The 72089-nt window shown below is 36.4% G+C and overlaps 4 protein-coding genes and 1 long non-coding RNA gene across 11 annotated transcripts in view; 4 read left to right on the plus strand and 1 right to left on the minus strand.

The window, feature by feature from the left end:
• The first annotated feature begins 3017 nt into the window (after positions 1–3017).
• On the plus strand, positions 3018–13935 carry LOC149842421 (uncharacterized). Its single transcript, XM_089999143.1, has 3 exons — positions 3018–3143; positions 11373–11481; positions 12960–13935. The coding sequence occupies exons 1-3, from the start codon at positions 3067–3069 to the stop codon at positions 13776–13778; spliced, it is 1005 nt and encodes a 334-aa protein (XP_089855269.1). The 5' UTR covers positions 3018–3066; the 3' UTR covers positions 13779–13935.
• A 3432-nt stretch (positions 13936–17367) lies between these two features.
• Positions 17368–35907, minus strand: LOC149842422 (uncharacterized). 2 transcript variants are annotated; one of them, XR_016431069.1, is made up of 3 exons: positions 35811–35907; positions 31338–31499; positions 17368–17506 (listed from the first exon to the last, which is right to left on the minus strand). It is a non-coding gene; the product is annotated as an uncharacterized LOC149842422 (long non-coding RNA). The 2 variants fall into 2 exon arrangements; XR_016431070.1 differs by having other exon boundaries at positions 31338–31518; positions 35811–35858.
• Positions 33554–39652, plus strand: LOC149842423 (zinc finger CCCH domain-containing protein 32-like). 2 transcript variants are annotated; one of them, XM_090001433.1, is made up of 3 exons: positions 33554–33944; positions 36743–36853; positions 37385–39652. In XM_090001433.1, exons 1-3 carry the CDS (start codon positions 33834–33836, stop codon positions 38249–38251), a joined length of 1089 nt encoding a protein of 362 aa, XP_089857559.1. In that variant the 5' UTR covers positions 33554–33833; the 3' UTR covers positions 38252–39652. The 2 variants fall into 2 exon arrangements, with proteins under 2 accessions (XP_089857559.1, XP_089857558.1); XM_090001432.1 differs by lacking the exon at positions 33554–33944 and adding an exon at positions 35895–35992.
• LOC149842424 (zinc finger CCCH domain-containing protein 32-like) lies at positions 38251–39354 on the plus strand. The gene has a single exon (XM_090000659.1). The coding sequence runs from the start codon at positions 38251–38253 to the stop codon at positions 39352–39354; it is 1104 nt and encodes a 367-aa protein (XP_089856785.1).
• A 25564-nt stretch (positions 39653–65216) lies between the features above and the next one.
• Positions 65217–72089, plus strand: part of LOC149842425 (uncharacterized) — an 8059-nt gene continuing 1186 nt past the window's right edge. For 2 of the 5 annotated variants that reach the window (XM_089999145.1, XM_089999146.1), the window contains exons 1-13: positions 65234–65496; positions 66492–66742; positions 68002–68243; positions 68524–68581; positions 69322–69452; positions 69531–69747; positions 69845–70109; positions 70235–70298; positions 70373–70448; positions 70563–70626; positions 70707–70779; positions 71187–71492; positions 71636–71845. In XM_089999145.1, coding sequence (XP_089855271.1) covers positions 65462–65496; positions 66492–66742; positions 68002–68243; positions 68524–68581; positions 69322–69452; positions 69531–69747; positions 69845–70109; positions 70235–70298; positions 70373–70448; positions 70563–70626; positions 70707–70779; positions 71187–71492; positions 71636–71845 — 1992 coding nt within the window. In that variant the 5' untranslated portion in view covers positions 65234–65461. Of the gene's footprint in view, positions 65497–66491; positions 66743–68001; positions 68244–68523; positions 68582–69321; positions 69453–69530; positions 69748–69844; positions 70110–70234; positions 70299–70372; positions 70449–70562; positions 70627–70706; positions 70780–71186; positions 71493–71635; positions 71846–72089 lie in introns of all 5 variants that reach the window. The other 3 variants (XM_089999150.1, XM_089999148.1, XM_089999147.1) reach the window with 3 other exon arrangements.

The raw sequence follows: 72089 nt of genomic DNA on the forward strand, positions 1-72089 counted from the left end.
CTGTAGAATTTGGTGGCCGCTATGGTCATTTTGCTTTCTGTAAACTGCTATTGGCCTTATTGGTATTATTTATCTATGTTTTTGCTTTCAGATGAATGAGGTTGTTTCTTTTTTCTGGTGTTTGCATTTCATTTAATATGCTTATCAATAGGTATTTCATTTTGGTTGTCGTTCTGTATCTCCTTGTGTACTAGTTACACTGAAAACTTCATAAAATGGTCGTATCCTCTATCTTCAGTTATATCCATGTAACATGGTGGAGAAAATGAGATATTACACTATCTTTTTTTAGTTATCAATTACATAAACCTTATACACTATCTTTTTGTATGCAGGTATTACAATACAAATAAGCTAAAAAAAAAGTGATGTTTATAGCAAAAATCCAATTCCAAATCAATATTCAGGGCAAAAATTCATGATTTTAGACATAATTTTGTAATTGAATCTATATTCGGGCAAAAAACCACAGTCAACTTGTTAAAACATGTAAAATGGTGGACGAATCAGGTCATACGATCCAAAACAAAGTAATTCGACCCATTATCTATGATTGTCCAAGTTGTCCTCACATCGTCATCAAACAATAGATATTTTGAACATAGCATCTGAGTAGGGTCCAAACAAATGTTGAACTTAGAATAGCTGTTAAAGAACGAACATAACCAATTTTCTGTTCAGCCTTTTTTTTTTTCCATTTCGTCCAAATATCCTGAACAAGCCATCAAACATACCCTATAGGAACAAAATGTAAAATCTGGTGGACAAGAGTGACAAGATCAGGTTTCCATCGTAGCACTTCTGTATGCCATTGATCTCAAGATGAACAACATCCAAAGCCTATATGAATAAGACGCCCATCACTTTTTATGTAGTTCGTGTTTCGGATAAACAGCATCGGAATGATTTAAAAGGAACGGCTCACAATGAGTTTGTTTCAATTGACATCCAAAGAAGCTAGCGTCAGAGCTGATCCCCTCTCTGAACAACAAGGGGGACCTTGTACTTTTTTTGAAAGGCAAGCTGGGGTTAAGGAGACCCTTACCAGTACAGTAATACAACTATTTCATTTGGGTTTTGAACCTGCAAGTACACTAACTTCTACCGGACAAGCGGAACACCTTTACGCCAATGAACTCAGTGATAGAGACAGTTTTGCCTGATTATAAAAAAACAAAAGAAAAGAATATGCCTAGACACAATCTCATGAGTGAATGGGCTCACAATACGTTTCACCTGAGCATGTTTCACCTGAAATCAGAACCAATTGGCCTAAATGTGAAATCTTTTATTAGTGAGACAGCCAAGTTGGTTGACGCGGGTTGGTTGTTAAAATGGTAGGACACTATTTTAATGTATACGCACCTTACTTCACTAAGGGGAGTGAATCCAATCATGAAGGTGGTCCCAAGACTTAGGTTGCACAATAACGCTCAATATTAGATGGGCCATCCATTAAGGGGTCTAACCGGATCGGGTTGGTTTGAGTCAGTTTTTTTGTTAGACCCTGTTTTTGAATTGCCCAAAAAATTAGGTCTGAGTCTGGATCCTGGTCTAACAGAAAATTTAGACCATAGGGATCAACGGGTTTGAGTATAAGTTGGGCTGGGTTTTTAAAATAAAAAATAACCATACTGTCCTTGTAAAATTGCATGATTTAAAAAATACCATATAATTTGCCAAAATCTTTTTCATACCCAAATTTTTGATTCTTGACTTTTTAAAGATATTTTTACTCTCTGCTTTGCACAAGCAAACTTGCTAATGTTTTCACCATAGATAAGTAGGTCATCCAAAAGTCGCAACATTTTTAATAAAAAATAGATTTGTTACTACGATTTTCCAGGACCAAAGATTGATAGGTGAATCAGATCCATGTCCCAAGTGCCAATTCATCAAATTAATGACTGACCATCAATGGTTCCTTAGATCGTTAACAATAATAGGCCGAAAAAACAGTTGTTGTACTAAAAAAGACAGGTTTAACCCACATAAATGTCAAAAATTGACACCTTTTTTCACTAGTATTCTAAAATTGGCCTCAGGCAATTAAAAAAAAGTCTGTAAAAAAACACATACACTTGGATGAAAACGACATTTTGTTATATTAATTTGAATCAAATATTAATTAATCAGCAATTAGTTTTTAACTTATTTTGAAAATGACTTGTTTTCCTATGCACTTTAATGCAGGCTGTACCCCAACCCCCCGTTTCACGCATTACATGAGGCCTGAGAACTTTGTTTGATTAAGATCGATGCTACCATGTCTTAAGTGTACGTTTGGGTGTCACAAGAAACAAAACCAATTTCATGAATTTCGGCTAGAGCTAAACAAAGTCCGATCGAGCCGAGCCCAAGCCTGGGCCTGACAAGCTTGGCTCAACCAGAAAGCAGATGGCTCGAGCGAGTATGAACAGCTAGCCCTATTCAAGATCAGTTTGTTTCAAGTTCGAGCTAAGCTCAAGCTGATAAATTTAGTTAGGTGGTGGTGGTTTATGCTTCCTAAAGGGGTATAAGGTTGAGAAACAAGCCAAGCCGCTTGTGGCTTGGATCATGTTCCGAGAGCTTGTAGAATAGGCTTGGCAAGCTGAATATGAACAATAGGTACTCGGCTCAGCTGGTTAGGTAGTAATAAATATATTTTAGATATATATTACACATATTGTTTTTAAAGCTTATTTTTCTCAGCTCTAAAACAATGTGTTTTTTGATTAAACTCGGTGCATTGAACTCAAAATCATTATGAGCTCAAACTCGGCATGGCTCGCCACAAGAATGAGCCAAGCTTGAATTTCAAGCTCGGCTGGTTCAGCTTGTTTACCAGCCCACGAAGGGGTCAGCAACCTATATCACAAAAATGCTACCCAACCAAACAGGGTCTACCAATGCAAGCCTGGATCTTATTTTTGTGAACTTTTGTTAAATGGATTGGTGGGACGGTTGGATGACAAAAAAACATGCTTTTTGTGACATTGTCTCCCTTCCCTTGTATAAATTGGGAGGCAGCCCACAATCTCTCTCAGAGGGTGTGAAGGAGGAGGACAGGTGACACTCTCTGCTTAAATGGCGAGGGTTCTTTACTACGATGAAGAAGCTGTCCACTCGTCCAACGGAGTTCAGCCATTTGCTTCCATTCCAAGGTAATTGCCACCACCCTCATGATCTTATATCTCCAGCAAACACACACACACACTCTCTCTCTCACAGCCTATATCAGTAACAAAATCTCCAATGTATCATGAACTATTTCTCTCTCTCATATGTGTGTGCACATGCGTGGGCAAACACGCTCACACACACTACCCTGGGCCTGTAGGATAGGAGAGTATTGTAAGATTCAGTTACGTGGAAAGCCCAACAAAAAAGAGAAGAATTTACAAAAGTAAGGTTGCAAACGGTTGGGATTTCAGATCAGAAAATACGCTAAGGAGTATGTTCAGTCCCGACACGGGACAGCCAAAATTTGCGAAATCATCATCCCATATCCAAACCCGATTTCAAAATATGATAAAGTCACTTCTTTCTTTTTTAGTGGAAAACTCGCTTCATCTTCGTTTCTCAAATTGATTCCCTTTCACTTTCCACGGTCTTCCTCCAACTTTCTATTTTTTTTATATTAAAAATAATATTTTTTTAATAACAAGCTTGCATGTTGGTTTTATATTGTTTTAAGCATTCAAAAATCATATTTTTCATCAAAAATACATGATCCAATGGTTGATTCCTAACAAATTCACCATGCCAAGAACATCCACATGGTTAGATTTGCAAAAAAAGTGTTGGAAATGCCCATATTTCTAGTTCTCATATTCTAGTGATTCAGGTTATATATATATATATATATATATACATACCATGGGCAGGCCGTATTGAGCCGAGCTTGGGATACGGAACCAACACAGGCATGATTCATAAATACACGTTTTTTTTTTAATACTAGGACAAGTGAACATGGATTTATTTAATTGATAAACACATATATTTTTTTATATTAATATATAAAAATCTATTTATTACTTAAATGAATAATATGATGTCAAACGTGTCACTGAGTGTGTGTCCTCGTGTCGCGTGGTGCCACTTAGGACCCCACAATATCATGCTCCTATGTCTAGGTGGTGTACGAGACGTGAGGTCCAATGACCTCTTGAGTCAGCATTATTTCTTTAGACCAATGACATTGCACTATTTTTTTAGTGGGCCCTTTATTTGATTGATGTGGGACCATGGCCTCAAAGTCAGAGTCACAGGGGAAGTTAGGGCTTGTTTGATGGTTCGTTCAATATTGGACAGAACGAGCATAACAAACATAACTCATATCCCGTAACAATTGTACTAAGGTTAATGTTTGTTTTGATTGTACAAGAAGTTGTGTTTCTTAATTATATCTAACATTTGTTTTATATTGTATATAGACAACATGAACATGTATGGATAATAGGTGAGATAATTTTGTTTTAGATAGGAAGACTTGATCTACCCAGCCATATGAGTCGGTTAACAAACACATTATAGATTTTAGCACCAGATATAAATCTCAGATTAGATTTAAAAATTTAAAAATATTTAAAATTTGTGTAATTTGAGAAAAAATATGAATTGATATTTTTGATATATAAATGATTTTATCAATGTCATATTACATCTAATTGTGAAAGTTTATCATAAAAATATCAAACCCTAAAATCAAATTATCAAACCTTATTAAATCATAAAACCTTAAAATACAAGAAAATAAATCATAAATAAACCAAAAAACCTTGAACTATAAAAAAAGAAACCATAAAATTAAATAAAAAACCTAATTTAAAAATTTTGTATCAAAGACCTAATCAAAGAAAATAAAAAAAAAACTTTAATCAAATTAACTATAAAAAGCCCTAATTTAAAATTTTTGATTCAAATCACTAAATAAAAGAAAATCTAATCAAATTAACTATGAAAAACTCTAATTAAATTTTTTTGATTCACAACCCTAAATCAAAAAAATCTAATCAAATATAAGAAAACCCTAATCAAATCAATTATTAAAGGCCTAATTCCAAAATTTTGATTTAAAACCCTAAATAAAAAAAATCTAATCAAATCAAAGAAAACCCTAATCAAATTAACTATAAAAAGCCCTAATTTAAATTTTTTGATTCAAAGCTTTAATCAAAGAAAAAAAAACAATCAAATTAACTATAAAAAACTCTAATTCAATGAATTTGATTCAAATTTTATTGCAACCGCTATCTGTAACCCCATGATCTATACCACAGTATTTTTCAGCAGTTTGAGAGGTGCATGAAAAACATAAAAAAATGACAAAATCAAATTCAAGCAGTTTGGGTTTGATAAGCATTTCGAGTATTGTTTCAATCCATAACTGAAAGACTCTAGTCAACGGGTTCCAAGGATATCCCAGGGACATGTTTGAGAGTTTGGGATATGATCTAAACACATGGAAAGGGTGGTAATAGATAGAGGTTATCAATTTAGGAAAATCAGGTATTTGGGTCCTTCGATAGAATGCGGTTTTCAATTTCTGGTTATATGAAAATGATGAACGTTAATCTAAGGTTAAAGAGGGGTTGTGGAGGTACCTTGAACATCTGTAGTAGGTCGAGATATAGTTCTTCATGTTCTGAAACTCAAATGCACGATCTGCAATACAGAGAGGTCACTCAGTTCACCAGTAAGACAAAACACATTATTCAGGACACTTGGGGAAGCTCAAGCTTCAAAGGAGGGCTAAATGTCCAACCCTTGCAAACTTGATATACTGATAACCAGGTAGGACCAAAGATATCATGAGAGAGGGAAGAGAAAGTAGATAGATAAACGAGAAAGACAGAAGAGTGAGAAAGACGTTAAAGAGGAGGGACAACTAGAAAGAGGAATGTGAGGATTTCAATAATCTTATTCTATAATGCATTAAGGAGAACCCCCAACCTTTATTTATAAATGAAAGGTCTGGGATAAAGTCCCTATCTAATCAACATATCCTAAAGCATAACAACATCTACTTGAAAATAAATACTGAGTAAGTACTCTAGAGTCCTTCCTTTGAAAGGACTCCTTCACTAAAAGGTTCTCTTCAAAAGAATAAATCAACTAACGATTTTTTTTATAATTGATTAACTACTTAATTAACTCTAATCAACTATCATTTCATCATAATGGACCCCACACACAAGCTGAAATCGTTCCCTATGAGCATGAGATAATCTTTGAGATTTGAAGTTTGTATCCCAGAAAATTTCCTAGAAAATCGAGACGTAACAGACCACCATATTCTGTACGACTTTTTCCTCAAAGTGAGCCCACTTAATCACTCTATTAAGGTTATATATCTTCATTTGTGCATTCTGATAATGGTTTGTGACTTCACTTGTAACGAGCTTAGCCCTATTAAGTGAACATGGATTTATTTATTTATTTAATTGATAAACAAATATATTTTTTATATTAATATATAAAAATATATTTATTGCTTAAATGAATAATATGATGTCAAACGTGTCATTGAGTGTGTGTCCTCGTGTCGTGTGGTGCCACTTAGGACCCCACAATAACATGCTCCTATGTCTAGGTGGTGTACGAGACGTGAGGTCCAATGACCTCTTGAGTCAACATTATTTCTTTAGACCAATAACAATGCAGTATTTTTTTAGTGGGCCCTTCATTTGATTGATTTGGGACCATGGCCTCAAAGTCAGAGTCACAGGGGAAGTTAGGGCTTGTTTGATGGTTCGTTCAATATTGGACAGGATGAACATAACAAACATAACTCATATCCCGTAGCAACTGTACTAAGGTTAATGTTTGTTTTGATTATACAAGAAGTTGTGTTCCTTATATCTAATATTTGTTTTATATTGTATATAGACAACATGAACATGTATGGATAATAGGTCAGATAATTTTGTTTTAGATTGAAAGACTTGATCTACCCAACCATATGAGTCGGTTAACAAACACATTATAGATTTTAGCACCAGATATAAATCTCGGATTAGATTTAAAAATATTTAAAATTTGAGTAATTTGAGAAAAAATATGAATTGATATTTTTGATATATAAATGATTTTATCAATGTCATATTACATCTAATTGTGAAAGTTTATCATAAAAATATCAAACCCTAAAATCAAATTATCAAACCCTATTAAATCATAAAACCTTAAAATGCAAGAAAATAAAGTATAAATAAACCAAAAAACCTTAAACTATAAAAAAACCATAAAATTAAATAAAAAACCTAATTTAAAAATTTTGTATCAAATACCTAATCAAAGAAAATCAAATAAAAATACTTAAATCAAATTAACTATAAAATGCCTTAATTTAAATTTTTTTATTCAAATCACTAAATAAAAGAAAATCTAATCAAATTAACTATGAAAAACTCTAATTAAAATTTTTTGATTCACAACCCTAAATAAAAAGGATCTAATCAAATAAAAGAAAACCCTAATCAAATTAATTATTAAAAGGCCTAATTCCAAAATTTTGATTTAAAACCCTAAATAAAAAAATCTAATCAAATCAAAGAAAACCCTAATCAAATTAACTATAAAAAGCCCTAATTTAAAATTTTTGATTCAAAGCTTTAATCAAAGAAAAAAAAACAATCAAATTAAATATAAAACACTCTAATTTAATAAATTTGATTTAAATTTTATTGCAGTCGTTACCCGTAACCCCATGATCTATGCTGCGGTAGCAGTTTGGGTTTGATAAGCATTTCGAGTATTGTTTCGATCCATAAATGAAAGACTCTAGTCAAGGGGTTTCAAGGACAACCCAGGGACATGTTTGAGAGTTTGGGATATGATTTAAATACAAGGAAAGGGTGGTAATAGATAGGGGTTATCAATTTAGAAAAATCTGGTATTTGGGTCCTTCGAGAGGATGTGGTTTTCAATTTCTGGTTATATGAAAACGATGAATGTTAATCTAAGGTTAAAGAGGGGTTGTGGAGGTACCTTGAACATCTGTAGTAGGCCAAGATATAGTTTTTTATGTTCTGAAACTCGAATGCACGATCTGCAATACAGAGAGGTCACTCAGTTCACCAATAAGGCAAAATACATTATTCAGGACACTTGGGGAAGCTCAAGCTTCAAAGGAGGGCTAAATGTCCAACCCTTGCAAACTTGATATGCTGATAACCAGGTAAGACCAGAGATATTATAAGAGCGGGATGAGAGAGTAGATAGATAAACGAGAAAGACATAAGAGAGAGAAAGATGTTAAAGAAAAGGGACAACTAGAAAGAGGGATGTGAGAATTTCAATAATCTTATTCTATAATGCATTAAGGAGAACCCCCAACCTTTATTTATAAATGGAAGGTTTGGGATAAAGTCCCTATCTAATCAACATATCCTAAAGCATAACATCTACTTGAAAATAAATACTGAGTAAGTACTCTAGAGTCCTTCCTTTGGAAGGACTCCTTCACTAAAAGGTTCTCTTCAAAAGAATAAATCAACTAACACTTTTCTTTTTTATAATTGATTAACTACTTAATTAACTCTAATCAGCTATCATGTCATCATAATGGACCCACACACAAGCGGAAATCGTTCCCTATGAGCATGAGATAATCTTTGAGATTTGAAGTTTGTATCTCAAAACATTTTCTAGAAAATCGAGATGTAACAAACCACCATGTTCTGTACGACTTTTTCCTCAAAGTGAGCCCACTTAATCGCTACATTATCATTATATATCTTCATTTGTGCATTCTAATAATGGTTTGTGGCTTCACTTGTAACGAGCTTAGCTTGTCTGCCAGCTCATAATTTGTAAGGATAGAGTTTGAAGATGATAGGAGGAACTCCTTGAAGCAAGTGACACACATGATGCGGCAAAACACATCTCGTGTGTCTGTGTAATTTATGTTAAAAATCAAGTAGGGACGTGATCAAACTTCTTAATTAGGTATCGTTGTGTCCTAATTGGCCTAAAGTACCATTTTTTCAATAAAAAAAGGGATCAGTTCATAGGGCTCCCTTAATTGCCATTGATCTCAACACCAAACGACATCTGAACTACTGCAAACGAGATGCCCATCACTTGAATGTGCCTCACCTTTTTTCTATGTCATTTATGCTTTGGATCGATAATGATTGGTTTTTAAGATGCACAACATTCAACACACACCTATCGTCATAGGGGCCTTTGACTTGATCCTCTCTTTTCAACAAGTCATTTGACAATTCAATGGCTTGATAAAAAGGACCATACAAACCGAATCTGATCCAATCCATGGACATATGATGTCAGAATCTATATATGTTCATCCAGCAGCCCAAAATGAAGCATCTGAACAACTAAGATTAGTCCACATTCAAATGATTCTAGCCATTGGTTGGAGGGCTAGGATCGAATGCACGATGGATCCCATCGTATGTACGATAACAAATTCATTTTCTATGGTATCCCAATACTCTTTGGTGTTGGGAAAGGGAGCAGTTGGATCAGTCCTAACCTTCTAATGTTTTTGCAAAAATGTGTATTTATGACTTGAAATTGCCTTGACCGACACTGACATGTACAATCAGAATTTAATTTAGTATTATTTTAATATTTTGAGTATTATTTTAATAAAGAATTAGTTTTTAATATTAAAATATTAAAAATCCTGTGTCCTGCTTATTTTCTAAAATAATTTTTGAACTTATGAGTCTAACCCTAGTCACACGTCCTCATGTCCATGTGTCTTTGTGACAGAGCCAATAAGTGGGATGCAAACAGATTGAGATGTGTATGCTATGGTCTAACCAAAGCTCAAGTTAAAGGACCAAAGCATCATACCCAAAGATGGACTTTAAGGGGGAGTTAAAAATCCAATATATATATGTATATATATATAGGAAGGAAGGAAAGGTATTTTTGCTTTGTGGTCTTCGAATTCATTTTATAGCACCCGCTTTGTGGATTAATACAGTAATACATCCCTTTGCTTTGCTTGTGCCGAAGCAAGATGACTCCCTGGAGGAAAGGGGTGCGCACAAGTTTACACCATCAAGAAAGCGAGCATAAGTACCGCGTGCGATTAGGTTTTGATCTTAAGAGTGGTTTCCCAATTCCTCATAAAAAAATTATAAAACAAACACCAAACACACTATGCACGTTTAAAAGCTTAAGAAACACTTTCTCATCTGAAAACGTTGATGGTTTTTTCTCAAGTGAGAAAGCATTTCATAAGTTTGCAAACATATTATTAGGTGTAAGAAGGAGGGGAAGAGAGAATTCAAATATGAAACTCGACTGTTTTAGAGAAAGTGGTTTTGATTAAGTGGAATAGTCCCACATTGATCGTGTTTGAGTTTGTTGTGGGATTTATAATCCACATGTAAACTCTTACACTTGTTCCTGAGAACAAGAGGCTGGGATGACTACCACACACACACACGTGCCGTGTCGAGCCGGGTTCGGGTAATTGGCCCTTTAGGGCCATATCCAATCAAGACCAAAGTACTCAGATTCTTTTAACGGATCTCGACTCTTTGATTTCTGTTAACGGGTCACGTCTCCTCGGATTCCGTAACGGGTTCCTTTCACGCTTTGTAACTGTTCGTGGGTTATAAAAGCGTGGTTAGCGCTGGGGTTACGACAGATCTTAGATGCCCTGATTTCTGAAGAAGAGCTATGTAATTTTATTTTTCTCTGTTGCTCTCTCTCTCTCTCCTGAGTTTTTCTGAAGGGAGTTTTCTTCAACTTCGGTTCGTGGAGGTTGTTTTCGAAGGACGATCCGTCGGAGTGCACCGGTCTGATCGTTGAGGCTATTGTATCTTGGGGGAAGGACGTCGAACCCTGTTTGCACTGTATGTGGGGGCGAATCTTCTCTAAGGGGAGTGCTTTCGTACGCCTTAGCCTTTTACACAGTATTAACATGCTTCTATTGTTTTTTTTGTGTTCTGTGTATCTGCTTTTTCTTATGCTGCTAGCTGAATTTTGGTATATGGTGAAACCCGACATGTTTGTTCCCTGTTATTGTTTCGATCGTCTGCTGATCATGATGTTTATAATATTATATTTCTTGTTTTATATCATGATGATGATTGCGAAACTGTGTGATCTGAAAATTGATACAACACATATGAATCATTTTCTCAAGACAAAAAGGAAAACTCACATGTGATAAAAAAAATGATTGTGTAAGTTCCACCTCTCACTGGGGAAACCATTCTTTCTTGGAGGGTACCACAAATCGTAAACATGCCCTAAAGCATGACAAATCTCTTTGCTTCACCAAAACAAAAAAAAGGACTCAGACAAACATTTCATGCTATTATGGCATTTAAAATCTTACATATGGTAGAAAAAGAAAAAGATATTTTTAATAACTTTATATGTTCATGAAAACTGCACAGGTCACATACGGCAGGAGAAAGGCATGAGGAGCAAGATAAAATGAGCAATCTTACCACCTCCCAACTGCTCTCTCAAAGGCTAGGCCTTCATGATTTTGTTAATTTACAGGTACCCTTTTCTTTTGGTAGAATTAAATTCGCACATCATGGGACTTGTTAAAAAGAGTGACATGATTACGAGACACAACACAATGACACGACAGATGACATGCTGTCGCATGCACCAACACATATGTATAATTTTTATAATTTAATCTATATTTTGATTATACTTTACCTATTAATTTTGAGTTTTTTTACTTCAATCCTTTGTTTATATTTATAATTGGAAATTGCATATAATCTAATGAAAAAACATCTCTCTAAACAGTATTTTTTTATTTTTTCACATTTGACACTCCAGATCATGTTTTTTTTAGTATATGTCAGATTTTACTAGGGTTGAAAAATCAATTGCTTACAATATACTAAAGTTTTTTAACCTCAAAAAATCACATTTTTACATAGAAGATCCAAGGGTTGATTCCTACCATTGTAACCATGCTGAATTAAGGACGATGCCAGTTTCAGTGGAGACCAAACAACCTACCCATTAAGGTAGGACATTTTTTTTTATAATCATATTATGAACAAAATAATACATATATAAAGTCTAATTTTTTATATACCTATGTCAACTGAGCTTAATCGGGCCTACCGAGCTTATTCGAGTCAGACTGGTTGTTCAAGCTCGGCTCGTTTACATGTACCAAGCTTGAACCCTTGTTCAAGCTCGACTCATTTCTTTTTTCGAGCGGGTTTGAGCTGAGCTTAACCGGATCAAGCCTGAACTAGCTCAACTAGTTGTGCATCTCTATGTTGAATACATTGATGTGGTCAGATTTGGACAAAACAACCTCCTCTTATGAGATCCAACTATAAGGTATATTCCTTACCCACAAGGGTTGCAAATACTATCCCGAATATAAAAATATTGAATAATGTGTTGTTTTAGAGGATTTTTTTTTTTGTTTGAGAGGAGAATGATATGTTTGTGAATTAGATATTGTAAAAATGTAAAACCCCAGATGAGGACAGGGAGGTGTGTGTGTGTGTGTGGGGGGGGGGGGGGGGAGGAGAGTTTAAAAGATATTGTAAGTGTCATCTCTTATTAATTTTATAGAAGTCATGAACTTGTGTCCTGTGTTTTCCTGGTATTTGTATTTGTATTTGTAACTGTATCCATGTGACACTGATACACGTGCGCATGCACACACACATTCGCAAGTGTGCACCCATACACATGCGCGAGTATGGAGCATGTCATAGGTGCAAATAAATTGGGTTTGATCGGGCCTCTGATATAAATCTGACATTTTATTATTGGATGTAGGACTTAAAGATTTGAATGTATAATTGATTCAGATTTGGATTGATCAAATTGGATATTTTGGATTTGGATTTGGGTCATAATTTATGGATGTAAATCAAGTCCACTTTGGTATCATTGCCTTATTCAAATCTTTGATTCGGTTCGTTCCAAAGTCCAAAATAGTCCGATACTTGAAACAAGAGAATGAACTCATTGACTGGGTTTGACTATGGCAGTTATGGAGGGCATCAGTGGGGGAGCTCGTTGGCACGGCCATCCTCGTCTTCACCCTCGACACCATCATCATCTCCTCCTACAGCTCCGGCTTCAAGCCGCCGAACCTCCTCGGCGCGATCCTTGTGTTCCTTGCCGTGACCATCATACTCCTGGCTGTCTCCCCCATCTCCGGCAGCCACCTCAACCCTGCCATCACCCTCTCAGCTGCGCTCATTGGCCTTGTCTCGCCCGCACACGCGGCAATTTACATGGCAGCTCAGTGCGCCGGCGCCATCCTCGGTGCGCTGGCTCTCAAAGCAGTAGTAGATGAAGCCGTGCAAGCCGTATTCTCCCTTGGTGGCTGCACGCTCAGCGTGATCATCCCGGGTCGAGACGGAATTCCGATACGTGCTGGGATAGAAACCGAGACGGCCTTCTGGCTGGAGTTTGTTTGCACTTTCATATTACTGTTTGGGTCCATATGGATGGCGTTTGACATCCGACAGGCAAAGGCCCTGGGGAGGCTACACGTGTGCACAGTCATCGGCTTGGTGGTCGGCATGATGGCATTCGTGTCATCGACATTGACCAGCCACAAGGGGTATGCCGGAGCCGGGATGAACCCGGCGAGATGCCTGGGTCCGGCCATAGTGTGGGGTGGGCACCTATGGGAGGGGCACTGGGTGTTCTGGGTGGGGCCCATATCAGCTTCTTTGGCTTTCTACCTGTACATCAAGTTGGTGCCTGCTGACCATTTTCATGGGAGCTATGACTTCAAGTATGACTTCTTGACCACTGTGAAGATGGTCACTGGGTCAGCCTTTTGTGCCAAGAATTGAACCTAGGCTAGCTACGACCAAAATCTCTCTCTCTCTCATGGATGAGTAAGGTATATGACTCATAAGTGTGTATTAATTAGACTTCTGGCTGTTTTATGCATAAATGTTACGCGGGTTTTGGACAAATTTAAATTCAATTTACAGTTGTAATTCCATATTAACATGTATTGATGAGATTTTGATTATCTCGCGATTTTATCTCAAGATATTCACAAATCATGAAAATCTTGGCGATGTCACAAGACTTTCAAAATCTCATCTATTTTTTTTATATATTGTGATATTAACGTGAGTTTGTATAGTTTTTAACCATATAAAAACATGTCCGAGAATTTGGAGATCTCATGATAACATGTGGAATATTCTCAAGGCAGAGCATTTACAATAATGTCACAGGATTTTCAAAATCTCGCTCATTTCCAATATATCATGATAATGATAATTGTGATTTGTACTACCAAAATGTTAATATTTGCCTACTTGTTTCGTTTTTTATAAAAACGTTAGATTGATGCAAGAACGGGAACTAAGTGGTCCAATTATTTAGATCCAAATCTGCACCAATTGGTTCACACAGATCCACACCGTCGGGTTGGATCCATCCAAATCCTCTCTTCTTCTTCCCTTTTTCCTATTCGATCTATATTTTAATCACATTGAGACCAGGTAGGTTGGGCAATGACCGGACCGGCCTAGCCTGGGGCCTATAACTTTCATGTTTTGAATCAAAATTGAAAACCCTTCTAAGTTTGCATATTTTATGTTTGTTCTATGCTATTTTTTATACTGCACCAAAAATAAAAAAAACAGAAAAAAGGAATAAGACCGATTGGGATGTTAGCTTTTTACTGCTACCAAAATTACCTTGATTCGATGAGTGGTTGGAAAAAAATATCATCTGAAAGATAGATTGTTTCTCTTAAACATGCAAACAATGAACATAGGTGAGGATAATGAAGTCCACATAAAATTTTGCATAAAATATAGGTGAACTTAAGAAAGTTTGCATAAAATATGTGCAAACTTTCTAGAGTCTGCATAAAATATAAGAAAAATAACCATACTGCACGAAAAATATGACCTGTTTTCATAAATGCCCTGCAATTTTTGTTATTCTCCCGATGTCCAAAATCGCAAATACCTCACTTCACTATGACCTTTTTAACCCTTGCATGTATGGAACTAGCAAACTTCGCGACCTTTTTAACCCTCGCATGTGTGGAATTAGCAAACTTCATAACCTTTTAAACCCTCGCATGTGTGAAACTAGCAAACTTTGTACGATATATTGCTTTGTTCCTTGGGTAACACAAATAGCCACTTAAAAGGAGTTTCACACATATTTTCTTGTGGACATCATGAAGGTCGCTTAAAATTTATGTCTGAACTTCTTGTTAATCTTAAACTTTGGAACATCGTACATATGTTATGAAGTTCACAAATAATTTTATGTGAAGCTCGTTTTACTCTCAATCTTCAAAACATCGCAAAAAACTCATGAGGTTTGTACATATTTTATGAAATTCGCAAATAATTTATGTGCAAACTTTAGAATATCACATATATTTTATAAAGTTCATATATAATTTATGTGCAAACGTCATGAGTATAAAAACCAAAACACCGCATCCCAAAATCTTTTGGCAAAATTTTTTAGAGTTATCTACGGTCCGCAACCATTGGTCCCCAACTTGCTTTCCGATGGTGACTTTTTTGGCAACTATTCTGACATGACTTCATCCTCAAGTATCCCAAAATCTTCAACGGTGCTTTTCTCTGGTAAGCATATATTTAACAGATGCACCCATTATTTTTTTTTTAAACACAAATTTTCTCTATTTGTTTCGATGATTTGTATGCTTCTATTCCATCCTCTAGTATTGTTGTTTATATTTTGTGGATCTTGTACTATAAACATGGTATGTTGGCATAATGGTTTTTTTTTATTGTTTCCTTAACAATTTGGGTTTTTTGTCCGCATATACATGTTGCACGTTTGTTTACCTATATTACATGTCTTGGTATTGTAGAAAATTCTTAATTTATTTAATACAATCTACAAACTAAGAGGACTATGTCGGAGGGGTCCACACCCGGATTATCTTCTACTGTTAGTGCACTACTGAAAAATATGATCTGGCTCAAGAATAATACTATGAAACAAGGAGCTTGCTTAACACGTGGATAAAGAGAGAGTCACATCCAATGCCAAGAGTTTGGGTGTTCGACATTTTTTATAAATAAGGCACCCTTCATAAACTTAAAAATTATGCTCCAACACTCAACAAGAAATGGAAAGCAAGTTGGCCAAACAATAACTAGTTGTTTCACAATGTCCCATATATAAGAAAGAATGTCTAGAAAAAATTGAACGGTTTGTCGCTACAATCTTGTCTCTCATCCTAGAAATATCTAAAGAGCGGGAGGTTCACTTAATGGTAAAGAAGAGTAGTCAATTGGCTCGCTCAAATGTTGTTGCATACATGAATGCCCATATATATAAGCTTGGAGATGCGGCTAGCAACTGTGGCAGTGGCGAAATGAGGATGAAGGTACCTCGCCAAGTAGATAATGAAAAACCCCATGTGGCTATTTTGGATGTTGAAGGCGATGATCAGGCTGAGATGAAAAGTACACTGAACGATCGTAAGGGGGATTAACCTCACGAGTCAGAGCATCCAATCCTAGAGGAGGAAGTACAAGTTACAAAGAAGATGTTGTAGCAAAGAACAAAGTTTGGTGGTCCTCGACAGGTATCAATTATATATTTATCTTCTAGTTTCATTCAATGATTAAAATGTTATGTGTGTGTGTGTGTGTGTGTGTGTGTGTGTGTGTGTGTGTGTGTGTGTGTGTGAATCATAAACAATTATGTTCTCATTGATTCATGTATGTGTGAAACATGTTAGGATAATTAGTTTGATTATTGCAGTACAATTTGTAAATTGCTATATATATTTCGTAAAATGATTCATTTGACTTATTCTAATAAAATTAATTATGATTACAGGATCCTTAACTAAAAGATTTAAAAGATCCATCATTTATAATAGTTGCAAAATTGTTTCATTTTTACTTTTAAATTTGAGTGAAATTCAAACAAAATTTAGGTTAAAATCAGGTTAAATTCAGACAAAATTCAAGAGTCTAAGTTGAACTAGGACTCTAGTTAATTCCGTTATGAGTCGTAGACTTCATAGGAGATCGGATTTGGTGATTTTAGTTAAGGGTTGGTTCAAAAAACACAATTTTAAAATTGAACAACCTTCATTTTAGTTTTTTCAACTTGGAGAAGGTTCAAAATTTGATTGTTTTAAATTATTTGGGCTATGTTTTGGACTCAAACTAGGCTTTTTATGAGATCCAGAGGGTTTTTGTAACACTCCGATTTTTAAATTCCAAAATTCATGGATTTTTTTTGAAATGCCTTTAAATCTCTTTATAAAATTGCAGCAAAAAAAATAATCAGGACTAAAACTTGACGTGTTACTTCTCGTTTACAATCACATTCATACATGCATTTAATTCAAAAATCAAATACTTATAAATTGAATCAAACGTCCATACATGTCCAAATTAAATATAAATGTTCATTAACAAATTAAATCAAATATCAGAGTCTTTAAGCTATTTAAAATGCTCTCAATCCAAAATGTCAAAGGTTTGGGAAAGGTATGACTCAGTCCCCATCGCAACCTTTCGCCATCACACATGAACTCACTCACTTCCTAAAAAATATTAAAATTCATAGGATCAGACACAAATTATCTCAGTAGGGTACAGCTATATTGAACATATAACAAAAAATTTTATCAAAATTTCTTGCATTTAATATAATTAAATACAATAAAATCTAACATGTATTTCAAGTGCTTCATGTAAGCATACAATTGCAAAATTTATCATTTATTAGTCAATTATTTAAATTTAAACAATTATAAATACATGAACAATTAAAAATGCATGTACTTACCATTGCTGAAGCTATTCATATGCATGAACTGATTTATATCTTTAATTATCTTTTCTTTTTTAGATGATGCATGCCATGCCTTTCTAATGTACACATACTTAGGTTTCTCTTGTTAGCCCTGTGGGTATAAATATAGGCATATACCTAGATCAGGGCTACGGTGCAAGCGGTATTTCATACATAGGTGTCTTTGGTGTGGCCGGACACCGTTCATCAGTACAAGGTGAGGGATGACAATAGCAAGAAAAGCTCTCAACACCACCATCCCGATGCAGAGAATTTTTCTTATCTTCGTGGTTGGGGAGGAGAAACCTTTTGTGCTCAAAGACATATTTTCATGAAGTTATTTTTACCACTTGCCCTCTCCTTGCAAGCCCTTGCTTTAGTGTTAGATGTTTCACTTGTTTAAGTTAAATGTCTTACATGCAACATCGTACATGAATTCCTAAAAGCGGATTCGACCATTTCGGGGCCAATGGATGCATATTTAGAACATTGCATTCAATAACATGCTCATATTTCTTGCTTTGCAAAGATGCACACATAGATGTAAACAATATGATAAACTTTCATAACTTTGCATTCACCCATACATTCACATCGTCATCATCATTATCATCATCATCATCATCATCATCATCATCATCATCATCATCATCATCATCATCATCATCATCATCATCATCATCGTCATAGTAGTAGTAGTAATATGCATAAACATACAACATGGATAACATTTTAGCATTTGTCAATAAGTTTATAAAACAGACCTTACGGTCACTTAGCGAATGGCCATATAGGCGAGCATATTCATTCATTAAGCATTCAATTCATGCCTCATAGGTGGACATACAATTTCTAGCAGAAAGTCAACTTATGACAAAGTATATGTAGACTAACAATCATTTGTTATAGCACTCATGTTGATACGTAATTTACGCAAGCATTCTGGTTCCAAACTTGTGAAAAACTTATCTTTATCTGACTGTTACAAAGGCTAAAAAAAAATTTGTATTCAATGTTCAAAGCTAAATTTTTTATAGTTTGTAGAAATGTTTGTCAGCTTTCTGATGCCACAAACTATTTGTATAAATTCATCTGTATGAGAGAGTTACAAACGTTTTTGTGCAGACTTATACTTTTTTGTTTCGACTATCATAAAATAGTGCTCATTCTTTGAACAGAGATAAAAATTTCATAGTAGACGTAAAATTTTGTTATATTTCCAATGCAAAAAACCACTCATTAATACTCCTTCAGTTGAGGGAAATACGAGTAATTTATCACTTAGTGTTAGGCCAAAAATATGTAATAATGGGTATATGCATTCGGGTGGAGCCAAAACGGGCCACTCGAATTTATATTTTCAAAATTTTTTACATGAACTAAGCAAGAAAAATTATAAAATTTTAACTACACTAAACTAAGATAAACTACAATGGACAAATCTTATTTTTGCAGCCATTGGGTCGAAAAACAGACCTGTCTCACAAAAGGCTATTTTCTCATAAATAATTTTGGTAAAATTTGGATAAAGCATGGTGGGTTCATAATTTTTTTATGGAATAAAAATAAAAAACTCATGCTATTATTTCAGAGTATTCACATGCACATATACTACAATCTCCAATTAAATTTTGCATGCAAATAATTAGACATATCAAGATTTTTTGCTAAATTTATCAATTTTTTTTTTGAGAAACCTATTTTCTTATGAAATCAACCATAAAAATCATTCTAATTTTTATAGTACATCTATGTGAACATGAACTACTAATCCTAACTGAAATTTTCAGAAAAATAGTTGAGTAACACATGTATTTTGAAATTTTTATGGTTTTTACTTTTGAGAAATCAATTTTTAGAGAAAACAATTTTTAGAGAGGTTTTCTTTCGCAAACCCCTTTCTATCACATACTTCGATAGCCCTAAGACAAACCCATGTGTGGGAGGTACGGTTTAGAGTCTATACTTATAAAAAATCAAGAAATTTATGCTCAAAATTTTTGTTTTACATGTAGGGCATAGAACCCCTTGTTTTTTTTGGCAAAAATCAATTCTATGTGTGCGAAACCGAATTCCAAGCATGAACTGACCATCCAACATGAGCAACGACCTCACCCACAGACTCTTTTCACTCTTTATATGAACGTGGATGTCTCCCTTGTTGAGCCAAGGGTGAAAACACCAAGATTTTGGTGTGGAAAAAAGATAAACGAAGAGAGAGATTTTGGAGAAGGGGAAAAAGCTTAGAAAAAAACTAAGAACAACAAATAGGGAGGTGGTGCGAGCCCCTCCCAAGCTTATATAGGAGTTTATGGGAGGTCAAGGGCTGGATGAATCCCAACCCTTGATCTAAATCAATATCATTTATATAGGAGTTAATTAAAGGCTTTATGTTTATCATTTATTTATTTAATAACTATAAAAAATTTATGGGTATTACATTATTTCCCCCCAAAAAAGGAATTTCATCCTCAAAATTCAATATCTAATTAATGAATCTAATACGTATAATAATTTCTATTTTGAATTTATCAAATTCGATAATTAGATATTAAACTTTGAGGCTGATTTTTTTTTTGGAAAGAATAATGTAATACCCATAAATTTTTTATAGTTATTAAACAAATAAATGATAAACACAGAGGATTCATAACTATGTCGATAAATAACCTTAGTTAAATTTTGAGGATGAAATTTCTTTTAAAGAGGAAAGGATGTAAAACCCATAAATTTTTTATATTTTATGAGAAGCAACAATGAACTTAAGGCTAAAATATTATTCAAATATAAGCTAGAAATTTAATTATAATTCAAGTATTAATTGGGATTCAAAATAAATTTCAAGTTGAGAATTTATTCTGAATCAGGGTTTTGATTTTTATCGGATTTAATCTGAGTTTAAGTTGAACTTAACTAGAACTTAATTTGAGTTTTAATATTAGTCAGAATTCAAACTAAGTGTATATTTCAGTTTGGAGTCTTATTACATTTCGATTTCAATTTCTGAAGTTTTATTAATTTGAATTTTTAATTTAGAAATTTGAATTCAGATCAGAATTGGACTTAAATTTGGATTTACTAAATATATCTCGAATATAACAATTAGATTTGACTTTGATTCAGATCTAAATCAAAGACTTAATTTAATGTTAATTCAAGTTTAAAAAAATACAAAAAATATATTTTTGTTAAAATTGAATCTAGAATTTTAAATTTAATTTAGAAGTAATATGTGTGATTCTTCATAATATTTATAATAAATAAAATAATATTTTTTACAAGAAAAAAGTATAAAAATATAAATTAGCCTAAGAGGAATTATAAAAAATATCATACAAAAAATTAAAGTTTGACTCGAGTTGATTTAAGTGAAATTTGCATTTAGAATTGAATTTATAAAAAAGGTAGAATTTAATAAAATTAACTAGTAAATTTCATCAAAATAAAGTTGAATAGGATTTCAGACGAATTTATGATAAATTAATATGTATGTAATGTAAAATTGAATTTAGTGCATGGGTTTGAAATCTAATCTACAAAAAAAAATAATAGACTAGTCAACTTGCTTGCCAAGCAAGCAAGTTGACCATTTTGATTTTTTGAAAGAGCTTGGACCACATGGGTCAACCAACCCATGTATATAGCTTTAGGTAGTTTATATAATATGTATTCTATATTATATGTAAGAAAAAAATTAATGTAACCTAAGCTAACTAAAAAAAAAATACCAAGTCAACTTCCTTGCCAAGCATGCAAGTTGACAATGTTGGAAAAAGGAAAGGGGGGTCGACCCACCCTTACGGGGGTTCTACATGTGTAATACAACATATAGAATATATTGTATACAACCCTAATTAAGGTAGCTAAGAACATGAGTTGAAAAATCAAAGAGCAGCCCATGTTTGAAGTAATCATTGGGGATGTAGGAAGCCTCCAATGCCTTCTAGTTTGCCAAGAGACCCCATTAGCTCTTCAAGATGCTAACTTTGTACCTTCTTTCAATCAAAGGTGTGGATGTAGTACTTGGATTGAGTTGGCTAGGAACTCTTGGAAAGGTTTCTTGGGACTTTGAAGTTATGGAAATGGCCTTCAAGGATAAAGACAAATGGGTCACTCTAAAAGCTCAAGGTACTTAGATAAGCAATTAAGTGGACAACAAAGAGGCACTTAAACTCTTTAAAATCTCTCAATGTGCCGCTTTTTGTTTGGTCCACAAGATTGAAGAGGAGACAAATGAAACTCAAGAAGAAGACATTCATCCTGATATGGTCAAAGTACTTTAAGAATTTGAAGAAGTATTTCAAGAACCTAAGGGGTTGCCTCCTGAGAGAACCCATGACCATCAAATTGAGTTGGAACCTCATGCTAGACCAATCAATGTGAGCCCATATAGGTATGCAATATCTCAAAAATAAGCAATGGAAGGGTTGGTTAAAGAGATGCTTGAAAGTGGAATTAAAAAACCAAGCTCAAGTCCTGTAAAACCTGAGATTTTTCTTTGGTGATTAAAATTAATAAATGATGAGCTTTATCTACATCTATAATATAAGTGCAATTTCTTGGTTTTCTTGAAATTCTTTAATTTTTTTATTTTCTTGATTTTGAATTATTATGAAATTAAGTTTCAAGTTATGAAAAATATTACAAGAATAATTATAAAATTTAAAATATGTGGACTAAACAAGAAAGTAAATGATTTGTATATGTTTAGATTATGGATATTAGATTTTGATCTAAATCCTAGCATTCGGGTCCAATATAGATTTTGACCTTAAATAAGTTAGTGGATCTAATTAATGATATTTAGATCTAACTCAATCAGGTTTGATATAATCCATAATATTTGAATATAATTAGGGATGAATTGGGTTAGATATAACTCATGATATTTGGATCCAATATTATTGGATTTGACCCATAGGGTGGGACACTCTGAACGTCAATATTGTTTTGACAAAAATTTTGGTTGATTGGTGTCTCACCTATTAAATCAAAGTTGACCTTGACATTTTTTATTTTAAGGGCATCAAAATTGATTATCTACACACCCAAATTGGTGTCAATTTGAGTATTTTATCATCAATCAAAGTTCATGCCTAATTATAAGTAAAAAATCAATATTTTTAGCATCAACTAAATTTTCTTATTGATCCGTGTGCGTACGATTAAATCTAAGATCATCACGATGATCTATATTTTAAGAGCTATCGAAACGACTATTTAAATATCAATTTTTTTTAGTCTTTGGGTTTGTAAGCCTCACGAAAGGTTACCATAATACTAGAACCGAAGACAGGGTAAGAAGTCCCCACATTTATTCTCTAGCTTAATTAATTTTAAAATTTAAAGGGTTAGAACTCATAATTTATTTATTTTATTTTATTAATAAAAAAAATTAATAGATATTAACCTCTTATATTATAGGTGTAGCTCTTGTCCAAGTTCATCTATAAATAGAGACCCTCGTGAGGAAGATTAAAGGTTAATTCTCCTTCCCTCTCTCATTCTCATTAGAGTTCTCTAATCTCTCTCTCTTTCATCTTCTTCTTCCTTCTTCTTTCTTTCTTGGAGCTTTTTAATCAACCATTAAAGCTCTTCAAAGGTTTAAAGACGAGAGACGAGGTCATTCTACGTTTGAGAACTCGATTAAGGTAAGTACATCAATCACATAGATATAGATCTATTCTAAATGCATGAAATATACTTAGGGATGATTTTTAGATCTAAATCAACGACGATCAGACCTTAAAACACCTCTCTAAGATTGATTTTCAATTTAGAGACATGTTTTGGTATATCCATGTCACCATAGAATCAAACGAAAAATGATTTTTAAAACAGGACAATTTTCAGGCTTTTAATGTGAAAAACGATTTGGAAAAAACTTGTTTCCTATTATTTGTTAGATCTTATTGGTTTTAGTATGTTAAGATGTTAATATTAGGTTATACTAATGAAATATTTGTTTTATAAGTTCTAAAAATTTGATATATGCTTGAATCCATGTTCTCGTATGCAAAAGTTATTTTTTAATAAGGTTTTGGCAAAAATGTCTTAGGGTTTTGATGTTTTATGATAAAGAAAGATATTCATGCACATAATCACATAATTGTCTCATGGAGGTCAGGCTCATGGTGTGAACTGCGAGTTGTTTGAATGGGCCAAAACAAACTTGCTTATGGAATCTCTTGTGGGGAGATTGGGCTTATGAGCCCAAGTGTGTGTTGTGAGCACATGTAATTTAATTAATGAGTCTAATAATTAAATAACACCCATGACCCATTCAGATGAGGTCCATTGGACCGAGAACCACTTTGGAGAGAGTGGGGGTACACCCAACTGGTTGACCATTTTTTGGTTTTAGAAAGGCAATGATGTCTTCCTTGGTCCCTAGACTTCAGTCATAAGGGGCCTGGAGTACTAGGTGTCCTAGATGGTATGTCCAAAATCTCTATAGAGTAAAAAGTGATTTTATGCTAGACCACTAAGAGTTTCTCTCAGTCACAGACCGCTCCAGTAGAACCTTCGTGGAAGGTTGTAGATTCTCCAATTCAATGAGGTTAATATAATACATAGCAAAATAAACCTCTCATTGGATTAGTTGAATCGAAGTTAGGAACCCATAAGTGTACATTCGGGAGGGAGGAAAAGTAGAATAAAAGAAATCAGAATAAAATTATTGAAATATTTTAGTTTGTACATAAATTGTTATTTCATTGGCATAATGCATTATAGCATGTTTATTCTAAAATATGAATGCAAGCATGATTAATTATGTAGATGTAAATTGTGTTTAGTTCTGATATATTATGTTGCATGATTTAGATGTTATCTGAAAAAGTATCAATGCTTATTTCTGTAATTGAAATATTTGTGTTCATATGTTTTGGTGATTATCTACTGACGTTATGGTCTAATACCTCTCACTACAAGAAAACTGTTAATTAGTGACAGAAATTTGTGACAGATTTTTTCCATCGCAAATTTGCGACAAATTAGCTAGAGAAAACTTTCTTCATGAATCCGTCGCTAAGTAGCGACAGATTAGCGATGAAAGTTGTTTTATTGCTAATCTGTCACTAATTAGCGATGGATTAACGACAACAAATTTTTCGTTGCTAATTCTCAATACAAGAAAACATTTTAGAGAGGGAATTTTTCCGTCGCTAATCCGTCGCTAATTAGCGATGGATTAGCGACGAAAAAATTCTGTCGCTAAATCCCTCGCTAATTTTCGATTTGAACCGAGCGCGAAATTTTCTCTCTCTCCCTGTTTGAAATTTAAATCGACCGCGCTCGATTTAAATCGACTTCGATGATGCAAAGTGAGCACTATGCAAGTCAATTCATGGTGGACATCGATGATGCAGAGTGATTGCTGGAGGACGGCGACGCCGGTTCATGGAGGACGACGACATTGGTTCACGGAAAATGATGATGTCGGTTTACGAAGGATGGCGACACCGAAGAGCATGTCGATTCATGAAGGACGGCGACGCTTGAGAGCATGTCGGTTCACGAAGGACGACGATGCCGGTTCACGGAGGATGACAATGTCGGTTCACGGAGGACGGTGACATCGGAGAGCACCGGTTCACGGAGGACGGTGACGCTGGTTCACGGAGGACAACGACGCCAGAGAGTACCAGTTCATGGAGGACGATACAAGTCCGGCGACGAGGCAGAGCGATCGTTCTGTGCAATGCCCGTCAGGCGCGGTATAAGTCCGGCTTATTGCTGTCGGAATACCGCCTGACAGGGATCAAATTTTTTTTTTTTAAATTTAGTGACAGATAATGTTCGTCGCTAAGCTGTCGCAAATTAGTGACAGAATTAATGACAGATAAGTTTTTTCGCTAATTAGGGAGCAAAAATTTGTGATGGCCTCTATCCATCGCTAATTTGTCGCTAAACTGTTTAGCGACAAATTAGCGATGGATAGAGGTTGTCGCTAATCCACGATTTTCTTGTAGTGTCTACTTATAATATTTCAGGTAATGAGTAAGTTGGTGGGTGATAATAGGAGGCTCGGGGTGGTACTAAGAGGGTCATAATTCTTTAAGGCTATTGAGAGGACTTGATTTATATTATTAGTTGATTTATTTAAGTCCTATAAATTTTGATCATGGTTAAGACTAATGTTTGATTTTTTTTAATGCAAACTATGGTTTGATTGAGTTATTCTAGTCTTATATGTGTGTTGTTGCCGTAACCCACCAAATGCTTGAACCGTATTTAAAAAGAGTTTTCGTTATGTTCTTAAAAATTGTGTAAAAGGGTTTTAAAAAGAAAATCTAACATTTTGGTTTCAAAAATTGGGGTGTTAGAGTCTTGGGGTTGCCTTCTAAGAGAACCCATGACCATCATATTGAGTTAGAACCTCATGCTAGACCAATCAATGTGAGGTCATATAGGTATGCAATATCTCAAAAAGAAGCAATTGAAGGGTTGGTTAAAGAGACGCTTGAAAGTGGAATTATAAGACCAAGCTCAAGTCCTTTCTCTTCGCCGATATTACTAGTCAAGAAAAAAGACAAGTCATGGAAGTTTTTTATTGATTATAGAGCATTAAACACCATAAGCATTAAGGACAAACATCCCATGCCCATTATAGAAGAGTTATTAGATGAGTTATATAGAGTGACACACTTCACCAAGTTAGACTTGAGGGCCAGATATCATCAAATAAGAATGGCCGAAGAGAATATATTCAAGATATCCTTTAGAACACATTATGGCTAATAGGAGTTTCTTGTCATGCCATTTGGTTTGACAAATACTCCAACAACATTTCAAAGAGAAATGAATGACATATTTAGACCTCTACTTTAAAAGTATGTCTTAGTATTCTTTGACGACATACTCGTATATAGTAAGACTTGGTTGGATCACCTAGAACATGTGAGACATGTATTAAAAATATTGAGGGAAAAGACATTCTTTGCGAAGAGGTCTAAGTGTGTCCTTGGGATACAACAAGTCATTTACTTAGGGCACATTATCTCACAACATGGGGTACAACCAGAATCCTAACAAAATACAACACATGCTTGAATGGCCAGTACCCAAGACTACCAAAGCCTTAAGGGGTTTTTTAGGGGTAACAGGTTACTATAGGCAGTTTGTGCAAAATTATGGAATAATAGCTGCCCTTCTCACTTCACTACTAAGGAAGGATGCATTCTTATGGACTCAGGCATCCCAAAATGTTTTTGAGAAGCTTAAAATGGCAATGACTAGTGCACCGGTTCTAGCTCCTCCGATTTTTTCGAATACATTTGTAATTGAAACATATGCTAGTGATTATGGTGTTGGAGCAAAATTAATGCAAGAGGAGCATCATATAGCCTATATGAGTAAGGTCATATCAAAGCGAGTCCACACTATAAGTACTTATGATAGAGAAATGTTAGCCATAGTCTTAACAATTGAGAAATGGAGACCATATGTCTTAGGGAGGAGGTTTATAGTCAGAACTGACCTCAACAAAGATGAATAGTCAAGTTGCAAAGCTATGATTTTGATTTGGAATACAAGAAAGAGTACATAACCACGTAGTAGACACACTATCCACACTTAACACACTTAAGGAAGGCGAAAAGCACCGAGAAGAGTCATTTCCCTTTGAGGACAAAGGATAAAAGAAGCGTGGTGGAATGATGCACCGCACATGCACAATGCACGGGCGTGCACACGAGCACCACACATGAGTGTCGGGCACATGAAAGCCACACAGGAGCGCAAGCACCACCTGCAGTGCGTGCTCATGCACCATGCACACCACGCAGCTCGCACCCATGGGCATGAGCACCACCTCAGCAAGTTGTTGCAAGTTCAAAAAACTAGAAGCTTCGGCCAACTTCCACCAAATCCAATTATACTAGTAGGTTGCCCAAACCACTAGGGGCCCACGGTTTTGTAACCACTCTACCTTGGCAGACCTTTATAAGCCAAGGTATAATAAGAGAGGGAAACTTTTGTTCATTTGAGATTTTTCTAAGGAAATATAACTTATGAGTTGTGGGAAATTGTCCTCTTTTTGCTTGACTTAGAATTTAAGTGGTGGGATTCTTGGTGAGCTCAAGATGCTTGGGCCAACTTGTCGATCTTGAGGATCCGACGAGTTTGGAGGAGATCACTTGGATTGAGGTCAAGTGTTTCATTCTCACATCCAAAAAAACATGGAAGAATTCTGGCATTGCACACCAAGGTGGACCGACATGAAGAAATTCTTCCATACACGGATTCATGGCGACCATTTGCACAGAAAATTGGTGGTGTTTCATCCATTGGGCACCAACCTAATTATCTGATGAGTGACCCAATCAAATCCTTAAGTGAATTGAGGTTTCTTGCACACTTCTTAAAAGAGACCGAATTCTCATATGTCGACATGAACGAGTTGGAGATGACAAGAACGGCAATCCTTGTGTTTCTTGACTGATCAAGCCACTCGAAATGCCAACCGGCTGAAGAGAGGTTTTTGGCTCTTGCAGTAGATGCACATCTGCAGCCTCAAGCCTTGCGGTGAAGTCCGGAATGGGCTAAGGTAAACCCACAGGCCAGGATTGTTTTGGAGAAAGTAGTTCCTGCAAAATTATTGTTTAGGTGCAATCTCGAATATGCACGAATTGAATTGAAGAACGCGCAGGCTGAGAACTCAGTCATTCGTGTGCCTCTTGCTCTGCCGCACACACTGTGCTGCACAGTTGCAAGACTGTGCACAGTTGGCGCAGCGCAGCACAGGTGCACGATAATGGGGTTCCACGATATAAATTTACAAAGCAGCGCATAGATCCCCGTGTGCATTTTCTTAAAATTTTCAGCATTATTTCAATACAGCATAAGGTCCTACGTGACCAAGAATTACCCTTTGCTAAGGCTTGTAAGTAGGGTTTTCAGACCTAAAGTTTTGAAAACTTGTAACACTAGCCTAAGTGCTAGACGAAACCCCTTCTTAGCCAATTTTGCATTTTCTTGTTCAAGCCACTCTTTTAAAGCTGGATCATCTTGTAAACTTCTCGAGGGCACTACGATCTAGGGCTAGGGTGCAAGAAAATCGTAGTCATTTTGGCCTTTTTTTTTGCATACACATTCCGCACATCCTACACTTAGCACAATATGCACTACCTACGAGCCTGAATCAAGATCCATCTACATGGGACCCAACACATGAAGAAAGGCGGTAGAAATGGGGCTGAAGAGAACCCCCGACCCAAGCAAAACAAAGGTTTCTTAGTGGAGTTACCTCATAAAAGAGGCAACTATGGGGATGGTTAAGACACCAGTAGAAATGCACTTCTGGAACATGACTGAGAGTTGGAAAAGCTTCGTAGTTTGGTTGATGAGATGCACTAAGGACCAATCATTCAAAGCCATCTAATTCATATAAGCCGATATAAGATGAGGAACACCCAAAAAGTCATCAAGTATCCCCATCTTTTGAGCCAGAGGAAGGATGTTCTATAACGACATCTGAGGAATACAAGATACAGAGCGAGAACGACGAGAAGGAAAACCAGATGGAGGACAAGAGGAAAGGAAACCAGAGAAGAAGGAAGAGAAAGCCAATGCTAAGGAGAAGGCAGTCAAAGGAGATACGATGAAAAGGATAAAGGGAAAGCCTACACTGATGCAGAGTGTGGGGGATCCAACACAACAAGGGAAGAGGTCGTCACTCCAAGAAAGAGGAGGCCGACGGAAGGAGAGGGAAGATGACATCCCGACCCTTCAGGAGAGGAGTTTTCTCACCACAATATATTGCAACCTGAGATAGATAAAGAAAAGGAAGATGAATATATATATATATATATATATATATATATATAGAGAGAGAGAGAGAGAGAGAGAGAGAGCTGATTGATCCATACATACAGGAACTTGATTTTGTTGAGAGTAAAGTTATATTTTGAGAAAAAATGCTGGAAAATGTACTTTTGAAGCGCCGTTAAAATACCTTTTTTAAAATATCGGGTGCATCCCTTGAGGCCTTAGATACACAAGCCCTTTTTAACGCTTTTACGTGCTTTTCCACACTTTTTGCATTTTTTGCTGTTTTGGGGTGCTGACCGTCCATCACGCGCTTGTGATGGACGGTCAACATGATTAAGCATGGGTTAAGCAGCTATTAATCAAGCAGCTAGAATTTTTCTGTATATATATATATATATATATATATATATATATATAGAGAGAGAGAGAGAGAGAGAGAGAGAGAGTTGCTCCTACTTAAAAGTTTTAAGTTTTCATTTAAACAGGTTTCACTAATTTAAAAAATAAAAGAATTTTCATCAGATATTGGTTATTTATGTAAATTTTTTCATTAAAAAAATCATGATTTTTTTTTGTTTGTCAAATCTTAGCTAAGATTCATACAAAAACTATGATATCATAAAAAAAAATCTCCAATTGAGAAACCCAAGTCAAGCCAAATTAGTAAATATAAATCGATTCAAATCAGTGATCAGATCTCTTAGTGGAGGTCTAAACTAAGCCACTCTGTACTTTTTGAGCTTTGGGTGACGAGCCATGATGAACCATAATTTTTGGACAAGCTTTACGACCCCCTTATCTCTCTCGATGTAGATATTGTAGTTTAGTGCAAAACAGAGTTGCTCTATAAGAATTTAAACGATGTAAAAAAAAAATTTGTTGTTTATGTTTATTTTTGTATTGCTGGTATTTATGTTGATTTTCAGAGCACAAATATTGGGAGACAATTTCTTATTCTAAATTTAGGAAAGAAAGATTTGGTTTTTTTCTTTTCCTATCACATATTAACCTTTTCATGCATTGCTGCAATTCAAAAGCTTTTGTTTTTAAGTTGATTTTTGAAGCATTTGCTTTAGACATCTCCATCAACTGAGGTGATTTTGGTTTGAAAGAGAGAGTTTTTTATGACACTAAAAGCAAATTAAGCCCATGTATAAGAGAAGCTTGATAAGTGGGCAGATTGGAACCTGTTTCATTGCCAAAAGTGTGTTTCTAATATAATTCACAAAAAATGCAGCATTAATAAGATGAGTTTCAAGTTATTGTGATCAAATAAGAAGTCTCACACCACACTAAAAATAAGGTCTCTTAAATTTTTTTCATAACAAAAGTTTGCTAAATTTTTGTCCACACAAGGTATAGACACCCATTTTTTGATCAAGATATTTTTCACTCAAAAACCCATGTTTCAACTTACTTCAAAATAAGGTTGACTTCAATCCAAATTTTGCCTTTAAAATTATCCTTTTTAGTTTTTTTACTAAAAAAAAAAATTTAAAAAGGTTTTCAACTTTTTAACTGGTCAAAAATCAAGTCATCAGACATCACATCAAGATCAAAAGTTATAGCCAAAACAAGTTTTCTGTGGCTATCATCTTACCTTTTCTAGATGTGTCGTCAAGAATATGCATTATCAGAATTTAAAATGCTCTAATTGCATATCATATTGGTTCCTTGAATGAACTTTTGTTGCCATTTCTTAAACTAATATTTATTACTTGTTTCTTGTTAATAAATATGAACAGCTCGTTTTAAGATAAAAAACAGTTATGCTAAAATGGACTTTGCTCATCTGGCAGAGGCAGCACCTTGTAAATATCACCAAGTTGATTGGGCGTCAGTTCAAAACCCACGGAGGGTATTCCCAACTGCAAGGTCCAAGCTGAGCGTACTCCCCAGTGGGCAATAGAAAGATTCTACCAACCGAAGGCCCATCAATGCACGGCCAGTGATGGGAGGTTTCCTTTGGCCTAGCCAAAAAAGAAAAAACTAAAAAAAAAACAATAACCAAGGTATGCAAGGTATGCAGTAAATGAACAACATTATAACAAGAGAACAAAATTCATTAAAATAAAACATAAGAGGGAGTTAGATTAAACTTGATGATTATAGAATAATATTACTATGGCAAAAATTGAGAGGGTATAAACTCTAGGGAGATTGGGATCTGACTTGAGAGGATTGGAATTGGACGTGTGATGGTTTGATCTTAGATGATAATGGTAGATGAGAGTTTTGGGTGCTCATATATTGGTAGCCTACTGGGCATGTGGGAGGGAGATATGGGAAATAAGATGTGCAACTCGTGGCTCAGCTCATGTTCGGCTTGTAAAGAGCTTGTTTAAACTTGTTAAATAGGATCGGCAAGCCCAAGCATGAACAACTAATGTATGGCTCAACTCAACTCATATAGCCTTGTTAATTAATAATAAATATATTTTATATCATAAAATGAAGATGGTTCAAGTGTTTGGTTTGCAACCAATAGGTTTAGAGTTCAAATCCTATTACTTACAAGTTTGAAACAATTATTTATTTTGTAAATGCGCTAGTTTGAGCTTGCTTAGGAGGTTTAGGTTCAAATTATATTATTTCTAATATAAAAATTATATTATTTCTAATATAAAAATTATATGTAGGGTTTATATTTGTTACAATAGATTGTACCTGCAATCTAGTTTGAATCTCATGATGCGAGTTGTTATGATATAATATAATCTCATAGATGTGTGAAGCATGCTCAATTTAGTATGAATAGACTCTCAGATCATGTTTTTTGGCAAAAAAAAACATGTTTTTATGAATTAAAAAATTTGATGCCTGGCGATCCAAAAAGTTAGTTTTCACTAAAAAAGCATGTAGATCACATCTATGATGTGAGAAAAAAACCAAACAAGGGGGTTCCGTCCAATTTTTTAGGTTAATTGCACCTGCAATTGATTATAGCAAATCTTAACTTATATATATATATATATATATATATATATATATATCATCACGCATGCAAATAAAAAAATGAGCCAAGCTTGAACACCCTATGTTCTGTTTATTGGTTCGGCTCATTAACGAGACTTAGAAGAGCAATTAAAGTAATTGGCTTCCACGTGGAGGGTGCTTGAAAGTAAATACATGGTGAACATGAGCTTCCTTCAAGACAAAGATTCTTGAGGTTCCAAGTTCTAACCCCTTGGTGGAGGTTTACTATCCTCAACTTGGTTATAAAACAAAAAAAAAATTATATAACAGAGTAATGGCCAGGTGCCTGATGCTCTTGGTGCCCATTACTTACTGAGCTTTGGAAAGATTGTTTCTATTTTTTCTAAAATCTTACCATGGGATGTGATTTACATGCTTGATTTTATAAGAATCGACTTTTGGATTGCCCAATTCCAATACCAAGTTAGGTTTTTATAAGATTCAAAAATCAGTGGTCTATAATTTAAAAAATATTCAATGCTTAATTTTTTTTTTTTTAAACATGATTCAAGTGTGATTTCCTAGCAAATCGATCGCGCAGAATACATCTTGGGGTCAGATTTTTGAAAAACAACTTGAAAATCCCTATCCACTATTAGCAGGCACGCTGTAGGCCCAAAAAGCATCAGGCACCTACCCATTCCTCTATAACAGATTGTTCTGTATAGAGAGAATGATAAAAATGTCTAAAGAAAATGGGGATGGAGAATTTAGTTGAACAAGAACAGGGTGAGCTCCTCGTTGGGCAGAAGGGAATTCAAGGTTTTACCAACCGAATGCTTCCCAATGAACACTGGGTTTCTTTGGCCTTGCCAAAAGGAAAACGAGATTAATGTATACACGTACAAAATAAAGATACATAAGGCAAAAGAGATAGAGAGGAGTGGTATAATATATAAGCTAAGTAAATGCGGACATATTGAAATATGCAGGGATTATCGATCCCTGGACGCAAAGTAGACAGGATATGCCATATGCATACAAATTACAAAATCCAGAGAGAGAGAGAGAGCAATGAAAAAACAGATTAGTAGGTTTTGAGCTTCGAGTTCCCTTCCTGAAATTTAAAAAGAAACAAATCGAGCCTTTAGGTCGATGAGCTCTGCATCCCATCATTCCTCTCGGTTCTGAAAACCCACTTCCCCACCTCACAACCGCCGTCCGATCTTCTCCAGATGTGTCCGAATCCTTCTTGGCTTGGGTGATCCCTTTGCCCTACTACCCACCTCCCCAATCTCTCTTAATTCCTCATATTCATGTGAGTTTTCGCCTCCAAACAACCCCCAACAGAGAGAGCGCGCGCAAGAGAGAGAGGGTCTAGTCCAGTCATGGATGGGGGTTCTCTTGATTCGAACCCACAATCTAGCTTGGAGGAGGAAGCCAAGAAGAGAAGCATGGATTGCGTCTACTTCCTTGCATCTCCTCTGACATGCATCAAGGTTCCAATTTACTATACGTTCTGTTCTTCTCTCTCTCTCTCTGGTTTCAAAGATACCCTTTTGCTTATTTGCTGTATTGGTGTGAGTATTGCTGGATATCTATCTTATCTTGGTTATCCTTGAACCCCTTCTGATTATTTGTCGTGTGGATGTGGGTGTTCTTGGAATCTTTTTTTTTTCCTGTTGCTTTGTTGCTAATTTTTTCATTTGGCACAATGGTTGTCTTTTATCTTCCTGTCTGGTGTCTTCGGTTTTGCTGAGAAACCTGAGGTACAGTGCTGTGGAACTGATCCCTTCCTAGATACCCTCTTCATAAGATGGGCTCTTGTGAGTTGTTTTGTGAAGGTTTATATTAATTGCTTTTGTTGGTATTCAAGATTTTTGTGACCCATGTGATCTGTTGCCATGGTTGGTTGGGGTTGAAGCTTTTGAAGCATCATCGGCGGGCCTTGCCCCATGTTCATGGGGTCGGTTTCGGGAGTCCTGTTTTGGTCGAAGTTTCTGAATGAGAAAGAATGTTTGATACATTAGTTGCTTAAGTCCCCAAGATGGCAATGCTTTGATGGTCTCCTAAATAAGTTTCAGTGTTTTGGGTGTGAAGTCTCTCTGAACGGATAGAACCTCATGGATATCTCTTATGCAACAGCACCTTTTCTTTAGGTGACAATTTATCTCCTTGCATAGTTCTGTCTGTTTCATCCAATGCTTTCTATATGCCTGGGGAATAATCATTTATGTTTGTTTTGGTGCACCCATTGCAACAGAAAAGTGGTGAACCTATCCTAGGTTATTGCCCTATGGGAGCCTTCATAACTAATTCATACTATGGGAATGCAAGCTTTTCAATCCTGTTTTATTTCATGTTCATCTCAATGTGTTCTTTATATACCTAGTTTAGTGACTTAAGGGATAGGATCGTTAATCCTTGTGACTGCAAGGTAGTACTGCCTATGTCAATTTTACCACCAGGTTTTTCTAAAGCAGAATTGTCAGTCAAAGAAGCAGGAGCGGGAAGTGATAGCGGAAGCGGGAAGCGAGACACTTCTAAAATTTTAGTAAGTGGAAAGCGAAAGAGAAGCACACATGTAATTATATTTTTTTCTAATTTATCAAAATATAAGATTTATGTTATCATTGACAAAATAAAACATGAGTAGATAACATTAAAGCTAATCTATTAGTCTCAAGACTGAATCATATATGCAAGTGTAACTATTTAACAAATGTATCCTGTTGCTTGTATTTAATAAATAATACACGTATCTCCAACATACTGAAAATGCTATCAAAGATGCCAACCCCAACTCTTTTTTTATTATGTTATCACACTTACAAAAATGATAATAATAATAATAATAATAATAATAATAATAATAATAATAATAATAATAACAATAACAATCAGAATTCCATGATAACGATCAGATTTTCTTTTTCAATTCCATGAATGCAACTAATTTTTTTATTTTGCAATCTTTTACTCCCCCTTCCAGTTAAGGTAGCTTCCTACTGTTGTTCTGCCTTTCAGATGATTCATTTCAAGGATATGAAAGATGGATTAGGAAAAGCCAGATCATAAAACAAAGCATTCATCAACTTGGGAAAAAAATACAGATATGTGCCTATATCTGAAGCAGGCTGACTGTGTTCAGAGTCTTCAGAATTTGCATGCATTGGAATAAAACAATTTGGCCTTATAGATTCTACAAGCAGTTACATGGTAATACTCCATGCATGCAGCAATTCAAGAAACAATGAGAAGAGAAGCAGACACTACATGTAAAATTATCACCGTGACTTTCCCTAAAAAAATCACTATTACAAAATGAGAGAGAGAGAGAGAAGACCGAGTGAGAGAGAGAGTACCTGAGGACACCAATTGCCAGAGGTCGGTGGAGCTCATCGGACGTCGGTGGAGATCACAGGCGGTTGGAGATCGTAGAGAGAGAGAGAGAGAGAGAGAGAGTACCGGAGGACACCCATTGCCAGAGGTCGGTGGAGGTCACCGAAGGTCAAAGATCATAGAGAGAGAGAGAGGATTTATGAATGTAAGAAAACCCTACTCGATTTGGGGCTTTTTATCACAAATTTTATAAAATGACCATTTTTCCTTTTTTAAAAAACTCGGTTTCTTTTATTTTTTGGTAAAAAGCAATTAATAAAGGGTAAAAATGTCCAAGCTCAAAAATATCAGGAAGCACGATTCCCAATTCTAGGAATCGTGATTCCTTTAAATGGGAAGCAAGCTTCCCATTTTAAAGGTGTGCTTCCCTGTGCATTTTGGGAGCACCGCATTTCGCGCTTCCGAAATGTGTTTTGGGGCTTCCCCGACACTAATAGTCCCTGGTCTAAAGCTCCTTTTGGGAAAAATTTCTGCAAAGATTGTTCTTCCCTTCATTATCACCTTTTTTGTGTGAAATGTTGGGTTATTGGTATGATGCTTTGCTTAATGGTCTCCAGCAACTCCTTGAACTATTTTGTTCGAAAGCCATGGGAGTAGGGGCTTCTTATCAGGGCCTCTTTCTTTGGAAGAATACTGCTTGTTTTTATGTTTTGAAAAATCTCTCTTCATATTAGTTACTTAAAAGGGTTAAAAGCAGACGATCCATGTCCGCACTGCTTTTTCTGATAACTGATTAAACTTAATATCAGTTAATTGACTAATTTCCTCACATTCAGCAATATCAGAAATTATATAGCATTTTTCTACTTATCCAATTAATTATTTTAATTTTTGACTTTGGGATATTTGCTGCAACGTTTACTAGAAATGTCTCTAAGATGACTTTAATTCTCAGGGAGCTGATTGTGAATTTCGTCATAGTGAAAGTGCGAGAGTTAACCCAAGAGATTGCTGGTTTTGGCTGAACGGTAACTGTTTGAATCCAAAATGTGCTTTTAGGCATCCGGTAAGAACCTATTTCCATCTTCTACTATGTTAATTTTTGTTCGTATTCTATTGTCATTATTGCATTTCCTCTTACCATCTTGCATGCTTTTGGTCAAGAAAATAGGCTCTAGGTTGTCCTTATGACCTCATGGTCACTGCTGTTCTTGTGCCAGTGCATTTCTGAACTTCATTACACATTCTTATGAAAATTCGATATTATTGTTGTTAGACTCAGCGCCGAGGCACTTGGTCCTGGTTGACCTTCCTCTTGCCCGAGTTAAGTTAGCTGAATTGTGTGTCAAATGCTTGTAAGTAATAACTGATATTGTTTGACCCTAGGCTTGAACTCAATCCTGATCTGGTCAGCAAATCTTGAAAAGTGCATCGCTGTATGCTTTGGTTCTGTACTTTGGCAATGAAATGCTTGAATTATGATCATAAATTAAAGGAGTTCTCATATTTGAACAAGTATCTACATGTTGCCTTGCTGTTCCTTTCTGTACCTGTTTTTTATTGTGTTTATTGATTGGTCTGTCTGCCTTTTGTCCAGCCACTTGATGGATTTCATGGAATTTCGGCAACACCCTCTTCGAGTGTATCTCAAACCTCTTTACCACCTGCAGCACAAGCACAATTTCCTCCAAACGCAACTGGTCCTTACCACGCTGCTTGTTACACTTCTAACAGACAAAAAGTCCCTTGCTATTATTTCCAGAAAGGGATTTGTTTAAAGGGTGATAAATGCCCTTTTACACATGGTTCACAGCCTACAGGTGATTCTACTTTGCTGCAGACAGCAAAAACTGTTCCTGCTCCAGATTCTCAACCCATTAAGAAAACCATGAATGGAACTGAAAATTCAATTCTGCAACAGAACCCTCCTCAAGTCACAGTGCAGCCAGTGGAGGTACCTCCAGTAGTAAAAGCTAATGCAAAAACTGGACCTTCACCTTCTATTGGGACCACAGCTAAAAAAAATAACACACCCATTAACAAGGTTGATGAGTTCATGAGGCCCACACAAGCTACTATGTTGGTCAATAGTGGAAATGCCTTAAGTAAGCCTCGAATCCACCAATCACAGTCACAAGATGGCCGGTTTCAAAATGGTAAGGATGTTGATGAGTGCTTAGGTGAATCTTCTCCTGGCTTTGATGTTCTTGTAGATGATGATGTGGAAGAAGACTTTGATGTAGATGTGGAAAGAGCCCCAGGTCATGGTGTTACGCATGGGAATTCCCTGAGGGAGGTTGATTACATTGGGTCCGGCCTGGATCTTCTTGGTGAGTTGGACACTGAGCATGAGTTTGGTTCTTATGATGTATATGGGCGGAAACAAGATCAGTTTGGATGGGAGCCAAACCGTACTTCCATGGAGCTGATTCTAGAGAAACCATCCTTTGAAGAAAGAAGCTGATGCTGAGAGAAGAAAGCCATGATCTGACAGATGGTCTGGATTTGCGTCATCGTCTCTCAAAGCGAAGAAGGGTTAATGGATTAGGAACCATTTCTAGTTCAAACGATCATGGAGATTTACACAGGAGGAATGATAAGTTCGTGGAGGATCGATATAATAGGCATTCTCATCAGGAACAGTTGCAGCATCCTAGCACTGAAATCTCCATAAGTAAGCGTCTTTGTGGCAGAATAAAATTCCCAGGAAGTCACTCACCAAACAGGTCTTCCGAACCATATTTGGATATGGAGACTAACCTGAGGAGAATGAGGGGAAGTTCATCTCCAACCAGGCCTGGAACATATCAGGTAAGACACAATGACAAGGTAAAAGGAAGGCTGAACGAGGGTGTCGCTTTTGAGGGAAAAGGTTTTGGATCAACTGCTAGTAGAAGCGAGGAGAGGAAAGTAGAACCTTTGAGTTTTGCTACGCCAAAAAGCCTTGCAGAGTTCAAGAGTGCAAAGATTTCTGAAACTCGTGATGAATGGAAATCCTCTTCCGTGAATAGACAAGCACTGAAGAGTCAAGTTGTCCATGGGGAAGAAGAGAGAAACTTGGGGCTGAGAAACTGTTCAAGCCAGGACTCGAGTGCTTCACTTTCATTTGAAGGCCCAAAACCTCTTAGTGAGATCCTAAAGAGAAAGCGAGAAATGGGTTCTGGAAACAGCATTGATGAAGGGACGCAAACAGAGAAACCTGATGGGAACTCTAATGTTACAGATTTGCAGACCCCCATGGTTCAGCTTTCAGAGCTCCACAAAGAAGCTAAGAGTATCCATAGTCCCCCCAATGCAAATCAAGGGACATTGTATTCAACAGATGTCCACTCATTTCAAAATGGTGAATTGCCTGCAGAAACAGACTATAATGCCCAGGAAGAAGATGCATCGATATTGGAGTCTGATGACCAACTTGTGGAAAATCTGGATAGGAACAGAGAATCAGAAGATGGGGGGATTGAAGGAAGAATCTGTGGAGTCGAAGAAAACCCAGATGCAGAAGATGAATACTTGGATGAAGATGGGGATGACTTTGCAAGAAAGTTGGGTGTAATGTTTTCCTAAGTTGATCATTTTGGCAAGGTTGGACGAGCCTGGGGCCGCTGTTCATTTGTTGGAACTTCACCTAAATGTTTCAGCGTGTCCCCTGTAGGAAAGCAAGAGTTTGTAGGATCTATGTAACATAAGAGGGGTTTCTTGTATGTTCAACTGCTTGGGAGCTTACAGGCACCTGAAAGGCAAGCAGAAGTTGCTTCAATTGCTTTACAGTTTTAGCCTGTTTCCTTTGGGTTTTTTATTGCATTACATTGAATTATTTCCGACCATCACATATTCATCGTAAATCAAGATATTGTTTGGGTCATTATGTGTCATCTCTCTCTCTCTCTCTCTCTCTCTCTCTCTCTCTCTCTCTTGGCTACTTAGGGCAGTTATTAAAATTTCAATTTCTTACTACTAAAGAGTAGTAGAAGACTCCTCCCTGAAATTTCAGTCAGAACGAGTCCCCGGGGCATGGCTTCTGCCAACAGTGAGCTATAAGAGTATGTTTGATGGCTCGTCCCGTGCATCGCACGGGATGAAAAAGATGCCAAAAACATGATTTTTATCAAACATTGGACGCAGCGGACGACGTTCTGTGCATCTGTCACATTCATTAACATGTGTAATTTTTGATCTACCTCCTCCCTGTTACAAAAGGAACAAGAACGGAGGGAACAATTAAAAAAAAAGCATCAATGGGCATGCCGTGCCCGTCGATGCGTATATCACCATTGATTCATTTCAACAGCAGGCGACCTTCGCAAGCTACCGGAGGAGCGGCGAGCTGTGCTCCTTCCTTGGTGTTGGGGAACCGGGAAGCTTCTCCTCCAACTGTCTCCGGTCATCGGATGATTCAAGTTGTGGTGGTGGTCGGGCCACCGTCGCTTCTCCTGTAGGGGGGATAGCGACACTGTCGCGCATGGTGACGCAGATGTGGGGGTTCTCCATGGTCTGATGGGAAGACGAACAGGGGCCGTAACAGAGCAGAGGGGAGCGGCTGCGGTCCAAGAAAGATTCGTGTGAGAGTGCTGAGTTTTTTACGTTTTTTTGATGTGGGTATTTAACCAAAATGGTTTTTGAAGATGTTGGTGGCCACCCTTTGTGTTATGAGATGTGAACCAACGAGTTTTAAATTGTGGGTTTTATTTGTTCTTAGTTATTTTTCACAATATTGAGAGAAAACAGATGTTTACTTTCTTCATGTTTTGTTTGGTGTAGATGGGCAACTAGAATGATAGTGAAGATTACGGTGGCTTTGTTCATATTTATCCTATGGAGAAGTCTTAATCCTGTGTCCTTTTCTTCTTAAGTTATTTGGGTTTGTTTGGGTGTAATGGGTTTGTGCCAAAATTTGAACCTTCAATTTTGTGAAATTCAGTTTCTAAAGACTCTTATTGCTTAGTTCTGGTGCAAAATTGTTTTAAATAGATGACTCATGGGATTTGTGTTTCGAGCAAAGAACCATGGAGTGTATTTACTGAATATTGTTGCAAAGAATCATTTGTTGCAGTTTGTGAAAATCTAAATCTTAACCCGTCCATTTTACTAGGTCTCCTTATTGTGTCTCTTCATTCGTGCATATACTGGTAGCCATGTAGCAGTGGTTTCTCTCCTACATCAGACTAATTTCGAGTGATGGGCAGTCTGTTTCTTTGCTATATTGGATGGCTTGTATATCAGCTGTTGGAAATACCCAATCTTAGTATTTTAGGTCAGGAAGTTTGTTCCTTCTTTGTGAATCGGTTGTCCCATTTTGGTAGAATGCTACAGAAACTCTAATATATTAAAGAACTCAAAATATGTAGCAGATTATGGTGAAAATTCACAGTTGAAATAACATAAATTCAGAGGTGAAGTTAATCACTTCATGTGCAGTGTGATGAAGCTCAGGATGATAAAACACCTTCAGTTTCTGAAGTTGAAAAGGATCAAACCACCTCCACATCTTATGATGGTTCCAACAAGGAAGGATCGTTGAAATTTTGCCGTGTTTGTCAATGTGCTGAGCCTGATATAAGGGGGGATGCTGCATTGCTTTTCCTTGACATCATTCCCCCAATATCTATTGATTCACAAAGTAGTAAGGAGAATAGGCTGGGTGATAAGGATGCCTTGTGGAATGCTCATGATAGTGTTGATCTTAAAGTGTGCGAAAAGAAGCTTGGTTTTATCCAGTTTGTGAGCGTTGAAGGTGAGGTGTTTATTTGTAGTGCTGATTTAGAAGGAATGACATATCATTATCAAGATGCACTGATCAATCTTGGATGTTCATGCAAGAATGATCTTGCCCTTGCACATTATGCTTGCACCCTTAGGTGGTTCATCGTCTGTTAAATTTGTGGTAGTGTAGCAACAAAGATTAGGGTCGCAGACTTCCAAAAGGTCATGGCCTCTTTCAGTGGCGTAGCTAGGATTCATGTGAGGGGGGGGGGGGGGCAAACAGGGGTGTAGAAAAAAAAAAACATGTGTGATAGTCGGTGGTTCGGGGCAGCACCCCCGATTTTTTTTTTGAGATAAAATAAAAAATGGCTACAATTATTAATAAAAATCTATTTCATATGGACAAATCAAACTATTTGCTGCAGTCAGGGCTGGGCTACAAAAATGGATAAAAATCTATTTCATATGGAATCAGGGCTGGGCTAGGACTGGGCTTTTAAAAAAAAAATTAACTGTTTCGGGAGGCAGGACTGGGCTGTGAAACTTTAAGAGAAAGAACTGCTGCAGGAGAACCAACACCTGTACATATGCACATGTACAGGAGATTCCAGGTGTAGATCCTGTTGTTGCTGCAATTCGAAGACAAAGGCTTACTGAGATCGCTTTGTGGTTTAATCCACAAAATCATTTCACTACAATGTCACAAGGTGCTATTGATCAAGTTTACATTGCACTTGCTGAGGATGCTACCCCCAATGAAAATCCTACTACCAAAACCCTTCACCATGTACTTAGAGACATTGAATTAAGAGATACGAGAAGTTGGTGCTTCGTTTAGAAGGCAACAGGCTATCTTTTGTGTGTGACTTGTGAATTGATTATTTATCTGTAAAAGATGGTTATTTGTATGGAACTCATTTTCTTAATTATATGTGTGATAATTGTATTAAACAGAATCATAACCATCAATTTCTGATAAAAATTAAATTACACAAAAAAATCTCCGTAAGGAAAGCCACCTTGAAAACCTTCACAGTTTATAAAGCCACCCCATAAAATATCTGATAAAAACTATATGAAGTTCGAATTGCCACCTAATTCGCATATAAATGAAATCTCAGTAAAAATTAAGCTTTTAGTGCTATCTTCATGCATATTATTTCCTCTGCAAAATTTAAACTCACATTTCAGTGTTGCAATTTCAGAATCACATATGCAAGTAAAATAAACCTTTGCTTTTTAAAAGATAAGAAATGCAGTTTCACTTGATGGTTATTCTATTCTTCAAATCCTAACATGTGTTTTTGAAGTTAAACAAATTGCAATAGATGAATTGCAATAAAAGATAAGAAAAATTAGAATGATAAACAAATTGAAATAGATGAATTAAAACAATAACATAAGATGATGGCAAATATGAATTTACAAGGATCACCACAATGTGTGGCTTATTGATGCAAGATAAAAAAAAAAGAATGTTTTTTTGTTAGTGCCAAGGACAAAAAGACTCTCAGTGAATGGTTTTCTCCTTGTGAAAAGCTTGGAGTTGCTGCAGAATCCATATTTGGGGCAAAAAATTCAATTCAAAATCCATATTCAAGGCAGAAATTCATGATTTTAGACAATTTTGCAATTAAATCCATATCCGAGCAAAAAACCATAATAAACTTGTTAAAACATGTAAAATGGTGGACGGATTGGGTCATATGATCCAAAACAAAGTAATTTGACCCATTATTCATGACTATCCAAGTTGTCTGCATATCCTCATCAAACAACGGACATTTGAAACATAGCATCTGAGTACAGTCCAAACAAACGTTGGACTTGGAACAGTTATTACAGAACAAACAGAACTAATTTTTTGTTCCCTCTTTTTTGTTCATTTCGTCCATGGACAAGCCATCAAACATACCCTAAAGGGTCGGATCCCATGCATGTTACATTATAGCCTGCAACTGATGGGAGCTTAATTAGTCAACTTTAACATATGAAAATAATAAAATAAAATAGGCCAAACATGATCCAAAGAGGCCTATATGTATATACTACCACCAGAGAGAGGTATGAACAACCATCCTTGAGCACAAGAAATGCATTCAATTTTTCACCAATGTTCTTTTTTACAAAAAATGACTGTAATATATAACAAAAATGACTTATAATTTACTGATGTCCAAAATTATAAATATTGAGTGTTAAAATAAACATTTTAACCTTCGCATATGCAGACCTTTTATGGATATGCAAACTTCCTCTATGACAAAGTTTACTACTAATTTTCGAGCCAGAAATTAAAGGATGAAAAAAACTGCATATATTTTATGCAGACTTCCTCATCCTCATAACATATATGCAGACTTCCTCATCCTTGCCTATATTTTATGCAAACTTCACGAGGTCTTCCTCATAAAACATATGTGAACCTCCTCATCACCCTGAAGGATCATTTCAAAAATAGGGTCATCATTATCAATTTAGTACAGGGTCCGATTATTACAGATGACACAGGATTGACACTTCCTTTTCATGAGCTCAACCTTCAATCTCAGGAGTTGAGCAATAATCTGAATTGCAACATGCCAGGACAGAATTGCAACAATCTGGAAGAGAAAAGTGGGTCATCACTCCACACCCCCAGGTAAGGCTTCAAAATCTGGATTCTGTAAAATATTCTTCTAAAAAAACTCAAAAAAAAATCTCAAAAAATAGAAAAATTTTGAAAATCTAAAAAAATCAAAATATTTTAAAAATTCAAAAAAATAGAATATCTCAAAAAAATCCCAAAAAAACTTTTCTAAGGTCCAAGCTATCCCCTTCATTGTAGGACCATGTTATTCCTGTTGACAAGACTAAGGAAGCTTTTTATTAAATCCCTTATTTTTGTCTTTTTCAACTTATCCAATGATGGTTTTTTTGTCAAAACCATATGAAAACTAGTCAAAGAAGTTTGAACCTAAAAACATAGAACCAAGAGTGAGGATATCACAATTGTTCTTGATACTGGCCTGACCTCGTTCGATGATACCCAAACGATCTTGACAACCCAGTTGTCCCTTGAACTGGACTGATCTTGTTCGACGAAACCCAAATGGTCTCTGCAACCCAGTTCACCTTGTCTCAAACAATTATGGGAGAGGGATAAAGCGCCATTATGCAAAGCTTGTGATTGAGAGATTGTTTAAGGTCAGAGATCTTGTCTGCAAATAAATCTTGTCATTCTCTTCAAGATGCATATGAGAGTTTATCACATAGAATATTAAAGTCTTAGGAAAGATAAGGTAGTAATACAGTAAGGCCAATATACTTTAATCCAATAATTCTAGCCCACAAATTTATAAGAATGAATTATAGAGGCCTGAAATTATCATCAATGCATAAATGTAGATCCTTTGTAAGCCTACTTAAGTAATGTTATCATGCAAAAGTTTACTTTTGCAAGTCAAACTGACCTTTGAAATTTTTTTGAAAATAACTCACCTCTATTTTTAAAATGCAAAAAAAAATTATAAAAGGGGACTCGCCTGTCGGTACGAGGTTCAACCGTTCCTGGCGCCATAATCAGGGGTAATCAAACCAAGGATCAATCCTGTGATCTGCTTTGCTTTGCTCAATTGTCTAAATCGTTATTATATTCCTAAATGCACAAAGAAGCAGGTATGCGCTATGACTTAAAAAAATGCAGATTGAAAACATGATGTATGCTTGTTGAATTTTGTTGAAAATACTTTTGAAAAGGAGATGCTTTGAGAAAATCAATTTCTGAAGAAGAAAAATCCTGATGCTTTTGAGAAAATTGTTTTTGAAGAAAAACCCAGGTAACTTTGAGAAAATCAATTTTTCTGAAATTTAACTCTGAAATAGATCAAAATGGATGGGTGTGTGGCCCTATGAACTCATTCATGATGCAATTTAAACCTAGATGGTGCACAAATGCAGTTTGTGAAAATATTTTCTGAAGAATTTGAGAGAATCATTTGTAAAAGGATTTTTGTGCCTTATAGAATTTAAATAAGATAAGATTCGCCACATATTCCTGACTATGGCCACAAATATGTATTGAATATATCTCATTTGATTCTAAAAGAGAAAATACTTGGAAAAGATTTTAAAAATATATAATGATTTCTGAAGATAGCCTAAGAGTGTAGGTTATTTATAACTTAAAAAAAGATGATAAATCTGAGCATCATTCGTATTCTGACTATGGCCACAAATACAAACTCCACTGAGTTTATTAACTCCTTAAAAGCAGGTGCACGTGTCATTCGTGTTGACCATTGTGAATTTAAAATATGCATGTAAATCATCATCCATAACAGTTAATTATTGAAAATAAACTATATGCAAATGCAACCTTAATCTATGCAGGAAGGAAAATGTTCTTATTCCAATATTACAATTATAATTTACATCAATAATTGAAATAAAATAAAGAAAATAAAAAAAGAGAATAAAATAAAATCTGATCATGAGATTTTCTACAAAATTAGCAAATAAGTTAGTAGACAAATATAGGCTTTTCTGGATTTATCCTACAATATCTGGAAATTGAGGGATATTTTCCTGAAAGAAGCTTTTTTCCCATGCTTCTGTAAAATAAATAAAATAAGGGATAATTCATGACTCAATAAATAAAAAAAAATTAAAAATTCAGAATTAAGGGGAAAATGACAAAAATACCCTTAAAATTGATATTATTTGCAAAAAAGGTTTTTTAAAAAAGATCTTTAAAATATGCTTAATCTGAAGACCAAACGAATTCAAAACGATGCCAAATCGTGTGGAGAGCACCTTGATATGATTATGAAGATGATCAAATCCTAAAAATATAGAAATTTTCATGAAAAAGATAAAATAATAGAAAAAAATGATTTTTGCCCGTATTTTAGTTGAATTAGGACTCCGCGGGCATCCTATTTTTGAAAAACAACTAAATAACATATCAAACGACCTTTAAAAATCATAAAAATTGACATAGACACTGTTAACAACCCTTTAAATAATTTTTTATGATTATGCAAGAAATAAATATTAAATTAAAGATAAAAAGGTAGGCTAAATAACATGCTTTCTTGTACCTATCACAGTTTCAGATCAGAACAAGATATCAAATAACAATAAAAATTTATGAAATTTGACAAAGATAAAATAAATAATTCAATCAAAATAACCCTTTTTATAGATTGAGAATACAATCTCCGGTTAGTGAGATATCGTTCTGGCAATATGCATTTTTTTCTGGCTAACATATAATGGTTCAAGAAAAGCAAGTTCTAATTTCGGGTTAAAGAAAAATAGCAGACAGACCTCAAAATCACATAGAAATAACTAAGCAAATAAATGGAGACATCACTTTTTACGGATCGGAGAGATCATCTCTGGTTAGGGAGAAATCACTCCGACAAGATGACCCACTGTTTGAATTATGCCTAACGATTCAAGAAACATAGACTCTAGTTTTGGGTTTCAAAAAAATAGAAAATGACAATAAAAATCATAAAAATCACACCACAAAAAATAGACATGTTGACGGATTGGTCGCTTTATACAGATTGTCAATACGATCTCCGGTTAGGGAGAAATCGCTTTGTCAAGATGAACCTGGACCTGAACCGTGCCTGATGATTCAAGAAACATAGGTTCTGATGTCGGATGAAAACAAAATATTAAATGATCGTAGAAAATCATAAAAATCACACAGAATAAACTAGACACTCTAACGAGGATGCCACTTTTTACGGATTTGAAGTACGATCTCGATGAGGGAGATATGACCCTCACAAGTAGCACATGCTTCTGCATAGCGTTTTAACGGTGCAGAAAACAGGTTCTGACTTTGATTTTTGAAAATAGGTTTACAGAACTCAAAAAAATCTGATTTTTTTACTAAAAACCGTAGACAGATGCATGATTCTACCTTAAAAAAGTCAGATTTAAATCACAAAAATAAATAGGCAAAATAATAGCATAAACAGACGGCTAGAAATCAAGTCTGTGAAATCTAAAACCCTAGAACAAAAAGAAATCTAAGTCAGCATGACAAAATTAATAAAATGTGTAACTAAGGCTATGAATCATAATTAAACATATAAAATAATAAAAATATTCATGAGCATGATGAAATAAAAGATAAAATACAGGGAAGCATGATCAAGAGCTTGATTTAGCCATTAAAAGAGGGATTCAATCCATAGAGGGGTCAAATCTCAATCTTTTTTTAGGCATTAAAGAAATAAATCTAATCTAAGCATTGTTAATGGATAAAAAATATATAAAAAATAATAAATACTCAGTAGATCATATTCTTGAATCATAAGTATGGATTCTTAAAAGAAAAAAATTAAAAAAATCCAAGCAAGAGGGGCGACAATGGTGGATTAAAGGAAAAATAATAATAAATAAATAAATATAATAAAAGAATAAGAAGAGGGAGCTCACCTTGGGGGTTTAATTGAGGAAGGAGCTGCTGGAGCTTGAAGGAGAGAGCGCATGGGTCGACCTCCCCCTTGGGAGTCTTATTTAAAGATTTTCAACCTTTGTTAATTAGAGAGTTCCACTTTGGTTGGAACTCTCTTAATTAAAATAGATAAATCTAGAGGGGGTTGACCTCTCTAGAGGGTCCTAATTAAACTAAACTTTGACTAAACCTAATTTACACCTAACCTAAATAAAATTTCATCAAAGCAATCCAAATATGGCGCCACCTAGGTCGGCCCCACATTTGGTTTTCTATATAACGAAAATAAAGGTTTTAAAAGAATGTTAAAAACAAGATTTTCAAGAAACTTTAAATGACACCTATATTTGTAAAAACAATTGTATTTTTGAAATAAATAAAACATGAGAATAACACAAGATTGAATAAAGGTTAGAAATTAGGGTTTGGCGCCCCCTGCAGGGTGGGCCCCACTTGAAAAAAAATTGGTAAAAATTGGAAATCAATTTAGGAATCAAATTTAAAACGAATCTAGGCCATTTTTCTAAGGAAAATGCTTTGAAATAAGGAGATATAAAGCCCTGAGGTTGGCCAAATGGCAAAAATTGGTTCTAAACCCCAGGTTTTTAAAATTGGTTTCGAAGAAAGGTTTTGAAATCGAGTCTGGATTTGTATTTTGAAAACAACACTGCTGGATCTCAAAAATGATACGCAGTGATATGAAATACAATAAAATGACATGAAATGACATGCGATGACATGTGAAATGCAAACCCTGGATGAGGGATTTGAAGTCCCAGACCCCTGGCATAGACAAGAAATTGAATATTTTCGTCTCAAGATAGAAATTGGGCATCAGATATCAGATCTGATCCAAATGTGAATCAGATCTCAAATATAACTAAAATTTCAGAAAAGAAATTGATCTGAGCCCAGATTGGCAATTGTACCAGCTTGAAAAATGATAGAATTAATGTTCTAAATAAAATAACCTGAGAAATGATTTTGCTCCTTCAGGGAAAAGAGTGACACTGAAAAATGAGGTTTGAACTAGTTTAAACTGAATCAAACTAGATTTTAGGGTTTCTAAACTCAGATAAACTAAAAAGACACTGACTCAACTAAACTCTTAGATTGGATGACCAAGAAATAACATCATTCTCAGGAAAATGGTGAGAAATGAACACTAGAGTGAAGTGGATAACAAAAATGTACTGGGTTTAAGTTGAAATGAAGGTAAGTTATACTGAGATGAACTAAATATAGAGCTTAGACACTAGCTGGGTTGAATGGACTTAGCTCAATTTCAGCTGAAATGAGCTGAAATGGATTAAAGTGAACTCCAACAGTATGGGAAACAAATTTGAACTGAAACTGGACTACTTGAACTCCTGGTGAGCTCAAGTTAGAATCAAGGAAATAGGGTCAATTAGAATTAACTGACTCGAAAACAATTGGCATGGATTTGAGCTAGAAATGAGTTCATTTCTCGAGAAATGAACTCATTTTAGCTGAAATGATCATAAATAAATAGGGTCTAATCATCGTGAGCTCAAGTGAGCTAGACATGACTGGCATTCTAACCTTTCTAAACTTAAAATGAGCTTGGTTGGGTCCAACTGATGAGAGTCTAAGGTGACCTAGGGGTAGAATGGTAATTTTATTAACAAAAGGGGGGTGAAATGACACCTAAACTGGAATGGACCTAAGGTTAGACTCCTACACTGATCTATACGGTTGGCTAACATCTGTGAGGGGGGTGTCCAGAATGGACCTCGAAAATTTAGGGTGTTTACGGATGCCTCTCTTTGCTACTAAGTCGGTTGAAAGTCGAGCTTAATGGCAAAGAAAAACACACCAAATTTGGGCTATAAAATGCCCCAGTTAAAAAAATTTAACTAAGTATGAAAGAACTAGTCCTAAAGAAATGTTTGTGGGATAAAGAAAATGGTGGAGAAAATTGCACCTTATAAGAATGAGGCTCAGGCTTAATCCTTGACCTGAATGGGGAGGCAAATACCTCATAGAAATGAGGCTCAGGTTTAACTCTTACCGACCTGAACAAGTGGGTTTGAATGAATTCCTCAAGAGAAAAGGTTGAGGAAACCATGATGGAGCCTCTAAATTTCGCACAAAGAATTCGAGAGGGGTTTGAAAAGGAAGAAAATGAGGTTCCCTAAAGCTTTAAAAGGTGATTGATTTTGGGCACCTCATTGCTGAGACTAAATAGCTTTTATGGTGACCTTTTGCTGGAAATATAGATGTTGGCTCGACCTTGAACCAAAAATGAATTGTCTATGGCGGTGGCAGGACAGTGGGGAACACAGGGAAGTGTGTGAATCTGAGAGCCTGAGCCCTCAAATTAAAAATATGAGAAGGATCTTAAAAACTCTTGTTATCAAGTCCTAATGAGGGATAAAACAATGCCATGATATATCAAAATAGATAGCAAGTTCTCGTTTCATGTCAGGATAGCTGGAAAATATTGCCAATGAGGTAAAAGTTGTAGTTGATTCAAAATGATTGAAAAGTATGCACATGTGTGCAAAAATATATTTCATTTTCTACACAGAGTATTACTTCTAATTGGACTAACTCCATAGAATCAAGAATCAAATTCAAATTATTGTTGTTGGGTTTCTTCAAGGAAGCTATCAATTTCCTTGATATTAAAAGAAACGAATTTGCTCTCAGTATCATAAAAGCGATTTATGAAAGGATATTGATAAAAGAATTTCACATAAATAAACATAATTCTTGACAGTTTGGGCAGTTTGATATTTGGGGTTTACCCATGATGATCTTTTTGCACTTTTTTAAGAAATAGAGATTGAGCCTTTCTTGAGGTTTGACAATAATTTCATCACATCAGCCTTCAACTTGGAGATATTCTAATTTTCTCTAGAAGAACATGTCACAAGCTTCTTCAACTTGGAGATGATCTGAGTCTTCTTTGGTCCCAGGAATTGAATTGGTAATATTGTCTCTTTGGTTGGAAATCTCTTAATGATAACATTGATCAAATATCTTTTATGGATTGGCAGGAGGTTCATTGCATCAGCCTTCAACTTGGCGATGATTTGAATGGACACGTCATATGCTCCTTCAACTTGGAGATGGTTCGAGTCTCCTTTAGCCCCGAGGGTATAACTCATCCATCAGTATTCAACTTGACGATGATTGAGAGGTCCCTTTTGTAGATAATTAATTGTAGCTTAATTGATTTAGGATATTGAGTGGATTTTTTTTATCGTGCAGGATATTTTCACTGCCTTATTGCCAGAAGAATTGTCTCTAAAAATGTGCCATAACTATGATCAATATCAATTCACTTATGGCTTTTCAACATCATTGAATTTTCCTTGCTAATCATATTAAGGATTTTTCTTCATCCTTTTGGTTGACCAATAGAAAAAGCTTTGAATTTTGGTTCTTTCTTTATAAATGTCTTTGCCCTTTTGGGAAGGAATATCGAAGGTAATATGAGGTGAAATTTTTGTGCAATAAAAGTTTGAGATCAACAACTATTTTTTATGATAAATTGGCAAAATATTCTTGAAATCCTTGGTGAAAGATTACTTGACATCCAACTGGCATATCCGTGACTAAATTCTCCTCTCATTTTCCCAAAGGGGAGACTCAGGCTTGACCCTTCACCTGAACGGGTGATAAAATACTCCTCTCTTTTCTGAAGAGAATGTATTTGCAAAACAAAATTTTCAAAGAGAAATTAAGTTTTTATAAAAACTCCTTAATTTTAGGCTTCTCTTATAGAAAGACGGCCGGTTGGATAAGTTCGATAAATTGTCATAAAGGAACGAGTTCATCACACTCTCCTCGAAAAGAGGGTTCTCGATGACGGGATGGCCAAGGTAAATGGTAAATGGTAAATGGGCTATAAAGAAAGTGATATTTCATCGAAACTCTCCCTAAAAAGGGTTCTTTGTGTATAACGAGGTTGTTGTTTTGTAAACAGTTTGCAAAGAAATGAGTCCCTTTAAACTCTCCCTGGAAAACGGTTCTTGCGAACGATGGTGAATTGCATGCAAAAGGAACGAGCTTCCTCGAACTCTCCTTGGCAAAGGGTCTTTCGCAAGAAAAGAACGATTGATAATTGAAATAGTGAGCCAATTGGAAATGAGTTTGATGCGAAGGTCAAATATTAAAAAATCGTGATTGGCGAATCTGACCCGTGGGTTAGAAAATGATTGACTTTAATAATATTGGTAACCCAAAGGTTTGCTTGATGAAAATTGGTGACCCGGAGGTCTGACTGGTAAAATTGGTGACCCGGAGGCCTGATTGACAAAATGGGTGACCCGGAGATCTGATTGATAAAATTGGTTGACCGGGGGGTCTGCCTGGTAAAATTGGCATTGACGAAAAGATCAACTAGCAAGTTGGATCTGAAAAATGGGCATTGACGAATCTTAAAAAGATCAATGCAAGGCTTGATCCAATAGAAAGACCAGCTCGAAGGTCGAGTTTTGATAAAAATGATTTTGATAAAGATCAACCGGGAGGTTGAATTGGAAAATTGGCTTGAAAGCTGAGTTTTAATAAAGGGTTCAAGCCTAAAATCAAGTTTGAAAAGACTAATTTCAAAACAAGATTTGGAAAAAAAAATTCAATCCTAAAATTGATTTTAAAAAGCCCAATTTGAAAACTGGATTTTTGAAAAGACTCAGTCCAAAATAGTCTTGAAAAACAAAGGATCCTAAGGATCGAATTTTGAAATAGAATTGCTTTTAATAAAAATATTGGTCCGAGAATTGAATTTTGAAAAGAAAATTACCTCAAATGTTGAAATTTGAAAAAGGACCGGTTGAAATGATTTTGGAAATAGGCTCAACCCGAAGGTTGATTTTGACATGATCAACAAAAATAGTTTCGATAAAAGACTCGACCTGAAGGTCGAATTTAAAAAAGACTAGTGTTTTAAAAATGCTTGATGATTTTGATGGGAGATTTTCAATCTTCACCCTCACGAAGATTCAGACAACTGCCAGGGTCTCAGGACTGTCCTTTATCCTGAATGGGTAATGAATTTGATGTAAATTGATGCAAATGAATGAAAATAGATGGTGAGAGATTTCATTTGATCTTGTTTGCATACATGACGTTTTGAGGTAAAGACAAATTTTCAAAAAAATGCCCCAGTGTAACTAGGGAGTAAGATATTGGACGAAAGGATAAATAATTAATATTTAAATAACGCTCTCCGAAGATAACAGAGAAAAGATTGGCAATGAACTTCTTGATTGAGTCAGAAGGCACTCTGAAAGAGGTCGCTCTTCACAAAAGACATATTGCAAAAGGACAAAGAGCAACAATATATAAAGAAGATGACGCCAAGTTATGAGGAAAATTGATATCTTATTGATGCATTTGAAGAAGAACAACAAATCGAGGAAAGAATTGAGACTACATTGTCCCTTCAAAATGACAGATAAAAAATGAAAGAGATGAGGGAGCATTGGCGTCATCATTCTTCTTCACGTCTAGAAAAGGTGTCAGCGAGATAGCTGGTTGATCCTCCTCCTTGTCTCCTACAAGAATTCCTTTATCGATGCAATCCTGCACAATGTTCTTGAAGATGAAACAATGTTCTAAGTCATGCCCCATTGCTCGGTGGTACTCGTAGAATCGATCCTTTTATTTTCCCATGATGACAGAAGGATCGGCGGCCTTCGGAAGTCTTACCATGTCCTTTTCCAGCATTTACTCGAGAACACTTTCGAGTGTTTGGTCCAGTGGGGTAAGTTTGCGATCATGGTTCCAACTGTCGCATTGTATCTTTTTTTGAGTGCTTGATTTATGCTGAGGCTTGGTCAGGACAGTCGACTGGTCCTCTTTTTCATCCTCAACGAAGAGATTCTTGTTGATGCAGTCTTGGATGATGTTCTTTAGGATGAAGCAATACTCAGTGTTATGTCCCATCGTCCGATGAAATTTATAAAATTGACCTTTAAATCTTTCCATGACCGTGGGAGGATCAGAGACTCTTGAGAGCTTGGCCAATCTTTTAGTCAATATGTATTTGAGAACTTTTCACGCAGCTGATCCAGAGGAGTGAACTCGCAGTTATAGCCCCAACCTTCACGCTTTATCTTTTCTTTCTACAGAGGTTTCTGGTGAGAGCTCGACTGGAATGGCTTGTTGTCTTGCTTGAAGGTGTTTCTTCTTTTGCTTTCAACGTTGCTTCTATCGGGCTTAGAACCTCCTGTGCCACTGTCGTTGTTGTTGCGAGTGGTGTTCATGGAGAAGGTGACAGGTGCCTTCTTCTCAAATAGAACCTTTTTGGAACTGGCTTCAGCTTGCCCAGACATTATTTTAATCATCATTTTCTGAAGCAACTGATATACAACGAGATTGATGTCATCTCTGTCTGTCTGACCCTGTCGTTTGGCGGATCTTGGAGAATCCATCTCATGCTCACTATTGTTGCTCTAACTAACACGCTGAGATGGTACAGTCTTCTAGTCGAATCTTGTTTGAACCACTCAGGAATACCGATGCTCTTTGCAGAATGAGGTGGATGGTTAGAATTTGAGGATGACGGTTTGGATGGAAATGAATAAAGAGAAAATATTCGGTGAGAATCAGGTCGATAATTTAAAGGATATCCCATTACCAGGGATTGAGTCATTGTTGGAATTGCGACAATTGCGTTGTTACCCTGATGAAAGAAGTGAACAACTAAGATAAGCCTTGTTACCCAAGCAAGGTCAACTTTGAAGAAAATGTCATTTTGAAGGAAAAGAGATATCTCTTGACAAAGCGACCTACAAAAGGATTCTTCTGAATAAAATCAAGGGCAAAAAGGGAAGGTGGGCGAACAATTTCCCACTGCAATAATCAGGTAATTTACTGGAAAATACGAGAAAAATAAGGTAAAGAGATTTGAAAACAGATAACAGGATTGAAATCTAAGAGAAAAATACACAGTTTTCTTGAGGAGAATAGCAAGCAGGATCCAATAAGGTCAGAAATTCGAGATCCAGAAGAAAGGAAGGAAAAAGAAAATCGCCTGGAGTTTTAAAGAAAAATAGTGTTTGAAAAATTGTCCAGGGTTTGAAAGAAATAAAAGAGAATCTAAGGTAATAAAGGAAAAATAGTGAAGATACATTGACACATCCTGCACAAACAAGCATGCGTATACAACACTCCCTAAAAGTCTAACTCTAAATGCATAAGTTTTAAAACAGTTGTAGGACCCTAACCCTAACTCTAAGGCTCAAATCATCTGTGTCCAATCATGCTATGCCGATATACTCGGACCGAACTCTGATGTATGTGGCATAAAAATATTTTCTCTGGTTCTAGGCTCATATTTTCCAACATCCTTGAGCGTCTGTCGATATACTTTGGACTATGACCTTCGGTACGTGGCAGGAGGGGCGACCCAAATAGGTGGCCCAGTTGTGAGGCTTTGTCCTGAACTCTGGTTCTGGAAGAAAGCCCAGCAACGTAGTGGCCAGGTAAACATAGATGGGATTACTTTTTAAAAATGATCATCATGCAAGGAAACAGAAGGCTCTAATGACCTAAAGAAGTAGAATTTTGAAAAGTTTTGAGAGGCAAGCAATGTTTTCAAGCAGTTCCTACATTGAGGAGGATTGCATGAGACCTAAGTCTATGTGAACATGAATAATGTCTCATCAATCAATCCTACCACACCATGCCTAAGTTTACATGCAATCCATGTCAGTTGGGTTTGATTCTAGGCTCCTAAGTTCACATGAAATAGAGCTAACATTGTAGAACACGATTTTATAAGTTGAATAAAGCAAAGCACAAGATTGATCAGGCGAAGACAGGTCCTATCTCGATCGCCAAACCTGTTATCATGCAAAATTTTACTTTTGTAAGTCAAACTGACTTTTAAAAAAAAATTGAAAATAACTCACATATGTTATTAAAATGCCAAAAAAAATCGGAGAATGGGACTCGAATGTCGGTATGAGGTTCAACCATTTCTAGCACCATAACTAGGGGTAATAGAACCAAGGATCAATCATGTGCTTTGCTTTACTGTGCTCAACTGTCTAAATCGTTATTTTAATCCAAAATACACAAAGAAGCAGGTATGTGCTATGACTTAGAAAAATGCAGATTGAAAACATGATTTATGCTTGTTGAATTTTGTTGAAAATACTTTTGAAAAGGAGATGCTTTGAGAAAATCAATTTCTGAAGAAGAGAAATCCTTATGCTTTTGAGAAAATCGATTTTTGAAGAAAAAAATTGGTAACTTTGAGAAAATCAATTTTTCTAAAAATAAACTCTAAAATAGATCAAAAGGGATCAACAAATGGCAAAAATCGGTTCTAAAACCCTGGTTTTAAAATTGGTTTCGAAAGAAAATTTTAGAATCGAGTCTGGATTTGATATTTTGAAAACAAGAGTGGTGGATCTCGAAAATTATTTGCAGTGATATGAAATACGATAAAATGACATACAATGACATGCGAAATGCAAACCCTGGATGAGGGATTTGAAATCCCAGACCCCTAGCAGAGACAAGGAATTGAAAATTCCCATCTCAGGATAGAAATTGGGTATCAGATATCAGATCCGATATTAGATCTGATCCAAATGTGAATTAAATATTTGATATAGCTAAAATTTCAGAAAAGAAATTGTTCTGAGCCCAGATTGGCAATTATACCAGCTTAGAAAATGATAGAATTGATGTTCTGAATAAAATGACCTGAGAAATGATTTTGCCCCTGCAGGGCAAAGAGTGACATTGGAAAATGAGGTTTAAACTGGTTTAAACTGAATTGAACTGAATTCTAGGGTTTTTAAACTTAGATGAATTAAAAAGATACTGACTCAACTAAACTCTGAGACTGAATGATCGAGAAATGACATTATTCTTAAGAAAATGGTGAGAAATGAACACTAGAGTGAAGTGGATCACAAAAATGTACTAGGTTTAAGCTGAAATGAAGGTAAGTTATACTGAGATGAACTAAATCTGGTGCTTAGACACTAGCTGGGCTGACTGGACTTAGCACAATTCTAGTTAAAATAGACTAAAGTGAACTCCAACAGTATGAGAAATGTTTTAAACTGGAACTGGACTACTTGAACTTCTGGTGAGCTTAAGTTAGACTCAAGGAAATAGGGTTTATTAGAATTAACTGACTCAAAGATAATTGGTGTGGATTTGAGCTAGAAATGAGTTCATTTCTCGAGAAATGAACTCATTTTAGCTGAAATGATCAGAAATGAATAGGGTCGTATCATCGTGAGCTCAAGTGAGCTAGACATGACTAACATTCTAACCTTTCTGAACTTAAAATGTGCTTGGTTGGGTCTAACTGATGAGGGTCTAAGGTGACTTAAGGGTAAAATGGTAATTTTAGTGATAAAAGGGAGGGTGGAATGACACCTAAACTGGAATGAACCTAGGGTTAGACTGCTACACTGATCTACAGGGTTGGCTGACATCTGTGAGAGGGGTGTCCGGAATGGACCTCAAAAATTTGAGGTGTTTACAGGTAACCAACTCTCCAAGAAAAGAATTAGGTGTTGAATACCTTTGGTGTTAATTTGCTTCATAGGTTAATTCTCTGAGAGACCTTTCCTTTTATCTCGATAAGAAAAACATCAAAAAATTATGTGAAAATGAAAAAAAGACAACAAGTGAAAAGTGAAAAAAAAGCTAACACCTACTTTGAGTTTATGGCGTGGTGGCAGGCTCTGGTCATAAGATTGCCTCGGAGGTAGAGATTAGAAAAGAAAAAGAAAAAAAATCAATGCTCACCTTTGTATCAATTGTGTGGTGGCATGCTTCGGTCATATGAATACCTTATGGGTAGAGGTTCAAACAAAAAGTGTGTGATAGGAGAAAGTCAATACTTACTGCTGGACTTATGATGAGGTATCTGGCTCTGGTCATAGGGTTTTTAGAAGACAAAAAGTTGGATAGATAGTAGCATCCCTCCTGAACTAGTAGTCATAAGACCCATGGTTGTCAGATCTTAGGACAAAGTATGACAAAGGTGAGGAATAAGTCTCTTTCAAGCTAAAAACAAAGACTCCAAGAAGCTTACATAGGGGCAAAAAATGTATTAAAGTGCATTATCTTAAAGCTCTAATCTTTTAGAGTTCAAAACTTAGTGGAGATCATTAGACCTAATAGAAATGCCTTGAGACTTAATATCATGTCCTTATAACTAGTGGCTTGAAGTCAAGAAAAAAGTAAAAGAGAAAAGTTTCAATAAAGTCGAGTATCCCTATCTTATACCAACCTGAGATTATGAAAGTCTAAAGTGTAGGAATCTCAAGTACAGAAATTAGCTTGTCAAAAAGATCCTGAATTTTTTAGAAAGAAGAAAAAAGCAAAAAACTTTGACAATAAATGATGAAACACTCATTGTTGTCACAAGTCAATCACCATAGCTTAGTCATTTTTTATAAAAGACATGAGCTCCATTGCATATCATGAAAGCACATTTCCTATTTTATGCATTGTAGGCACCTAAGAGTTTAGTCAAAAGGATCTTAAGTCTAAAGTGTGCACAGAGAACTCTGTCCTTTTTCACCTAGGGCCACCTAACCAAAGTGCTCCTAACCTCTCTCGTTGGGGCAGGATGCCCTGCGTCTCATTGATCCTCAAGCCCTTTGTAAATGTACATAGGTATGAGTGTATGTCTCATTTATTTGTCCCCAAAAGTTTTTTTGCAAAAATTTTGAAAAAGAAAAGCTATTATAAAGGTATCAAAAATCAAAATGAGATTAAAAGGTATAAAGGAGAGCTATACACATCTTGTGCTACCCTTGCCTAAATCACAACATTTTTTCTCTTCAAGAACAATGGCACGTTCGTACCAAGTTAGTAATACACATGAATAATGCTTCATGAAATGGTGCAACATGCACAACAACCCTTAGAATTGTCAGCTCCTCCTCCTCTTGAGTCAACATAAATACCTAATCATTTTCCAACTGGCCCAACCTCACTCGGAGAGACCACAAACGGTCTCAGAAATCCAGTTGTCCCAACACTGGCCTAATCTCACTCGATGAGATCACAAACATCTCAAAAACCTAGTTGTTCTCACAACTGACCCGACCTCATTCGATGAGACTACAAAAAGTCTCGACAACCCGATTTTCCCTGTTGACTTTGGTTTGACCTCTTTTAGCAAGACCGCAAACGGTCTCGACAACCCAGTTGTTCCAACACTAGTTGGACCTTATTCAGCGAGGCCCAAAAAGGTCTCAACAACCCAATGATGCCAAAATTGGTTGGTACCATATGAGGGTGTTTATTTCTTTGTCGCAAATCAAATCACATTTGATTAATCCCAAAGATGGTCCTCTTTAAACACCTATAATTTTTATAAATCCTTAAAAATGACAAACTTAGGGATATGAGAAATAACCCTGACAAAAAGATGTTCAAAAAACCCAATTTTCATTATAGGACGACAATCTTGTTTGTGGTCCCATCTTCCAGAGGACACTCCTGTTGTGTTGTCCTACCCTGAGACCATACACTAGTGTGCGGTCTGGCTTGGGATGACACTCTGGTGTGACATCCGTTCCCTTTGAGTGTATGGATAAACCTCTCAAAGGAGGTGTCCTAGTTGGATTCAGACTCTTCCTATGCATTTCAAATGGGACTCTTTCTGGATGAGTCTTATTCCCATGAGGATAAGAACAAATCTATTTGGGTTAAATTTAGACCAAAAAATCTATTGATCCATATCTTATCCAAGATTATTATAAATAGAGTAAACCCTAGAATCTAGAACATCTAAAAATCCTATGTTTGAGTGCTAGCCCTAGAGAACGTCTATGTAACACCCTAAAATTTTGAACTTGAAAAGTTCAATATTTTTTTTTGTGAGCAAAAACATTTCTCAATATATTGGATCCAAATACCTTGGGCGAGTTACGTCAGACAAATACACTAGCACTGGATTTTAATAAATGAGAAAACATCTCTTTATAAAATTTCCATTGTAGCATATAGAAGTTCATAAAACAAGATAACAAAATGACCATAATTCAAAATTTTAGTTTTTAGAGAAGGGAAATGGAATGGCTCTCAAACTTTGCCATAGCTCCCCATCATCGCCCCGGTAATTCATTCAGTTTTTGTAATTGTGTAGGGGGTCAAAACAACACCCTAATAGGATTACAATGACAAAGCATATGTATACAACAGTAAGCATATAGAAAACATCGTCTTCAAACAGGCATAGTGAAAATCATAAAACCACTCAAAACATTTTGATAAGTATGCACGATCAAGGATGTTATGCATGACTTAACAGTTCAACAACGTATACATATATGACATGAGTATCTTGAAATTCTTTCATTTGGGTGTTCTTTCTTAAATGATGTGTGCAATGCTTTTATCAAAATGCAAAGAACACTCTTTTTCCTCTTGTTAACAGTCTATGTGGATACGACACAGACAAAATCCGAATTGGAGACACAACCAAGGGATAAATTCAAGCAATTTATGTCGTATTACCTTGGTTATATACATCCTTTCTGACCCTAGGTGAGGGACAAAACTTATCGAGAGAGAAACCCCAACACCCTCAACTTGGTATAGTAGTCTTTACTTCAGCTGAAGCCTTATTCACTATCACCCCGCGATAGGTGGTAGCTATCCCTATCTTCGTGGATAGGAAAGCAACCCTCTGTGCTTTACAATACTCCACGGAACTAGACATACCTCTTACTCTCTCATTATAAGCCACACGAGAATTAACATTCACATTCTTAATTAGTTAACTCTCATCACATACGTACTTAACAAAATTTTCATACTTTTACAATGGCCTCCATTGGGCACCAGTACGCATGATTTTATTTTCACTTTTCAGATAGGCATTAGCCACCACATTGGAGCGTACAAATTACCAATTGATTTTTAGAGGTTCTGAATAGATATGGCATTTCTTATTGCCTTGAGAGTCAGTTTAGACATTTCACTAAAGTCTCTTAAATCATATTCTGACTTTCTTTGCATTTATCAATTAATACATCCAGTTGGTTGTCAAACCATTCACATTATTTGAATACATGAATTTTCTTCTTTATTGAAAAAGTGCATTCTTTCATAAATAAAAATGCTATTTCCATATATATTAATAATTGTCATAAAAAAGCATGAGATAAAACTAATATGTTGTTTGAAGATCATTTAGGCATACTAATGGAACCTTATTTCATCAAAACATAAATCAAGACTAAAAATCTATTTATAAACTGGCACCATTTTCTAAATTCATTAAAACTTAAATCACAAATAAGAACTTATTTATGAACTGTCACCATTTTCTAAACTTATCAAAATCTAAAAATTCCTTTATAGACCGATTGTGTTTTTTTTTTAAGCCAATGAACTTAATATATAGCAAAACCGATATTGTTGTTTTTTTTTCTTTTACATTCACAACATGAATTGAACTTTTCCTTTTTTTTTTCTTCTCAAAGAAACTAATACGGATTGTAGGTTTTGACTTGCCGAATTTTGTCATACTTGTTTTTTATATATACACAAACACTAAAATCGTAAACTTTAAATCTTGGCATAGGTGTATATATATATATATATATATATATATATATCGAAATACACGAACTCAACTCGTTGATGGCGAGCTAGCATTCGAAATCCAAATCAGATCTTACCAAAACTCAGATTTTTAGTCTCTTAGCCTGAGTTGTGACCAATTTCATTTTTTTCCTATTCCATATAAAGTCATTTCAAAAAAACTATTATGCTAATAACCAAAGGACAGATTTTACACATTTCACATTCACTAAAATGTCCAGACCATATGTAATCTTTTTTTTTCATCGGAACATTTAAGCACACACATAAACTGATTCTAAGAGCAGGCTTTTCTTTTTCTTTCTTTTTCTGGAAAGATGACACATCATACATTATCCAAGAATTTACATATTTACTCGTTGACCACTAAACATTTCATCTTAGTCAGAGTTATGGCAGTATAAAATTCTAGACTTTCATGATATAGGAAAATCAATAAACATAGATTTCTGTTTTCCATCAAAATATAATATGCTACTTAAAATGCGAGTTTTCATAAATCCACAACATGGCAAATACAACAATCACAACATAAAAATAATGAATTTCAGGAATTCATACCATAAACAAAAAATTGATATACAACCTACAATCATACACATACAAAGTCAGAGTACCTACCTCAAATCACTCTTCTCTTCATGGTTTACTATCGACTGCTTGTGAACCTAGCTACTTCCACAACTATTCAGCTGGCTACCTTCGTCACTTCCACTTTGATTCAACTATTGAAATCTAGAAAACACTCAGGTGAATACGGAAGATTTGAGAGCCCCATGAGGGGTTTATATAGCATAGGGGAGAGTGAAGGTTATACAGCCCATAGTGTAACCACTCTCACAAGGTTTAATGGTGAAGAAGTGAGTGGGAGTTTCAAGAACTCCAACAGCCTTCTTTTTTTTCTAATTTCTTTTTCATATGCTCTTTGTAACTCCCCTCTTCCCATTTGTGTGAATAGGGTGTTACTTCAGCCCACACTTATTGGCTCATGTAACCCCAAGAGCCCATCACTTTCATTCACATTTTTTTTTCTAACTCTTCTTCCCTAATATAACCTCCCCTCCCATTTACGTAAATGGGAGAGAGTGGTTCAACCCACCTTTTCCACTAATTAATGTCACTCTTTAAAAAAAAACGTGTTTTACTAATTTACTATATTATTTTTATTATTATTTTTTTTCAAGTGGGGTCCACTTAAAGAGAGTGCCCCCTCTTTTTTTTTTATTAGTCATTATACTATGCACTGAATTCATTTCATATCATATATTCACTATGCTAAATACTTTTTCCTTTTTTATTTATTTATTTTTTATTAGATCTCATTAAAATTTGGATCCATATCGAGTCCAGTCTCATGTACCTCACTCCATACACTTGCCAAAACCAATTTGCATTTCGGATTTTGAGATTTGGATCAAATTCAGATCCTTTCGATATCCAGATTCAATTATCATAATTTGACCCACACACACACACACACACACTATATATATATATATATATATATATATATATATATATATATATATATATATATATATATATATAATATTCTTCATTGAAATTTCAAATATTGTCTATGAACTAGATCCAAGTATTGGATCCATTTCCCATAACTAATGGATTTCGAATATTTTTAGTATTGAACCCAGTTCTAAATCCACGAAATTAAATTTTAAAATATATTATCTTTTCATAATTTATTTTTAAAATACATAAAAAAAAATCAAAAATTTGTGGGTCTTACCGTCTATCTACGCCTTGCCTGCACTATGAGCCTATTTCAATCTGAGCCCTAAATTGTCATACCTATGCAGAGGTGTTGTCGAAGCCATTGCAAGAATTCTCGAACCTATGTGAAAGTGTGATTGAATCGAGGAGGAGCTTAAAAGAACTAAACAAACCTCTAAGTTCAAAAAAGGTATTTTCTAGATCAATTTGTTTATTTTTTTTATTCAATATCATTTGTTAATTGATACTCATATATGTTTTATATCTTTGCATATCCGTCGTGGTGAGATTAAAATTGCAAAAATTGAAAGATATGCCTTCGATTTACCTTTTTTCTTGAAAAAATGATAGCTAGGACTTGAAACAAGCATCATCATCTTCTAAAAGTTTTTCAAAAAGGATTTTACAAAATTCGAGTAAGTTGTTTGGTCTTATAGACCCCTTCATGACTACCCGTAGGAGATGAGTGATAGTGATGTAGGAGATCAGGGATGATCTTCGCATTGCTAGGGAGCAAGAACTGCCATTTGTAGAAGACCAAGTCTCCCTTTAGTTGGTGATATGGCTGCCTACCCTAATCCTCTTAGAGAACCTTTTTAATCTTTTGAATTTTCTCACTCTCAATGTTGCAATATTTTGCTACAAAAAATTTTATCAACACTATGCCAAATGAAAAACTCTCATCACTAACCGCACATTGACGGACCTCCTATTGGTAAAACCCTTGAAATCTCTCCTGCCCATCAGGCCGTACACCTATCTTCAATTTTAGGGCAAGGACTGTTGTTTGTAGGTTTTGAACTCGTGACATCTTGTCAACACTTGGGCACTGCTTGGGAGCCGGATATGAGAGAGGAGATGGTATTTGATGAAATACATGTCCCCATGGGTGTTTGAGAACCCCGGTATGTGCCTGCTAGGTTGACCCTAGACTTAATGTGGGTCATGCTTCTTTTATTGAACTGCGTCCATGTAGGATTCACGTATGATTTCCTTTATGGTGAGTCCGATTAGACCCAGGTTTGAACCTGGTACCATCATCTCAAATTAGGTTTGGATTTTGTTCTACCTAAATCCGAACCAAACCCGGCCCGTTGACAGCTTCGAAGAGCCATGGCTCATGGCTTGATAGTTTGTATTCCAAATTTGCCTACAATTTTTCTTTTTCTCATGATTTTTTTATTATTATTATTTGTTACTTGAAAAAGCTATGTTTGGAATCAGAGATCTAACCTGCCATACCTACCATCATCGTCTCAAAGGCATAAATGGCGTTGGCTTGCACAAAAAGATGGTGGCAGGAATCCAACCTTGAGTTGTTCACATTTAGAATCATACACGGCACAAAACAGAGCAAAGACGATAAATATTTTGATTAAAAAAAAATTATATATTATAGTGCCAAAATAAATATTTAATAATTAGAAATTAATAAAATCCATGTCTGTCTTTATGGCACGGATGGCCAGAAAACGTTCGGCGCATCCAAGCTATATGAGTGTCCCACTCACGTGAGCACCAGTCTCAGGGCAATTTGTTCTCGCGTGGGCCCCACAGTGTGGGGAACCCTACTGGGTTCGCAAAAAGCAAAAAAACCTGTGCCTCACGATCCATCGACACAAGTCAGACAATCTCAGATCCAATCGGGAGCGTCCATTGGAGCTCTCTGGTTTTCGGTTCGTTGGGGGTGAGGGGCAGATTCAGGTTCCCAACCGCCCGGGCCTATCGGACGGTAGGAAGGAAGGCTCGGGTCTCCCAAGGCCGTCCATCTCCGAGTTGACGTGTTGCGGGATCCACAGGACGCTGACTCCATCCGACCTGGAAGACACGTAGGACGCAGCCGTCTACGTCCCCAAGCTCTCGACGGATCGGACGGCTAGAGAAGCTTATGTGGGGGACCCCACGGAATCGATGCCGACGATCGAGGTGATGACGTCAGCGAGATTTAGATGGGGTATAAAAGGCTGGGTGTGATGGGGGGGAGAGGGAAGGGAGCGGAGGGTTCGCTCGCTTCGGAGCAGGGAGTGCGTGCGTGAGAGGGAAGAAATCCGGGAGTGCGTGCGTGAGTGAACCGCCGTCGATCTCTCCGTCCGGGAGATTCTTGGCCGTAGATCTTCCGTCCTGCTTCGCTGCTGCTGCTGCTTCTCTTCTTCTTCTCTCTCTGGAAGATTCCGTCGACTGGACGGTTTTCCGGTGAACCGTCGGCCGATGGTTTCCCTCCGGCCGACTATTTTCCGTTGTAGGTACTCTCTCTCTCTCTCTCTCTCTCTCTCTCTCTCTCTCTCTCTCTCTCTCTCTCTCTCTCTCTCTCTTCTGTTTTAATTTGAGTTCGATTTTGAAAGAACTCCGATCTCCGATTTTCTCTCGTTTTGGTTTAGTTTTCTTCTCTGCATTCTTTTCTTTCCTTTGATTTTTCCCTTTTGTCTGAGGCATGTCAGTTTGTCAGCTTTTTGGTTTGTTTTCTTTCTTCCTTTTCTTTTGCTTTGTTTCCTTTCTTCCTTTTCTTTTGCTTTGTTTCTTTTATAAGTATTTTTCTTCACTGTGGAATTTGGTAAAAAATGTGGAATTTCGGCGATCTTTGAATTTTTCATATTTTTTTGAGAATTTTTTATCATTATGTATGTTTTATGTATTTCGTTTGATATTCGGTAGTTGATGTACCTTCCTCGGCCTTTTGGTTAAGATCAAGTGCTCTCGCTGTGGTTATTCTATCGATGTTTTGTTGCTTATTTGAAGATTTGGGTTATTATGATCTTTTTTCCGTTGTTTCAGAGAATTTTGACCTTTTTCTTTATTTATTGAGGTTTCGACTTTTCAAGAACATACATATTTTCATTTTATGCCTTCTCCGTTTTATGAAGGAATGAAGAAACAGAACTCGTAAAGTCGACCTCATGATGCTGATGATGTTCTTTTCTGTTTTTTTTTATATCTTCATGAAACAATCAATCTTCTTGCATCTTTGGTTTTTAAACGGGGGGCAGAGACTTCGTTGTTGTTTTTCTCGTTTTTATTCGAGTTTTTGCCCCAAATTTTTAATAGAAAACGATATGCGTCCTTACTGGATGGTTCTAAACGATAGATAACGCAAAAAGGAAAACGAAAAAAGAAAAAACGGATCTACGTTACTGAATCGTGAAAAAGAAGGGGGTTTAAGTATTTTTATTTGTAATTATTTAATTGAGATCTGATGGATTCTGTTTGAAATCGTTTTTTTCTCTTTGTGTGTGGGAAAAAGGATAGGCTTTGAAAGTAGAGGAAGGCGAGGAGGAATCAGAGTCGAGAATGCAGAGAGCGATGGAGAGGAGGAGGGTATCCTGTTCGTCTTTGCTTCTACCGCTGGATGGACGTCGTTGAGGAGGAGGAAACAGAAGAGGAAGAGGTCTGGAGGGATGGACAAGCGTCGCGAAGGAAAGCGTGAAGGGAACGGCGCCAAATACCCTCTGAGGCGACGGCTTTCTGCGACATCTGGACTCAAACTTGGCTCTGGTACGTCGATTGAGCCCACCGAACCGATCTATCCCCCACACACACCCTGAGAGAGAGAGAGAGAGAGTAAAAAAGAGTTAGGAAAGACGGGAACCTATGTTGCCTTCCTCTTCGCCTTCTCTTTCTGTTATGTCCTCTCTTTTTATTTCTTTACTCTTTTTTGTTTTAGCTCTTCTCCCTTCGTCACCACCACCGGTCTCTCTCTCTCTCTCTTGCTTCCTCTTAACGCTTCTCACGGAATTCACCGTCAAACCGTCTCCGGGGTCCTCGTTGGTGAAAAGAGGAAAAAAGAGAAATTTTGAGAAGGATAGTGGTTGGTGGGGCCGATTTGTCTCCGGAGTTCCTTTCCGAATGATCCAAAGTCCCAAACTATCCTCTCCCTTTTTACTTCCCCTGAGTGGTTGGTTGTTCTCTCTTCTCAAATAAAATATTTTTTGTTTTAAGGCCAACCTGTCCTTCAAGGAGGGAACGCTTGACAGGGGGCGGACATGGAGCCAAGGGGAGGTGCTGAGAACCTAAATCACGGATCTGTCCCTTTACGATTCGTTATATCCATAAGAAATGCTACAAATCGAATGACTCACTCGGGTGTGTATTCCCTTCGCTTCTGAGCCTTCTGATTCTGAGATATAACCGAACAAAAAGAAACGAAGGAAAAAGAAAAGAGGTGGTGAAAAAAAGTATGATGGTTCGATTGAAGTCAATTCTTGTGTCGGATAGTGAAGGAAGCTTGAGTCTTTTATTTCCGTCTTCATCATTTTGTGTGGAGTATTTTACGGTAGTAGTTTTTTTGGTTCTTTGGTTTATGAATTTAGTGACTGGTTCCGCCTCCGCCCCAACCCCCCCCCTCTTTCTGCCACTCTTCTGGTGTTCGGTCATGAACGCCATTTTTTTAGGGCAAGAAGGTATGCTTGGAATCGACTGGAGAGGACGGTTGTCTTTTTTCTGGGCTAGATTGGTGTACATTTATGTACAACAAGAAAGGGGCACAACCGGCCTTTTTAGGGCATTGCGGTGCAGCCCGCATTCGGGTAAAAGTAAAACCATGCGTTCCCCAACTAAAAGATAAAAAAGAGAAAACACCGTGTCGTATTTCTCGCCTAGCGAACTTGCGATAGACTGCAGATATGCGTGACTCTTCGATATCCCCTTTATTGGCCTCTCTCTCTCTCAGCTATATACGGAGCTACCATCTTTTTCTTGCTTTTTTTGCCACCGTTCTTTTCGTCATCGCTTACCTTATTTACTCTCATTCGTAGCCTACAATGGAGGAGGGGGTGTAGATTTTGCAGACAAAGCGAAGATACCGAGAAGGTGGCAAGAGGAAGAGGAGGAGGAGGAGGTGGTGGTAGAGGAGGAGGGGTGTGATTGTGGTAGAGCCGGTGGGTCTAGTGCTGAAACGGAAGAGAATATCGGAGGGAGTGAGATGGGCGATGGGTCTGACGGAGAAGAGGCCACCCGGCAACCCAAGAGGGCGACCAAGACCCATAATCACGGAAAGGTCAGTTTGGTCTTTTCCATCTCGCCCGCTTTCTTTCTTTCTTTTTCTATTTTTTGGTGCCTCTTCTCTGAGAATTTCTTTTTTTTTCGGGAATTCTGGCGAGCCACGGACTTTTATTTATTATGATTTTGCTTGCCGTCTCCTCAAAAAAAAAAAAAAAAAGGATTTTGCTTGCCGTGATTAGTTTTTCATTTATGGATGTGTCTGAAATGAAGTTATTAGGCTGGTTGGTCTTTGACGGATTTATTTATTCTTTTTGGTTTTCGTGTGTGTGCCTTAGGCTTTGGATGAATGCAACCCGGTCGATCCCGCTGCTGTGCCTCGGAAACTGCGGTCTGGTAAGTAGGGATATCATGGGATGAATGATATATTCTCGTATTGTTCTTCTTCTCCTTCAAAAGAGAACAACTTGGTGAGTCAGGTGTTGACCATGGTTGCTAACCTTATCTCTTTTAGGATCCTGGAGCAAGACAGTGGTGAATTTATTTGCCTTTCGATTACGAGAAGAATTGTGTTGTATGAAATGTCAATATGATGCCTAAAATCTTGGGCAGTTTTTCTCCGTAACTCCCTCAAACGACTTGGTGGTCAAGCCTTATGTGATTCTGAGAGAGAGAATGGCTGAAAAGGAAAAAAATAAAGAAAAGAATAAGAGAGCGAGAGTCTAACTAGAATGACGATAATACCCTTTAAACAAGTTTTTTACTGAAAGCTTCTAAATCTATTTTAACTTTTCAGTCACTCCATGTGGGCCTCTCGTGAGGACGGTCTGTTATTCTGTTTGAACGGTTCTTTTGTTTCTTATGAGTAAAACAACTTTGTCTACAAGTTGTTCATTATTTGGTATTGCTAGGCATCAGTTTGATGCTGGGCCGTTTGATCGGTTCCTAAACCACCTAGTTTTTTATTTAAAATTAAGGAAATTTTTTTTTTGAAGATACTCAGTTAACCAATTTCAGATTCTTCATGCGTGGTAGCGGGTCAACTGGATTTGTTTAATTCTATTTATTTCACTGACTTGATAGTTATAGATTCTTTTCACAATTGGCTTATGCATTGTAGTAACACTGGAATGCAGCTATGAACAAGCGCAATCGTGAATCCATCTCCCCACCATTGCCGGAGTCAAAGAAATACAATGCCGCTAATGGGAGTAGGTTGGCACTCATGGCACATTCAAATGGCATAAAGAAATCTAGACAGACTCTGGTCGGTATGACTGGCTACTTCTTTCTCTTTGGATACACAATGTTTCTGATGGCTGGAGCATGGGATTTTTCCTTGCAGAATCTGGCAAATGCAATCGATAGATCCCCAAGGAAAGCAACTCCCATGGCTGTAACAAAAACTGAGGAAGAAGTGGCAGAAGCTTTGTATGACTTGTCAAGAATGTTCACTACAAGATCTATTAGGAGCAATAGTGACGGGAAGATTGAAGAATCCAAGCCTTCCTCCTCACTAGAGGAAAGGACTAGTATATTGCCTTTTGATTATCCTGCTGAAGGTTGGATTAACTTACCAATATGCTCTGTATTTTCTCCCCTTTTGCTCATTTTAAATGAATATTCCGCATGCTAAGCTTGGTGAACCGTTATATACAGCTTCTAGAGAGAAACATCCAAAGATTACTGAAGCATCCACTGGTGATGTGCTGAGAAGCTCTTCTGAAGTTAAAACTTCTGCAGAAGCTACGGTTGCTGCACAACCTATTGCTATCTCTTTCATCGAAAAGCTTGATCTAGAGTCTCATGCTCGGACAGATCAACAAAAAAATGCTCTGTTCAAGAAGCAATCACTAGCCCCACCATTAACTGATGTTTCAAGTACATTGGTTCCTCCATGTGGTTCAGCAGACTCTGAGAAGGGGTGGGTGATTCTGATAGATCCAGTGTGTTTTGTTTTTTTCTTTTTTCTTTTTTGATGACGAGCTATGGAAATTGGCTGTCAGCCTGGGTGGCCTCCCTAAATCATAACTTGATCTCTTGTTTCAGATCAGCACAACCTCCCACCTCTGATTTGCTTCCACCACATGAAGCCAAGAAAGGGCCTTTGCAGGTACGCAGCTGTATTTTTTGTAAAACCATGCATAGTTTTCATGCATTCATGACTCACCTGCATATATTCTGCAGCCTGAAATCTTCATTGCAAAAAGGGAGGACCCCTCTGAGGACTCTGAGAAAAATGCCACTCTTGGAAGCATGTCGGGTATGGCATTGTGATGCGATGTCAACTAACAATTATTGGGGATCTCTGGATTTGTATGCACGTTCATTGTATTGGCTCCTGCTTATAACTTTTTGTGATAATGCTCAACTTTAGGAGTTGCTCCATCTTTAAGGCATAGCGTGACAAATGGGTCGTACATTCATTTGGATTTATCAGGGTAATTCTTTAGCTTCTGTCAGATCCTTCCTTTTTGTTAGTATTTCATCTCTGCTTCACTTTTGGAACTTTTGTCCTCAGACCAGCTTCAACTAAAGCTGCAGCCTGGCAAGAATCCACTGTAGATGGAGCTAAATCTGCTTCAACTAAAAAGGTAATGAGTTGCATCCTAGTTGATAATGCTTACCATTGTTTTTAATCTTTTCTTGTAATTGTAGGTGATTTTCTGGGTTCTTGAATGTAGTTATGAACGTTGGCCTGTAATTTCTTTGTGTTTGTGTGTGTCGATTCACTGGGACTATGCAATTTTGGCACTCTTATTGCAATTTGGTAGGAAGAGAGGTGCATTGTTCTGTTGATTGGGTGATTTAGTAGCACCCCAGTTTGCTAGTATACTACTATCTTTTTTTTGCCTATATGAAAAATGGCGGGCTGCTTCATTGTTTGTTGGGAGGCGCATATATCTGTTCAAATCATTCCTAATCCTTACCTTTCTTGGAAATTGCTATACTTGCAAGAGTAATGAGTTTGCTTTCTCTTGGATAACTTTATTTTCTGTAGCACCTAGCTCCTGTAAAGCAGTCATGGAAACGGTGTGCTGTTCATGTGCGTCTAAGTCATTTTATACACACTAACCAAAGTGCCGAAAAGCTTCCCAGATCGGCAGCTCTCTCTAGTCAACCATCACAACCATCGAAGTTGAATGGGGATGCTGAAAGAGCTGGTGGCTGCTCGGTTTATAATTCTGGCAACCCTTCCAGTTTGGCAGCCGATTCTTTTGCTGAAAGGAATCCACAGAATGGATGCCTGCAACTTCTGCAGGAGAAAGTGCCCGCTCATGATCAGACATATTCGCGAGAGACACAGGTAAACTTGGGGGGTTCCATTTTCCTTTTCTTTTTTTCCATTTTCTCTTTTTGGTCCTATCGTCTTCCATTCTGTTACCATCAGTGGTGGTTGTTTCATGCTGATCAATCTGTTCCTGATATTTGGAATTCTGATTGTTCCAGAGCATCAACTTGTTATCATTATCTGCTGGTGGTGGTGATGGAGCTAATTTGGGAAAACTAAACAATGGTGTAGAATCTACTGTGCCTGCCCAACCTTCTTTCATGCATTCTGTTCAGCATCAGTCTGTCTTGCCTTTCTCCATCCAGCCTGCACGGCTTCACACCTCTTACACGGACCAGCAACTAGCAGCAACTGCAGCTGCCCAGCAGGTGTGTGAATGTGTTTTGCTCTCTAATAAAACCAGCTTATAGTTACTATTCTTGCTTTGGTCACCAGTCGTCCCATTGGTTTTATGTTCTGTAGTTAATTTACATTTATGGAAGGCAAACCTATTGCATGATAGAATTTTGTGACCATTGCCAATTTGTCATGCATAGTTAATCTGCTACTAGACAGAATGTTGTTCCTACAATGGTCTAAGCAAAATTTTCCTGGGGATTATGTGCATATGTT

Source organism: Nuphar pumila, chromosome 3 (genome assembly GCF_984573655.1).
Source record: "Nuphar pumila chromosome 3, dmNupPumi1.hap1.1, whole genome shotgun sequence".
NCBI classification, from domain to species: domain Eukaryota; kingdom Viridiplantae; phylum Streptophyta; class Magnoliopsida; order Nymphaeales; family Nymphaeaceae; genus Nuphar; species Nuphar pumila.

Excerpts from the sequence above, each read along its gene's own strand:
- LOC149842421 (XM_089999143.1), top strand. The coding sequence starts at position 3,067 with ATGGCGAGGGTTCTTTACTACGATGAAGAAGCTGTCCACTCGTCCAAC. Across the intron at positions 3,144-11,372 it reads CCATTTGCTTCCATTCCAAG|GTCACATACGGCAGGAGAAA; the intron begins GTAATTGCCACC and ends AAAACTGCACAG. Across the intron at positions 11,482-12,959 it reads ATGATTTTGTTAATTTACAG|TTATGGAGGGCATCAGTGGG; the intron begins GTACCCTTTTCT and ends TGACTATGGCAG.
- LOC149842423 (XM_090001433.1), top strand. The coding sequence starts at position 33,834 with ATGGATGGGGGTTCTCTTGATTCGAACCCACAATCTAGCTTGGAGGAG. Across the intron at positions 33,945-36,742 it reads CTCCTCTGACATGCATCAAG|GGAGCTGATTGTGAATTTCG; the intron begins GTTCCAATTTAC and ends TTTAATTCTCAG. Across the intron at positions 36,854-37,384 it reads AATGTGCTTTTAGGCATCCG|CCACTTGATGGATTTCATGG; the intron begins GTAAGAACCTAT and ends CCTTTTGTCCAG.
- LOC149842424 (XM_090000659.1), top strand. The coding sequence starts at position 38,251 with ATGCTGAGAGAAGAAAGCCATGATCTGACAGATGGTCTGGATTTGCGT.